This window comes from Equus asinus, chromosome 11 (genome assembly GCF_041296235.1).
Source record: "Equus asinus isolate D_3611 breed Donkey chromosome 11, EquAss-T2T_v2, whole genome shotgun sequence".
Classification (NCBI taxonomy): domain Eukaryota; kingdom Metazoa; phylum Chordata; class Mammalia; order Perissodactyla; family Equidae; genus Equus; species Equus asinus.
In genome coordinates, this window is record NC_091800.1 from 33,466,989 (window position 1) to 33,539,077 (window position 72,089).

The 72,089-nt window shown below is 43.5% G+C and overlaps 1 protein-coding gene across 1 annotated transcript; it reads left to right on the top strand.

Moving 5' to 3' along the window:
- The first annotated feature begins 15,686 nt into the window (after positions 1-15,686).
- Positions 15,687-36,344, top strand: OLFM4 (olfactomedin 4). The gene is made up of 5 exons (XM_014854861.3): positions 15,687-15,893; positions 20,821-20,973; positions 26,319-26,531; positions 27,527-27,686; positions 34,471-36,344. Exons 1-5 carry the CDS (start codon positions 15,723-15,725, stop codon positions 35,280-35,282), a joined length of 1,509 nt encoding a protein of 502 aa, XP_014710347.3. The 5' UTR covers positions 15,687-15,722; the 3' UTR covers positions 35,283-36,344.
- The last annotated feature ends 35,745 nt before the right edge of the window (positions 36,345-72,089 follow it).

Sequence of the window (72,089 nt, forward strand, 5' to 3'; positions counted from 1 at the left end):
TTATTCCATCTTGCAAAGGTGGAATTATTCAGAGGAACATTTAGAAGAAATTAACAGTATGACAGGGCTTATAATTGTGCTTTAATCTTAAATTAATATCCCTCCTGTTTTCACGTTACCAGAACAATTATCCCGAACGGTACCAGAAGCAGGAAATTATGTATTGCCCTATATATGGCATTCCCTCCCGGAGAGCACACCATTTATCACGGCTTTTTAATCTCCTCCATGTGCATTGGAAGATAAAACATCTCTGCAATATTTCAGTGTTTGGAGAAGATAAAAGCCCTGCGTACATTTCCGTTTGTGTCACCCAGTTCCGCTACTGCGTCTAACTGGGTCAGAGTTCAGCAGGGTTTGATACGCCTTCAGGAATGTGGCTGTTTATCTGGAGTTTCTGCGGACCCTCTGAAAAAAATCACATAAGTAACCCTACCCGGAAAAGCTGGAAACATGCATGTTTCTCTCAATATTTCCTTCTCCCAGCACTTCCTCTTTTTAATGCTAGCCCAGTGTGCCTGGAGACATTCGCTGAGCTAAGAGTGAAGAAGGCAAAGCCAGAATTTAGATCCTTGGACTGGCCGTGGATGTCCTTTCCCTTAGAGAGGAGCCCCTAACTTCATGCTGCAGCCCCCAAATGGAAGCGCTGTCCCCACCTGGTCTGCCCTCAGGAGAGGCCTGAGAAAGATGCTCTGGATCCTGGAGAATGGCCTATCAGAAACTGTGTTACTCAGAGAAACATAAGCAACAGGGCAAACCAATATAAACAGGAGCCATACAAACCACATGGCTCACATGACTGTGGGGGAATGCTGAGTCCAAAATCTGTAGATCAGGCTGGAAATTCAAGTAGGAGTTGTCATTGAGTCTTGAGTCTGAAGGTTGGAAACTCAGGCAGAATTTCTACACTGTGGTCTAGAGGCAGAATTCCTTCTTTTTTGGGAAATCTCAAGTCTTTGTTATTAAGACCTTCAACTGATTGAATGAAGCCCCCCACATGATGAGGAGTAATCTGCTTTAGCTAAAGTCAACTGATTGTAAATGTTAATCACGTCTGAAAAATACCTTCTCAGTAACGCCTAGCGTAGTGTTTGACCAAACAGCTGGCACCATAGCCTAGCAAAGGTGACACATAAATTTGACCATCACAGAGACCAAGCACCCTGCTGACTGTGAGTCCATAGTACCTTCTTCACATGACAAGCAGTGAATTCCAAGGCTACCTCTCGCCCTGCCTGTGCCTGGTGAGCTTGTGCAGCAGGCAATTTCCTCTGTCAACTGGATTCCATCCTTTGGAGAAAAGCCATGTATGTCCCTTGCAGGATGGCCAAGGTTTCTTTCTGTGCATATCTTCCTTTCTTGTGGCATCACTTCCCTTCTTCCTGTCTCAGCTCTCTTGACCTCCCATGCGGAGCACAGGGTCCTCTTCCACAACATCATGTTTAAAGAGCAAACTATTTCATATACGTATAATATACATACAGAAAGAGCACAGACCATAAGACCACAGCTTGATGAATTTTCACCATGCAGCCTTCCTCATCTAACCAGCCCTGGACCAAGAAACAGAGTATTCCCACTTCTCAGATGCTTCCCTAGTGCCACCACCCCTGTCACTACTCCCTGGCCCAAGGGTTATCTCTCTCCTGACTGCTGGCACCACACATTAGTTTCCCTTTATTCTGAGTTTTACACAATGGGACAGTACAGTAAGTCATCTTTCACCATACCGTAGTCTTGTGTGGAGCAATATTGTGATGGGAAGCACTCTGAGTGGCTGTGTCCCCTCCTTCCATCTATCCTTGCAAACAACAAACATGGCTGGTCTGTTACACATGGACATTGTGCCAGAGACTGTGGACACACACGGTTGCCCAAGTGCTGTTACAGAACAGCACCTGGAGGCTCTGTGGGGAAAGCGGGCAGGGGCCCAGCCTCAGCTGTCTCACAGCTGACTGCAGCCCCTGGTCTGTGCTCTCAGAAGCCCCTCTAAGTGAAGGCAGCACTCCCGATTTGCCCTGTGGACAAATGGTACTGGAGGTGCTCTCTTGAACTTTCCCTTCCAGGCTGGTACCGTTCTGTTTCTCCTGACCCACCTGTTCTAGCCTCTCAGGACACTCCTGGTTCTCTGTTATTTATCTATTTTAAGGAAGATTAGCCCTGAGCTAACATCTGCTGCCAATCCTCCTTTTATGGTTGAGGAAGACTGGCCCTGAGCTGACATCTGTACCCATCTTCCTCTACTTTATATGTGGGACGCCTGCCACAGCATGGCTTGACAAGCAGTGTGTAGGTCCACATCCGGGATCTGAACCAGTGAACCCCAGGCTGCTGAAGTGGAACATGCCAGTTTAACTGCTGCACCACAGGGCTGGCCCCTCTCTGTTATTTTTGGATAAACTGGTTGCTGATAGGCACTGTGGCTGATAACAATTTACCACATTATCCCCTCTGATAAGGTGTTCTATCTTAATAATGCCATAACCACTGAGCAGCTCTGCTCCAGTGCAGCGACCCAAGGGGTTTATTTGCTTCCATCTCCTTCAGTGGCATCTTGCCTCCAGACCTCTCAATAGGATGTTACCCAAGGTTGTATCCTCATGTCCCTCTCTTTATTACATTGCCCTTAATCACAGATATTAGTTCCTTCCGTACCCCTAAGCACCCCTGACACTTCCCCAGGCCCCAGACTGCGTTTCCTCATGGGGATCTTGCCCATGCCTCAGACTCCTGCTCCCAAAACACCCTCTTCCCCTCCCCCACCATCACCCTGCCACTCTCCTTGTCCAGCTCTCCACAGGTCACCAGTCCTCTTCACTCTGCCTGCGAGATGCCTAGTCCCCTTGCCACCACCCTCCTTCTCTCCCTTCGGCCTCTGTCTGGATTGTTGAAAATGCTGCCCTTCCCGCTTGATCACCTTCCATCCCCATGTTCCCTGCATCACCATCAGGTTCGTTTTCTAGTCAGCCTCCAATTGCTGCTCAGTGCCTAGGGGACAGAGCCCCACTCGTTGGCCGGGCATCTAAGCCCTCTGTGACCTGTCCCCAGAAACTCATCTCAGCAGAGATCCTGTGATTTCCCCCAGGCACCCTCAGTCACAGCTCAGCCTTCCCCACTCCTGTCGCTTGTGCTGCAGCTGCTTCTGTGGGACACAATGCTTTAGCACCAGGCAGATGGGAGGGATCACAGAGATCAAGCCCCTTACCTCGCGGGGTATCCTGGTCTCTCCTGCACACCACACAGCCCAGTGGCCTGGAAAGCCTTTCCTGATGAGCTGGGCAGGAGGTGATCTTTCCCTTCCTGAACTCCACCATATTGATGATCCACATGGCTCTTACTTTATGTTAGAACTATTTTATGTCTGAATGTTTCCCCTCCCTGTTGCTGACAGAATGAGGCTCCCCCCACCCCGACCCACCAAAATGTCCCTGTTCTAGTCCCTGGCCCTTGTGAATATGTTATGTTACGTGCAAAGGGGAATTAAAGTTGCAGATGGAATTAAGGTTGCTAATCAGCTGACCTTGAGATGAGGAGATGACCCTGGATTATCCACGTTAACCCAATGCAATCACAAGAGTCCTTAAAAGTGGAAGAAGGAGGCCAAAAAAAGAGCCAGTGTCAGAGTGATGTGGAGTGGGCAAGACCTGAGCAGACACTGCTGGCTTTAAAGATGAGGGAAGTGACCATGAGCCAAGGAATACAGGCAACCTCTAGAAGTCGGAAGAGGTAAAGACACAAATTCTTCCTCAGAGACTCTAGAAGGGAGCGAAGCTGTGACAACACCTTTGATTTCTGCCTGGTGCGATCTGCTCTATAACTGTGACTCAATAAACCTGCATCGTTTCAGCCCCCCAATTTTGTGGTAATTTTTTACAGCAGCAGTAGAAAACTAATATACTCCCCAACTAGATTTAAGCATTTAGAGGGAGGACACATTTCTTATATTCTTTGTATCCCACAGGGAATAGCATGCTGCCTTGTATACTATAGGTGCTCAATAGATGTTTGCTCGATGGCCCCTGGCTGGTTCCAGGAAACTGAAGAGGGCAGAGCTGGGCTTTGAGCCTTCCCACTGACCCCTCAGAGCCCATAGGCCCTCCTGGGCTCTCATTCTGGCCTCTAGTCATCAACCTTATCTGTATCCCATTCCTGATAGTATGTAATCTCTGTTAATGGATAATATTTTAAGGCTGGACCCCTTCTTGGAAATATTTACATTTAAAGGAGTAACCCGGGAGCTATAAACACATCACACCCAAAGGCGTTAAGCCATAGTGGCAGAACTAGGCAATGATGCCTTTGGCCTTGAAAAGGCTTCCTATCTGGTCCGTAGCTCTCATTGTCCATTTCCACTTTGGTGAACAAGGGGCCAGAAGACATGGGTCCTAAACTTGGCTTCTCCACCAACTTTCAGGGTGTTGTTTGAAGAACTCCTTAACCTTCCTGACCCTGAGAAACAGGTTAATTAAGCTCTCTCTGGCTCAAGGCTGTAACTCCAGGCTACCTCAGGAAATGGGGGTGAGGTTGACCCTGCCCAGAAATTCAGCAAGTGAGGCAGTGAATCTGGAACATACCCATGTTTGTTTGGACACCACTGGAAGACACACCATATTTATCCCGTGGCCTTCCACACTCCTGGCACACTGAGGGTAAGAATCCTGCAATCTAGGTGCTTAGCTTGGCTACCATGTGTCCATCTTAAATGTGACCTTTAAATTACAATAAACATGGGCACATTACACACTCATCATCTCACTTGCTGAATTTCTGGGCAAAGTCAGCCCTCACTCCCGCTTCCTGAGGTGGCCCGGAGTTACAGTCACTTGGGCCCGAGGCTGCTGGCTCTGCTCTCATTCGCACTTTTCCTTCTCGCCAGATGGGACTTCTCCTTTTACCCTGACCCTGGGCTCAGATAGGTGAGCAGAACTTGGAGCTGGCTGCCCACTTCCCTTCCTGGACAATCACACTTCTCCGTTTTCTTCCCCCGTGCCCCACCCGGGTTAATTCCCGACCCTCTTGCCTAACCTCCTGGTGTAATTAGCTTTGTTACATCCTCTGCTGTGTGGAGCAATGGGGTTCCCCCTTCCGCTCAGGCACGCCTGTGTCCTGCTGGATGGAGCAATGGGTTGTCCTTGTGTGATTGGGGTCACAATCAGTGTTCTGGTCTCAGCTCTGCCACCAGCCAGCTGGGAACTCTAAGCAGCTCTATGGGCTATCCATTCTTCAATTAAAAAGAGGGGCTTAAAATAGATGGACCTAGAAAATGGGCCAACCAAGAAACTGCTCGGAATTTTTTAAGGACTCCCATTACCTCAGGAGGAAGACCAACCTCCTCATTATGGCTCACAAAGCCTTTCAGATCTGCTCTGTCTTTACCTGGAGGGCTTCAGTCTTACTCTCCAACTCAGACTCTAAGTTTTGGCAACAATGAATGGCTTGAAGCTCCTAGACATGCCAGATTGTCTCTTATTCCTACAAGTTTGCAGATGATGCTCTCCTGTCTTCATCACATTTTCCATGTCCTTTCCTGCCTCTTTCTCCCTTTGATTCTTACTTACTTCTGGGGGTTCGACTATGACTTCACTTCCTGAAGTTGTCTTTCTGACCCTGCCTCTTCGGGGGTCAGAAAGGTGCTGAATTAGGTGCTACTTTCTTACAGGCTGCTAATAGCTGCCTTTATCTCTATTTTGGCACAATTCTAATAGTCTTCTTACTTGTCTGAGTCCTCTCTATGCCCAACAGCCTATAGGCTTCTTGAAGACAAGATGTGATTTGCTCACTGTAGACTCCTTAGTGTCTAGAGCTGTACTGGCCAATATGGTAGCCACTACCCATAGGTGGGTACTGAATACTTGAAATGTGGCTACTCCTAGTTGAGATGTGCTGAAAGTATAAAATACACAATGGACTTAAAGACTCAGAACAAAAAAAGAATGAAAAATAATTTTATATTCTCATTCATAATTTTTTATATTGACTACTTGTTGGAATGATAAGACTTAGGATATACTGGGTTAAATAAAATATATTATTATATTAATATCACCTCTTTCTTTTTACTCTTTTTTGTATGGCTACTAGAAAATTGAAAATCACATATGAAGCTTGCATTTGTGGCTTGTGTCATATCTCTGTTGGACTGTGCTGGTCTACAGTGTATTGCCTGGTACATCTGTTGAGTGAATGAGTTGGTAGATGGATCTATAGGAAAGCATAGGTGACTGTCTTCCCATCTCAGCCTCAGCTCATGTTGCTTTAAGTGCTGGCTTTGCTCCAGGTATCACCCCACAGCCCTCTCATGCTCAGTGGTTTGAGCTTGGCAGCCTGGCTCTTGGTTGTCTGTGGGCCTTCGCCCCCAAGGGATGGAGAAAACTGGGGTGGAACACCTTGCCTTCAGCCTATGGACCCACAAGAGTAAAATATTAACCTGACATCCTGAATTGGGAACAGGACAGATGCTCATTCCAAACAATGGCAACACTAATATCATCAGGGCCATTCATTCCTGGCAGCAGTGGGTGAGGACTCTTTTCTTACTGGAATTTCTTGTTTTATAGTATTTTTATAATATCTGATACTGTAATCAAGCAATATGTTTTGATTGATTTGGGAATTTTCCAAGGTTCTGCAATCTTGAAGAACAAAGAACCCCTTTCTTAAAGAGTAACTGCAGCTTTCCTTTGTGTATAGAACTCTGATTTTTTCCTCATCTTGCATTTTTCGGCTGATTGTGAAACCAGGTTAGGAACGGGAGTTTAGTAGACCCTGCTTATCGCTGTCAGGAGTCTTTGAACTCTGATCTTTTCAGGATTTAGTGGTTGCTTGGAACAACCACGGGTGTAGCCAGAACACAGTCTTCTGAGGCGCTAAAGCTCTAACTGGGCACAGAATTCTTGAGTCTGGCTGACATTTTGAAAGCCATATTCTTAGAACACAACAGGTTTAGGTTCTTATAATCATAGCCCACATTTACATAGTTTTTATAATTTTCAAAGTGCTTTCACACACAGTGTCTCATTTGGTCTTTACATTTATTTGGTGCCCTTTTAAACAAACCTGTTTGATAGAATTGTCTGTACTTGCTGCCTTTAATTTCTTTCTTCTCACTCTCTATTAAATCTCCTCAATCATGCTTTCAGACCAACCACTCTATTAAAATTGCTTTCATAAAGGGTCACCCTGACCCACACTTCACTAAATCCAGGCATCCATTCTCAGTCTTCTCATTTTACTTGACCCATTTGTGTCATTTGACACAGTTGATTACTCTTTCCCCCTTGAAATTCTTTCTTCATTTGGCTTCAAGTATGTCGCACTTGCCTGGCTTTCTTCTGACCTCTAAGGCAGCTCCTCTCCATCTCCTTGGCTGTTACCTCCACATCTCCCTGGATTTTAATCTTGGAGCCTTCCAGGTCTCAGATCTCAGACATCTTCTCTTTTTCATCTATAATCACTTCATTGGTGATTTCACCCAGTCTCATGGTTTTAAATATCATTGATACTCTAGCAATTCCTAAATATTTATCATGAGCCTGGACCTCTCCTCTTAATTCCAGTCTCTCATAACCAACTACCTACCCAACATCGCAACCTGGATATCTAAAAAACATCTCCAAGTTTACATTTTCAAACTGAGCCCCTGAACTTCCCCACTGAACATGCTCCTTCTGTAGTCTTCTCTATTTCAGTTCTCTACTTCAGCCAACTTTGTCCTTCCATTTGCTAAGGCCGGGGACCTCAGAGTCAGCTTTGACTCCTCTCTTTTCTAGCCCACGGCAAATATTTTCATCTTTAGCATCAAGCTTCATCCAGATTGTGATTATGTCTCGCCACCTTCACTCCTGTCACTCTGGTCTGAACCACCATCATCTCCTGCCTGGATTCTCTCAGAAGTCTCCACAACTTGCTCAGCAGAGTCTGTTCTCAATGGAGCAGAGTGACTCTGTTAAAATATAAATCAGGCATGTCACTCCTCTACTCAAATGGCCCCCACTTACCCAGAGTAGAAGCCAACGTCCTTCTAATGCTCTTGAAGGCCCAGTGCAATGTGGTACTCCCTCTGACACCATCAACTCTCTCCGCTTCATTCCATGCCAGCCGTACTGGCCTCCTTGCTGTGTTATTCAATGCCAGGTGATGGGCCTCCCCTGGGGTTTTGCATTTGCTTTTCCCTGGAATGTTTTCCCCTTACGTGGCCTTGTGTCTTTCTCCCTTACCTCTTTTACTCCTTTACTCAAGTATGTCCTTCCCACTGAGCGCTTCTCTGACACACTCTACCTAAACATGCAACCCCTGCCCCCAAACTTTCCCTATTTCCCTTTCCTACCTTAGTTTTTCTCCATGACACTTACCATCTAACATACTACATATCTTACTTATTTATATTGTTTATTGTCTGCCTCATATTAAACTGTTAGTTCCATGAGTGCAGGGATTTTTATTTTTGTTACTCTTTTTCCTGGAGCTTAGAACAGTGCCTGACCCATGGGATACACTCATTAAAGGCTTGTAAATGAATCAATAGTCCTATTAAATAAGCATTATTATTCTTTCTTCCATTCTAAGAATGAAGGAATTGGGAACTCAAAAAGACCAAAAATAACACCAAACATTCATACACACACATAGATACCTACACATACAAAACAAAACAAAACTTAACCAAGCACAGGTATAGCCCAACCAATGTGCGTGGCCCAAAGAAGGGTGGGAGCGCTGGGTCAAGATTATGTATAGACTAATTGTATTTGGTAATAGTTGGGCTGGTCACTGGAGGGTTGTAACTATGCAATGCACTTAAGAAAAATTCAGGTGTAATGTTTTATAAATGTTACATATTTTTCAAATAATCTTGGAAACTTTTCATTAAATATTAATTTTCATGATGACATCAAAATCACCATCACTCTAATGCTAAGGATAGTAGCAAGCTTTACATCCTATAAGGAAAGTTGGAATTGTAAAATATTATATAGCAACTGATGTGCAAAATTCTTAAAAGTAAGATTAAATTAGAGAAGCCTCAGTCCCTCTCATCACAATATTGTTGGGTCCTTCAGGTTCCAGTAGTTAGTTGCCAATTGCCGTTTGATAGGTACAGGAGACAGCTCAAAGAGTACCTTTTCCATTGTGATGCTGCAAAGTCCATTTTTAGATGATGCAGATTAGAAAATAATGTTTCCAGTCTCAACTTTGGGTTTTACCTCCTGTAGGCAGACTTTCTGAACCCCCTAGAACTGATTAGATATCCCTTACCATACTCAGGGCCAGCTTCACGGGCATGCAGCCTGTGCAGTCTCACAGTTAGAAGCCCCACGCTAGAAGGGTTTCACACATGGTCTAATGCTTTGCTATCACTGCCTTAAAATTCTTAATAATTTTTGAATGAGGGGCCCACATTTTCATCTTCCAGTGGGCTCCACATGGGCCAAGCCACCCTGATAAGTCATAGCTGAACTAGGGAGGAAGTGTTAAGTGAGGCCCGGGGTGGACAAGCCCATAACCAACTCCAATTATGTTTAAATGATCATAGATGAGGTTGAGTTATTTGATAGTTTTGTGATCATAGTTGCATAAATTTCCTGCACATGTTTGGCTATTGCTTCATTTTATGATTCATTAAATTTTGTTCCATTTAAACGGCAGTTTCAAAATTTGTTTCATTGTGTTCTGATTGTTTCCCAAAACTCATAAATCTAGGTTTAGTGATATGGCATGTAATTCTTGGTAATATATTTTAACGTTATGCTGTTCTTCTGATGAAATAGGAGAAATGCAATATCCAAACTGCCACATTCTTTTTTTTGAGAAAATTTTCCTTGCCTCTGAAAAGCTGGTTTTTCAAATTTGAAATCTTGAGAGCAGGAATTCCATATCCAAAAGGCCTATAAAAGCTAGACAGTTCATGCACATAAAGGAAAGAGACCAAGTGTGAATGGTAGGGACCATGGCCCACTGGGGAGTAGGTGTATGGTCTACAGGGGCAGCTGCTTTCCAGCCCCAGCTCACTGATGTGGGGAACGTAGGCCTGCTGCTATCAGATCTTTCTTTTACCCACAAAGGAAACCCGAATATAGAAATTCATGTGAAATCTCTTGGTTTTTAAAAATATGGGCTCAAATAAAACACCATGTGACCACTCTTGAAGTAACTCTTAGCAGGATGCCTTCACTTTGTCCCAAATAACTCCAAAATATTTTTCCTTTCTTTCATATGATAAGCTTTTTAAGATAAGAAAAAATTATCTAAAATTTTGTTTTGAGGCTCTTTAGAAAGAATTTCTGTAAGATTTGACATTGATGAAGAAATGTTAAATTCGAAATCCAATGACAGCAACCCACCTGGTTAGCTAACCTCCTGTCAGTGGAAAGAGCCATTTGGACAACTTCCGATGTTTTAGTAACATTCAGAGCTTCTCCATCACAGCTGGTAATGATGCATGCTCCACCATAGCACTGTGCAATAGACGTATAATGCAAGCCACATATGTAATTAAAATTTTTCTAGAAACTACATTAAAAAAATGGATAGGTGAAATTAATTTCAATAAAATATTTTAACTCAATCTATCTAAAATATTACCATTTCTACATGTCATCACTAATGAGATATTTTACATTCTTTTTTTTCATATTAAGTTTTTGAAATCCAGTATGTATTTTATATTTAGAACACATTTCAGTCCAGATTAATCACATTTTAAGTGCTCAGTAGACATATGTGGCTAGTGGCTACTCTATTGGAAAGCTCTGGTTTGACACATTCTGCTGTGCTTATGAGCCCAAAGTCACTCAGCTAGGAAGTTGGTAGATCCAATAGTTGCACTCAGTGTTTTGGACTCTTTGCCCTTCTCACGACATTGACTTTTCTGTAAGTGCAGAATTCTGACACCTAGCTTGGGTTTGGCATTTGCGGGGTTTGAGAAGATTCAGGCAGGGAAGTAATGGAAACAGAAAAATAAAAGACATGTCTAAATTTGAAAATGCTGCAGCAGTAGCAGTGATCACATTAAGAATTTCCAGGTGACAAGTTCTCATAGATGCAGAGTTTGCCTCTTTCTCACAGTGAGAGGTGTATGAGGCTAGACATTTGCAACTAGCCGTGGAGAAAGCAGACCTAGCTGAGAAGGCTGAGAGTATAACTCAGGTGGTTTGGATGTGAGGCCAACAGAGCTTCTGCGATGGGGTGGATAAGCAAGAGGAGGAAGTCCTTTTACCTATGGTTGTGGTAAACCAATGCACCTGGCCTTTGGGGGATGACTGGGTGATTTATAATATCCAGTAGGTGTGGAAAACTCAGGTGTTGCTGTGGGGATGAAGTGAGGGTGTGCCTCAGTGCAGTGGTTAGGAGATGGCAAGAGGAGTTTGGGGGGTGGTCTTTGGTCTTAACTCTCTGGGCAAAGACTCTCTCTGGTAGGGGTCAGATATAAGCCTGAGGTTTGGAGTCTCTTGTGTCCCGGTGGTGGTGGGTGTTTCCTGATTCCACACTTACAACCCTGGGGGAAATACTTCTGAGCACTCTTGTGGATCATTAGTCCAAACTTTGTCTTAGAGGAAGTAAAGTTTCTCTTTTTTCTAAAAAATTAGTATACACAAACTTTCCACACTGTGTTGTTATTGTTGCTTTTCAGCATTTGCACAAAACTTGGCACTGCTTTCCATTAGTTGAGCTTTTGACTGGCTTGGTTCTGTATTTTGTCAATGTTGATGATTTTGCTGCAGATTGAAAACACAAGTATTTGGTTTAAAAATCTATATTTTGGGGTTTGAATCTTCTAAACCACGATGAGATGGCTGAATCTAGGTAGTTCCTGATACAAGATAGGCTTAGGGAATTAGAATGTGGATTTAGGGGTTTGGGTCAGGCTGAGGAACAACCTTAGGAATTCTGATCTGAGGATGAGTTGCTAAGGTGGCTACATGAGATGGCAGGGGCTTGGGCATAACTGTGACCCTGGAGAGAATTCAGGTTTCCTGAGTTCTTTCACTCACGTAATTTCTCTTGCTGGGAACTCACTCTCTTTTCTCCAATACTAATATAAAAAATTAGTATTTTCTCCAATAGTAATTTAAGAATTTCCTTCATGATTTTTATTAAATCAACCCATTCATTCATATATTTATTAAATGTATTCCTTCAGGGTGCAAATGTTTATTGGACATGAAGTGCCAAGCACTGGGCCAGGTGCTGGAGATTCAAAACCAACAAGGCCTTCATCTCCATCCTCAAGAAACTCACCACCTGGTGAATTCTATCCCCATCGGCCCCCCTGGGTTGGGTCACCATGGGGTCTTATCTAGCCATTCCCCGGTATTCATGTAGTTGGTCTTGTGTTCAGTTTGTTGTTTTCATTCCTAGGATATTCTCTGAAGAGGCCTGGCTCCCCTAAGTGACTAGACATTTTCATTAGCAAACATTATGCTGTCTTCTTTCTTTATAACTCCTCATAGGGCTGGATACTTTGCAAAGAGTGGGGCCTAATATACATGGTCAAATTTCTTTCCAGGGCGCATGAATGGTGTCAGCTAATTATGATTTTTACACATGATGACTGGTATTGCTAATGGAGATTTGAAGGTTGTTGGGGTCGGAGTCAACAGATATGAAAAGTTTCACCCCAACACAGCTTCTACAGTCAGTCTGTAGACTGCACCTGGCCTCTGTTGTCCTTTCACACATCACAGACCTTAAAGACACTCTCTTCTGAAAGTACCACGGTATGTTTGGCATTGTTTTTTAATGACGGGGGATTAAATTAAGGCTATATCTATATGGGTATCTTTCCCGTGTGTTGCAACTGTTCAAGAAGTACAGGTTTATGGAGTTCCCCTAATGAAGTGCGTACACAGTAACTCTCCTTCAAGCTGTCAGGGAGGAATGCTGAGTTACTCAAGTGAATTTCAGTGACCCCCTGACTCTAGAGGGAACCCAGTGTTAGAACAAATTTTTATAAAGAATACACTGTTTGCTTTGCACTGCTGATAATTTCCTCCTGTCTTTGAGGCTGTCAAATAACCAGGAGGCTTGTTGTTTCTTAGGACAAAGGTATTTGCAGAGGAACTGATCAAACCATTATTATTAATAATCTCATTACTGAGGCATCACCGATGCTTTTGTGCATTTGAGGCTACCAAATAGATTAAAGTTTTCTTCTGAAAACTGTGGAGGCACACAGGAACAAAGCGGCTTATGAGCACAGCGCGGGGAGGGCACGTTTGTGTTTGAGAGAATTGCTGTCTCATTCCTACAGGAACGCAAGCCCTCTGGAAAGGGGTCTCCTAAAGGATTGGTCATAGAGGCCCCTACAGGTAGTCATGACTAGGGCTACCATTGTTAATGAGATTTTTTTTCTGACAAGGGCACCGACATGCTTCTTGGTAAAAGGGGCAAGGAAAGCTCATTATAGCCACAGATAGAGGCTACTAGCAAATGAGAAGATATTTTCCTCTTTGCTTTGGTGGGAATCAGGAGTAAGAGGGACTTGTGATGGGAGGGAGAGGAAAGCTCTCCTCCCTGTATGCACATTCATAGCGTTCAGTCTCAGGACAATGAGTTCATGTGCACCAGAGTACTCATGCCCTGTGCTCTTCCTGTCTTGAACTGGCTAGAACTAAGTGGCTAGAACATTCAGCCAAAGAAGGCAAGGCTGAATTGCTTCCCATAGGGAACAGTGAACGTCCCAGCTCACATCCTGCCCCAGGAGACTCAGCCCAGGTGGAGCAAGCAGCCTTCAATAGTTGGGTTACCAAATAAAATACAGGACATCCAGTTCAATTGAATACTAAATAAACAACATACAGTTACTTTAGTATGAGTATGTTCCAAATATTGCATGGGACATATACTACAAAATGATGTTATTTATCTGAAATTCAAATTGGACTGGATGGCCTGCATTTTTATTTGCTTAATTTGACAACCCTACATAGGACGGAATATGAGAGGTAGGGGCTTCAAAATACTCCTCCTACCCCCTGACAACTGGCCACAAATCACCTGTTCCTGACCTCAGTCTTCCTCATAGATTGGCTTTGGAGCAGATAATGTAGGAAGACCCTGTTGTTTCCAGAAAGCTTCTAGGAAAATGCTCCTGTCCTTCCTGAGTCCACTCTGACTGCCTCTAATCACCACAACCATATGAGTATGGGTTTCAGGTTGCCTGAGCAGCCACCCTGTGTGATTTGACAGGTGTGTTTCAATGGGGAGGCAGCAATGACAGCCTGGATGGCTGGGGCAGTATGGACCCTAAAGTTTGGGAGACTGATCTGGGTGTGGGTGTCCACTCAGCCCTCTGGGTCGGGGGGCAGTATGAGGCACTGGACCAGCGATACAGCCTCAGGGGGCCTTGGATGCACCAAAAAGAGAAAGACTTGTGTTTCTTTCCCCCTTTCCCTCCCTAGCTCTTCTCCTTTCTCACTCTCTACTCGTTCACTCATATTTTTCCTGCCTGTCCCCTCCCCTGAGCATCTGAATAGTGTATCAGGGGTTTAAGACTCTGTTTCTCACACGAGCATAGTGTTCATTCTGAGAGTTTGGGCAGCAGAGGGAGAGAAGCCTTCAAACCAGGTCTTTCAAGCACTCCTGGGGTGGAGTGGGCATGGAGTGGGGCAGGGGCCTTCTTTCTCTGTTTTGAACCCCAAAACCACACATATTGAGCAAGGCTTTAGGAAATTAAAAATATAACCAAAAAAGCACACAAGTCTGACATTTGTATAGTACTTCAAAGCTTATAAGCAACTCCTCATATAATATTTCATTTAATTCTAACAATTTAGGAATTGTTACAACACTAGAGGGGCTAAGTGACAGAGCTGGTTTTTAATATTCAGGCCAACACGTTTTTCATGCTACACGGAGGAAGGCAGAGGTCACAAAGGTGTATGAAATGTTGGAGAGGCGCATATGGAGCCCGAAGACCATCCCTGTTTCTCAGTTTCATGATGAATGAGCCTTGAGCTCTTGACTGCCCGACCAGCTCACAAGAGCATCGGGGACAACGGAGGTCAGACAGAGCCTTCTGGACAGAGAAGCTGCTCCACGCGGGCCTCCCTGACTGGGTCTGGAGTAGCCTCCTCTTGTGATTCTTTCTCCTACATCAAGCTCACGGGGATGGGTGCTTGATAGTACGAAACCCTAACTGAGTTTCCAGGGAACAAAACACTGCTGGTCTCTCCTTCAGAGTGGGCTTGTGGAGAGAACCTTGTCTGGAGGCAGACACTGCAAGGGAGAGGTCAGAGACAACCTGGGCAGTAGCAGCTGAAGAGGGAATCCACCTCCACTCCAGTCACAGTCTCTAAACCGAGCTCCAGAACTTGTTCTGGAGATCAGCAGTCAGTAAAATGGGGGGCGGGCAACTAGAAGTGGCTGCTATGAGGTTTGCTTTTTCTTCCTGGGGCCTCCAAGCCCTGTTTCATCCACAAAGAATCCTTTGATCTAATCTCTTTCAAAGAAGTATCAAGTTGGAAATCAGATGTTAAGCTTGAAAAAGCTCATTTGAGTTAATATTTCGCAGGAGATAACCAGATCTAAGGGCAGCTGGCAGAGTGGGGCTCAGAAACAAGGTGTGGAGGTGACTCAGTTTCCTGGGTGTCCTGACCCTCTTGGGGCAGTCCCTGGTGGCTTCCTCTTTCCCCACAAACTAGCCATGGGGAAATCCCCACGGGCCACTATAAGAAGCCCCTGGGCTCTATGCAGAAGCCAGCTGCTCCAGCCAAGAGGACAAGATGCGCCTGGGCCTCCCCTTCCTGCTGGCCCTACCGTTCCTCCTCGGCCCAGCTGCAGGGGACTGGGGGGATTTGGAGACCCTCTCCCCTGACCCCAGCCCCAGCTCCTTCCCAAGCTATGACTTCAGTCCCGGCTTCTCCTCTGGCTCTGGCTCCAGCTCTGTGTCCCAGGTGAGTAGGTCCCAGTCTGACAACTGCACTCATTCCCTTCCTCTTGCTTTTTGGGGACCTGAATATAATTTCACAGATGGCTAGACCTGAGCACTCTAAAAGATTTATGACTCTCTTTGTTAACTGTAGGCACCCTGGAAATGAATTAAAACCTAGGTGAAATAATTAAATTGTTAGCAAGAGATGGCATCTCGATTCTCCAGCTGGGGGCTTTTGGGAAAGAATCTAAGCTTTAAAGAGGTTCTCAAACCTGGCTGCACTTTGGAATCAGGGGCGGGGTGGGGGTGTCCAAAAAGTAGAGATGCCTGGGTTCCATCTGGAGGAGAACTGTTAGGGAAGGGGTCATGCCAGTAGTAGCTCCAGAAAAGTTTGTCCAGTTGATTTGCTGCCCAGCAGGGACCCCTGGGGGATGAGTGCTGTGACGCTCCAGGGGAACCCGGACAGTTTCTCTGAGCCTAGTTTGTAAAGGAGATGGGTGACAGAGGTAGGGAGAGGAGTCACTGGTCTTTAGCAAAGTGCTGTTACACATGGAGGAGTGTTAACTCTTTTCAGTCTTCCTTGTAGGGAATCTTTAGAGCCATTTCCAGCTCAAAACAACAGCAGCAGTAGCAGCAAGCCAACCCAAAGCATGCGCTAGAAAGGGACTGGTCCAGCTGGTCTACGTCCCTAGAACGTATAGAGAGCGGGCTCCTTGTGGATTTGGAAGCTAAGGTGTGACTCGGGGTTGGGGAGGCTTACCTCCTTCAAAACCCGTCCCTCTGTGCTTCTATGATCTTTACCCACAGGTCAGGTCGCTGCTTACGTGATCACATCTCGATGGAAGGACCCGTGGGAAAAGCGGAGGAAAAGGCTTTTGTTTGTCGTTCTCATTTTCACCATTAGAACTATATAGATAGCGAAAATTTGCTGATTAACAAATGTTTTGGGTAGGGTCCAGATGGAAACGGCAGCAACAATGTTTGTTGAGTGCCTAATAAATGCCAGGATGAGGTTAAGTACATAGCACATAGTATGTTGTTTAATCCGAAGAGGTAGGTAGAATTAATGGTCCCATTTTAGAGATGTGAAAACTGAGGCTTAGAGAGATGAAGTCATTGGCTTAAGGTCACTAAGCTAGTGAGTTATAAAGCTCAAATTTAGTCTGCTCATGCTCTTCACCATCTCTTTCTATTCAACGTTCTATGTTTTCAGGGAGTATAGATGAAAACTGCTATTTTTAAAAAGAGAATGGTTTGGGAATCATGAATATGCACAAAGATTCCTTGTAGCCAGAAATCAGATGCATCATTTTATTCCATGATACTAAATGATTTCTGGGGACAATTAGAACTAGTTAGCATCCCCCAAAATAAGGTTAACAATAATAATTTACTTTGAAGCTTCATCACCAATCACAACCCAATATTTGGGTAAGTTGATCACTTAAAATAATAGAAAATAAAATGTAGGTCAAGAAACAGAAACTGAAAATGCTTGTTGTCTGGTAAGGAGATAAATATTTAAAAGCAGATAAGGAATGGTAGTTAAATTGTACTAGGAGGTTTTAATTTCCTTCCTGGTTTACTTCTCTCCCTTTGGTGAGTCAATATCAGAACTCCAACATTTTTATGGTGGACTAGGTGTTGCTTCCACTATAAACCCAGTTTTCTAGGGCTGGCTGTCAGCTTGATGAGCTCTTTGGAAAGTGGAAGAAAATCCCTTTATAACTGTCATTGAGCAAGTTCCAAACGTATCATTTTCTGTGCTTTGAAAATGTTGAGTACCATTATTTTATGCCTTGAATCTTTACAGGCACTTAGACTTGGCTGCTAATTAGAGCCAATTGCAACCTTAAATCACAAATGTGTCGTACCTTCTGCTGTAGTTCTCAGGGCACTCTACATGCCTCAGATGTCACCCTCCAAAGAAGGGGCCTCTCTCGGGGTCCTCTTTCACAGACGAGAAAAGGTTCCGCGCTTTGCTCCCCACAGTAACTGACAGAGTCGGAGCAAGAATGAGTCATGTGCTTTTGTCATCAGGCTAAGCGGCTTGTTGAAGAAAATGACACTGAGACTTTCCTAATGACAATGGGCCTGATTTGCTGGGTTTTATTTATCTCTCTAACACCAGAGCCTGGCAAGTTGTAGACACCAGTAACTGTAAATTGAACACATGCTGAGTGAGAACCTATCGGTGTAAGGTGTCTTGTAGGGTACATGGGGTCCTATTCACCCTTCACAAGGCCAAAGGGATAAGCACTTGTCTTTGCCTCCCATTCCCCACCTTACACTAGCATAGAGTTTAGGCATATCACCGCAGAGAGAGACCCATCACCATTAGCTTCATTGTCTTTGAATGAGAGGAGCAGAAATATCTCTAATGGGAGACACTGATCAAACTTATGGACCATTTTGATGTCAGCTGAGCCCGCTGGGCTGATGATAAGCAGGATGGAAGCTGGGGAGTCCACAGTGCTGGGACAGAGATGTTCAACAGAAGACAGCGGAAGGCTGTCAGCAGGGCTCATAATTATTTGCCTGCCTTTCAGGTGAACTTCAGGACTGAAAGTTATTAGCTAGTGGTTTCTAGTTGATTGTCTAGAAACTGCTTGATGATCTCCACTGTTTTCTGAGTTGACAGAGCTTTGCAGAGAACTCTAAGAATGGTCCAACCCTGTCTTGTGCAGCTAATTAACCTCCCCCTGTCAAAATGCAATTCGAGAGTTTTTGGGAGGGTAGACAGTTATTATAATAAGCTATTTCTTCAAAAGTCCATGATATACTGGTCCTCCTGTAAAAGCCTTGGCTTTTTGAGTTTTCGCTGGAGTCTTTCTATCTACAGTGGGAGTGATAAAGCTGGTTCCAAGGGAAGCTGGCCTCTCTGACAGGCTCCCTATATAGCTTGTCCGGTCCTTATTCATCCCTGGAGAAGACCCTTCCCTTCCTCCATCTCAGCCCCTGTGTTCAGCATAAACCTGCCTGTCCCTCCTCCTTATTCCCCAATTCCTGCAGGTGTGGGGTGTTATTGGCAAAGAAAATTGAGGCCAATGTCAAGAATTTACCTGGCATTGAGAATTTTGGTTACAAATATATGTATCTGTATATATATTTACGTACAGAGGTCCTAGACTTAAAGATGGTCCTCGACTTAGGATTTGTCGACCTTATGCTGGTGGGAAAGTGATATGCTTTCAGGAGAAACTGAACTTTGAATTCTGCATTTCAGTCTTTCCCCAGGCGATCCAGGTGTGGTACAACACTGTCTTGTGATGCTGGGCATCGGCAGTGAGCCGAAGCTCCCAGTCAGCTGCGTGATCATAAGGGTAAACAACTCACACACTTAACAACCATTCTGTACCCATCCAACTATTCTGTTTTTCACTCGCAGTACAGTATTCAATAAATTACATGAGATATTCAACACAGTTATAAAATAGGCTTTGTGTTAGATGATTTGGCCTAACTATAGGCCAATATAAGTGTTCTGAGCATGTTCAAGGTAGGCTAGGCTAAGCTGTGATGTTCAGTAGGTTAGGTGTATTAAATGTATTTTCAACTTACGGTATTTTCAACTTACAATGGATTTATTGGGACATAACCCCATGATGTGTCGAGGAAGATCTAAATATATATATATGTATATATTTTTCTTTCTGCTCATCTTAAAGAAGATTAGGTTAAATTAACTAAATTAGTTGTTAAATTAACAACTTAGTTGCAAAGCCCTCAGTTAATTGGTCCAAAAGTCGCTGACAGAATAGATCTTGATTAAATCTAGCTCCTGCTCGTTTGGGAGTCATGGAGGTTGGTAGACATTAAATGCACAGAGCACACAATCTCAGCTGCAGCCAGCTTACCTCTTAAACTTTGAGAGGTATAGCCTGCGTCTCTTCAAACTCTGCAAGCCATTGCCCTCCCCTTGGTAATTTCAGAAAGATGTTCAGGCTGATGTTCCACAGGTGAGCTTTGGGCTGGCTGGCAGATGAGATCACGGAAGGGCACAGCCACTTGGCTGCCAGGAGTTACTCTATAAGGCAATAACAGTAATAAAAAAAATGTTAATTTTGCCAGATCCCCTTGGGGAAGTTCAATGGGGACAAAAGAAAAACAGGATCTTTCAAATCTGTCATTTTAAAATATGCAGCGGCACCAAAGTGTGAGCTTGAATATCTTAAAGAAACATCAAATATTTTAAAACGACTTTCCTGCAAGTGGTAAGCTGGAAAACTTAAAAAAATCTGCACAAAACCTTCAAACTCATACATCGTTCAGTTTTTAACAAACGGCTGGTTTGTTTCCATTTTGAAGGATATTAGTTATACAATTTCCCAGGTGAAGAGAGGATGTGAATTGCATCGTATAGTTTCACTATAACCCATATCCTGATGTTCTCCTCATTCTCTTGGAAGACATTGGGTTGGGGTGCGGATACAGGTGAGGAAAAGAAAATGAGTGAGTAGAAAGAAAGGGAAAGTGACTGGTCTCCTACCATGTGCCAGGGACTTGGTTTGCATTATTCAGTTAATCTTGAGGACGACCCTGTGAAGTTGGTTATCTTCATTTGACACGTGAGGAAACTGAGATTTAACGAGGGTTCATGTCCAGTAAGTGGTAGAATTAGAATTCAAAGTTAGGACTCTCTTCACTTCTTTCCTTTCCTTTCCTTGCATCTGGACAGTAATAATTTCCTTTAAGACTCATTAAGAAAGGAGAATCTTCCTCTAGGTGAAGGTGACTGATGTCGTGGTTCAGCCCAACAGGTGGAGATGCAGCTGAACAGAGTGTAATTACGGGTGTTGTAGCTTGTTTCTATGATTCTACTCATTTATGTATTGGACCCACTTGCTTGCCTCTAAGCACGGTTTGGACAAGCCAATTTCTGTCACTCCAGTTGCCAAAAAGCTCATTTCCCAGCTTATTACTCTCATTGAACTTATTTTTATTTGCAGTCGTTTTCCAACTTCACCGGCTCCAAGGATGACCGCGGGACCTGCCAGTGCTCCATTACATTGCCAGACACCACCTTTCCCGTGGAGAGAGTGGAACGCTTGGAATACACAGCTCACATTCTCTCTGAGAAGTTCAAGATAGAGCTTTCTAAAGTAAGCATTTTTTTTTTTCTCTTCCAACAATATCGTGATAAGAACAATCTAACAAACAAACAAAACAAAACACTTTTTTATTCAGGACTTGATGAGCAGCCGTTCTTCAGTGTGTCAGAGACAGCACATTTGCATCCTGTGGAGGTGTTAGCTTTTATCTCACAGTACACCTCTGGAGTTCTTTAGAGCAGGAAAAGTGAGAGCACAGGAGGAAAATGGGATTGAGATTCTTCCCGCCGTGGATAAACTCGCTTCAATATTGTGAGGCTTGTGCTGATGGAAGGAAGCCTGGGCTCTCCCCGCAAGCCCCAGCTCTGCAATTTTTATTGTTTTCTTTCTTTTTCCTGTTGGTCTTCCCTCCAGCTCTGCTTTCTTTTCTTTCGTCTCCTCTATCCTCTTTCTAATCTATTGTCTTCCTTCTCTTTCATTTTTCTTCCTATTCCCATTTTATTCCTTCTTACTTTTGTTTTTATTCTCCCCTTGTCTCAACCCTTCCTTTGTCAATCCCTCCTAATCTTTCCTTCCCTTTCCTTCTTAAATTTTTTTTTTTTTTACTCTTTTTGGTCTACTCATACTTTTGGAAGGCCCCTTCATCTTCTCTTCCTCCGCCCTCTCCTCCTCTACTCCCCCGAACCTTCTGCCTCTTATCCTCCTTCCTTCCTCCTTCTTTTCCTGTTTTTTCCTCTTATTTTCTCTTTCCAATTTACTCTTTTCCTCTTTCCTTCTCCCTCTCTCTCTTTCTTGATGTTATCCTCTGTTGTCTCAGCAGGAAGATGACATTAGACGTGTCTAACATTGGACCAAAACTGAAGGCTTCCTTGGGAATTTGAGTCAAGACTAACAGGTCCCTCAGTGCTGGTAAATCCCTGATTCGAACTCCCTGATTACCACTTTTCTCTGGCCAGACGAAGTTGTCTTACAGGGTTTGCCTTTCTCTGAGCTGGCTGGAGCAAAGTGACTTGGCATTCCAGTTTTGACTCCTTCTACTTTTTTAGCCAAGTTAAAAATCAATTAGAAAGGCTCTCATTTTCTGCACAGGTGAGGTCCAAGCTAGGCTATAATCACATTATGCATTATTTAATACAACTCCATTAATTTACAAGGAGCTCTGGCTTTCCTGCAAGATTCAAAATAAGTTTTCCTGAGAAATTTAAGCTTAGCTACCTCCGCATCCAGCACAGTTATCCTTTAAGACAAAAATTAGGGTCAGACTGAGACCCTGCTTTCAACCTGAATTGGTAGCTAAATATTCTAAGTTTAAGTGAGTGGCCAGGAAAATGTGTTTGACTACTCCAGGAACCTAGCTTCTTAAGAAATAAAATGTCCTTGAATTAATCAGCAGAAAAGGCACAGCACTAAATTATAAATTCAAGCCATTAATATTCATAGCCTTATTCCAGCATAATCAAGTACAGATAAGAAGTTATGCATAAAAACATAACAAGTGGAGGAAAATCCTAGGTAAAGATCTTTTCAGTTAGAGTCATTTGCTTTGAAACAGTGGAAGCTACTGATTTGCATGTCCTCTTTGCTGGCAGGAGTGTGAAGGGCAGTTTGAAACCCCATGCTGCTCCAGGCAAAGTATGTAGCTTGCCAGGTTTGTGAGTATGGGACATTTAATTCCAATCCCCAAAGGGGGGGCAGGTGACATCTGCCTTGCTAATAATTGGCAGGGAAGACGTGTGGAGTAGGCGGGAAAACTTTTAGTTCTGAAAGTGTCAGTAGCTGGTCCTAAAAAATTTGTGATTGAAGTCTGAGAAAGAAATTGACCTGCCAGCTGAGATTTGTGTAATAGATTCGGTGTGACAGGTGATAATAACAACAATAACAGTAACAGCTTCCCTTTGTGCTTTTCTTAATGCCTCCAGTTCTATTTTACTCTCAAGCAACAGTTTAAGGTAGATAGGCCAGGTGTTCTCCCTCCCATTTTAGGGATGGAAAAACTGAGGTTCTTAAAGCTAAAGGGACATAAATGGAGAGATCATCCTTCTCGTGCTGGTTAAGCCAGGTCAGGAGTTAGGCTCTTAGGAATTATCCCAGTTCTCTTTTCTCTCGGCCAGGCCATTATCATCCTCGCATGCAGACCCAAGAAGAGATGCAGTAGGTCAGTAATGCCCTTCAAATCCAAAGTTATCTCTTCAGCTGAGGGCTTTTGAATTTCCACGTGAATTATTATAGCTGTCCCTCAGTTGCCTTGGAAATCACCGTTTATCTAAAAGCCTGGGGGAATGCCCATTTGGGCAGGCCAGTAGAAAAGGGTTTTGACTGCCTTACATTGATTCATTTTCTGTCAGTACACAGAGAAGACAGGGAGCTGCCTCTGCATAAGATGCTGAAAGCATTTTGTACTTTTCTATTGTTTGTGATATGTCCTCTCGTGACTATACTTAGGAAGGGGATGACACAAAAGGCAGCTCAGGATTTTCTTTCTCTTGAGGGTTATGGTCTTTGGGGCAAGTTATTTAATATAACACATTTGCTAATAGATCCTCATGCATGAGAAGGTTGAGGCAGCCCGGGAGACATTTAAGCAACCCATAAGCAAACAACATTGATTGAGCAATGTTTTGTGCAGTGAAATATAATAAATTAAAAGGTCACATTGAAAAAACCTGAAATCACTGTTTCTCTAATAATTACTGTAATTTATAGGCCAACCATTATGCTAGGCACTTAATATGCATGATCTCAGGTCTTTACTATAGTCTTGTAAGCTTGGTATCATTGCTCCTAGTTTTTAAGAGGAAACCAAGGCTTAGAGAGTAAATGAATTGCTCACTCAGTACTGAAGTCAAATCTGAGCTTAGGTGGGTCTAGCTCCCAAGTGCTTCATATGACTTGATGGTCAATTCAAGCTCAACTAATCTTGTTGCACTTATTTTTAAAGATATATTAAAATAACAGTATGTTGCAAAGAACATTTACTCATTTCAAATAATCTGGCCGTAGTTCTCATCACAGGTTTTGAGGAGCTAGCAGAAGCATGAGCCAGACTAATTCTTTAGCTTGATAGCCAGCTGTACTGCATTGTTATCTATTACAAGACCACATTTACTGTACGGAACAACAACAAACACCCTGGAAAAAATCCCCAGACAAACTTTGAATCTTAGAACCCATCAGTGACATAATACGTGGCAAAACAAACAAAAGAACGGAAACTCTGAATGTTAGGCTGGTGATTTCAAGGCAAGCATGGACGAATCTTCTCAAGCTGAAACTTGAAGTGATGAGAAGCTTCTCAGTAAAGATGTTGACACAGGATGTGTCCCCTTAGGGCTAGACCCATATTCTTGCGACACATCCTCAGGGAAGTTGGGCTGCCTCTGCCGACACTGTACCTTCTAGGAAGACCTGGGGTATTCTCAGAATGGTCCATGCTGTCTCAACACTAGGGATCTAATGAAGAGTTTGTACTAACAATCTACTTAAATTGGTAAAATGCACACTGTGAAGTCTTTCTGGCCCATCCTCAAATTCTCTCCTATTTTCTAGAACTCCATGGGTGGTTCCCGTCTTTCTGAACATCACTGAGCTTTCCTTTCCTGTATTTTCCTAAACAGTTCTTTAGACACCCTTCATTTTGTGGGTGAACTACGGCGGGCTCACCACACACTCTCATAGGTAGCAGACTCCAGACTATGCCTTGCTTGTCAGCAAGAATCTGAGAGAGCCACATTTTATTTAGCAGAGATGACACTTGAATCACTCATTTTTTTAGAACAACAGCTGAGATCTGCCACCAAAATGTTCCAGGAAAGCCGAGGGTGTTTCATTTGCCCCAAGAGCTGGCAAGGCCAAATGCCAACAAGAATATTCATTTCACAAACTTCCATTTCTGCAATAGATTGGCACTTTATTGTTATTTTTTGTCGGGGGCAAGGTTTTACGTCTGGTTTTTGTAGAAACTGAAAGCTGGTTACCTTATATCTGTGTTTGCACTTTTGAAGGAGACTTGTTAGGTTTGAGATATATGTATTTTAACCTCCTTATCCACCAAAACGTCAACAGCCCTATGAGCCTCCAAGTGATGGCACATCTGATGGCGATGAGGATCAGTTGCCCGAGGAGATACCCTAGAAATGCCAAGGGCTGTATTTCCAACTTTCGTTAAAATCCTCATTGCCTGAAGCCCTAGCCCTTTAGGTCTGCAGCCTATGAGCCTACTTTAATTCGCACACTGGAGTTAAGCGGAAGGGCTAAAATGACAGAAGTTAGGGCTGCCTTTGGTTTTAGAAGGATTAGAGGCCAACATCTGGCTCTGAACTCACCCAGGCACTGTGGATCAGCTACTTGACGTTAGTGCAGTTTGGGGAAAAGTATCACTTACGTTCAAATTTTTAAAAAGAATATAAAACCAGCAACTTTTAATGAGCAGGTCCTTAAAAAAGCCATGGCATTTCTTTTAGAGACCAGATACAGAAAGAACCACCAACTGTGTTTATTGAAATATCCATTTGGAGATTCCAATTATACACTAAACCATCAAGGGAATCTTTGGAAGTATTTTAACTTAATGATCAGACATTCAAATATATGCAACAAATGTGCAATTTAAAGGTCTGATTGCAATAATCAGTTCTTGAAATAAATGTGGGTGCACTTAATGAAATGTGCACTTTACAGTTCCACATACACTCACATATTGTGTAGTAAGTTGGGTCTTTATGCCACTTTGTAAAAGGCAGAGGGGCTCAAAACTCATTGCGTGTGGTGACCAAAGAAGTAATTCTGCTTAGTGCATTTCTCCCTCTTTCAGAAAATACTAGAGCAGTGGTGGTGGTGATTTTGCCACCAGGGAACATTGAGCAGTGTCTGGGATGCCTTTGGTTGTTACAGCTAGGGGGTGGGTGGATGCTATTGGCCTCTAGAGGCAAGAGTGGCTGCTAAACATCCTACAGTACATAATACATCCCTCCACAAGAAAGAATGACATAGCCCAAAATGTCAATAGTGCTGAGGTTGGGAAACCCTGATCATGTACATTGAGGGGAGGAGGGAGGGCAAGAGACTCTGATTCAGACCGCTTTAGTTTGGAGAGCTAATATCTTCAAACATTAAAATGGAGATTAAAATGTACTTGCAAATGATGATTCTGAAGCAAAATTATTTTGTGTAGGCAAGTGCAAAATCCGCCCCCCAAAATGTAGTAAGTTCTTTTAGTTTGTATTTGGATAGATAAAAAAGTCTAGTTAAAAATACTTTTGATCCATCTCTTTACCAAAAAAAAAAAAAAAAAAAAAGGAGATTGACAGCAATCAAATCATCTCCAAGGGCTTGGTAATGGAGGAAGACTACATGATGTTACTCTGGGAACTGACGTGAGCATTTTGATTCGCCTTCAGGTGAAGGAGTATGTCCATTTAATCAGTGTGTATGAAAAGAAACTCGTAAACCTAACTGTCCGAGTAGAGATCATGGAAAAGGATACCATTCAATACTCTGAACTGGACTTTGAGTTAATCAAGATAGAAGTGAAGGAGATGCAGAAACTGATCATACGGCTGAAGGAGAGTTTTGTTGGAAGCTCAGAAATTGTTGACCAGCTGGAAGTGGAGGTAAGGAGTGAACTCACTTCTCAGTGTATTAATAATAAATTCTCTTCAGTGATCATGTTTTAAGACCAGGATATGAATCTCTCTCTTCCAACTGCTAGTTCTATACTCTTTTGTGATCAAGTGGCATGTCCCGTGTTCTGCTCTAGATGGATGCCTGTCTTTGAATACTAAGTTAAACACCTCGGGAACCCGTTGATTGAGGAGCAGGTGTTGTCTGATGGTCAGAGTCCTGCCCCAGAACCAAAGGGCCTTTCCATGTCTCTAGAAAGGAGATGATATAAATCTGAACATCTTCATGGCCACACTAGATCAAGGGTCCTCTCTGTTCTGCGTTTAGCCTAGGGGGACTACAAAGCCAGAGGTTACCTGATTTTGGACTTGCTAGGTCTGCTTCTCCTTTTGGGTGATCACGTAATCCTTGATCTCTTTTGGAACTCTTCTCCACATACTGGTAACCCCCTTTAAAGAAGTTTCTTGTGAGTATGTTTTAGTGAAGACTTTTAATCTCCGTGGATAAAGGCCATCACATTAATGTTATGGTTGGATAATTTATATCCACAGGAATTTACTAGCACAGTCGTGTCATGGGCTATAATTGAGAATTCTAGTTACATATTTTAGAATTCAACTTTTCTCTGGCCCTCACCGTTCGTTAGAAACTTAATTATAACACAGCATGAGTAAACACTAGTTTATAGGAAGAGGTTGTTAGAAATGAACTTTAATGGACATTTGTGGATGCTTAGTCTGAGCCCATGCATTATTATTAAAGCCGTTAAAATCTTTGCCATTTTCTCCTTGTCACACACATCTGCCTGTGATCTGACAGGCGTTCACACTAAACCATAAAATGTATTCTTCCAAATGAAACCATTCAGAAGAATCTCAGGTGTGTTCTCCAGCAATGTTTCACTAAGTGACAAATTCAGCCCTGGAATGTTTATGAAAGAAATCGCATGATAATATAAAGTCACTCTGAATTTTTATTTCCTTAGATAAGGAATCTGACTCTTGTGGTAGAGAAACTGGAGACTCTAGACAAAAACAATGTCCTCAGCATTCGCAGAGAAATTGTGGCTCTGAAGAACAGGCTAAAGGAATGTGAAGCCTCTAAAAGTGAAATGGTTCCTGCCACGCCCCCTCCTCCCGCTCCAGGTAAGCATGCCATATTTTTACCACTTGAGCCAGGCCCCACGAGGAGGTGGGGAAGGAATTCAGGATGGCAATCGTGAAGGAGGGATGGGGTTTCTTGCACCATGAGTTTACTCCTTCATGCTTTTAAATCTCCTCCCCAGTAGCTCTACATACTATCACATTCTGCGGCTCACGGAGGAAAAACACAAACAATAAGTTGATTTCAAACAAGATCCACACGCATACCCTTTGCATTTACTAACAGGAAAAACATCTCTATGGTGATGGAGTTGCTATTAGGGGGCCAGGTGAAAGCTTCTGGAATCTGTGTGGCATCCACGCTGTCCTGAGGATTTATCTAATGAGCTGGGGTTATGCTTTGAATCCTCCTTCCTTCCTGCCCTCTCGCCTTCCTTCCCTCCTTCCACCTTTTTATTTTTCCTTTGTGCTTTCTTTAAATGCATGTTAAGCACCCGCTGTAGAGTGTATCCTAGGATTCAATGAGGATTAAAGGGATGGCCCCACCTGTCCAGTACTTGTGGGTGTGTCTTGCCCTCCCTCCCGGACAGTGCGTTCCTGGAGGGCAGGGATGGAGTCTCGCTCTCTAATCAATCATCCAGGGGGGTCAAGTATAACACAGAGATGGGTGGTCCATAAATACCCCTGTGAATGGAGGCAGTGGAGTGTGGGGGCCAGGATCATGGCTTTGGGACCCCAGAGACCTGAGTTTTCTGGCTATGTGGCGGTGGCAAAAGATCGTTAATCTTGCTTGTAAAATGCAGAATAGTGGCACCTACCTTGTAGGGTTGCTGTGAGGATTAATGAAACAAAGCTTGCGAAGCTCAGAGCTCTGTGATCGGCACTTACACACTGGCAATTGTTATTATTATAGTTGAAGTGAAAGCCTTGCTGCAAACCAAGGCAGTGCTAGGTCCTCGTGCACTTCAGCACACCCCTCCAGGTCAACTAAAGCCAGCCTCTCAGCCGCAGCATGCAGCCCTGTCCTTTAGAGACACCCGTGTCACAGGGAAGCTCTCTCTGCAGGTTGCGAGCATCTCAGCGTGAATGGGGAAGGAATCCTTTCATCAACTCTACAGTTCTTGTGATTTTCAGTAATTCCTATTGCTCACAATCTGTTTCCTTTTAGGCCGTGCGTCTCTGGCTCCTTGTCAGTGTAGCTGGTTTCTTTAAGGCTTTAATTAGATACCGCCATAGTTATAAGCCTCTTGGTGTTGTTCAGGGGACTCTCCCTTCCCTCTGCAGTTGAGAATCTGTCATCGTATGACATTCAGAGGAGGTTTAGGACAAAGGCTGTGCTCTGTCCTCTGTAACAAACTCAGGCTAAATTTGGCCTGGGATCAGTGGTGTCAACATGCATTGGAAACGAGGGCTCATTCTGCTGGGCTCCTTGAGGACAGGATTTGAAGCAATGACAACCCCTGATAATACCTGAGCAAGTCTTTTTTTCTTCTTTTTCTTTTTTTTTTTTTTTTTTTACCTCAGCAAATCTTCCTCATGGAATAGATTTTTCTAGCACAGGTTTCTATGCATCCCTTAGAATAAGGACATTTTTATAGCAGGAAGGAACATTCAGGGCCATCTAGCTCAGGCCCATCATGTCTCAGAGGAGGGGACTTCAGTGCTGAGGATGCTGCTTTTCCTGAGGCTACACAGCTGGTTAGTGACAGAGCTGAGGCTGGAATGCAAGGCCCCTCTCTCACCTGGTCATCTCAGGGCCCAGAGTGTCTGGTGTTAGTAACTCAAGGACAACAGTAGGGGAGAAAGTACACTGCTTAGTATCTAAGGACGGAAACAAGTGAATCTGTGGATTATTTTTGTTAGAATTTTTTTCTAGAACTTTCCACGGGGTCCTCACACTTAGACTTTTGTGAGCCATCTCAGCCCAGCTGTGTTGTTTAAGCAAGTCGGACCCAGATTTTCTCTCACTTTCCCACAACCTTGGCTGTAACTTGGATCCCTGCCAAGCCACTTGGCCTTCCTCCAGCTTTGTTCATATGATATTTATGATGTTTATATTAAACTGACTTTTTGTCATGTTTTTAGATCAATTTCTTTCACTTGCTCTCTTTCTGTTTGGATTGGTTGATAATGCAGAATTGGAAAATCCCCAGGCACCACAAACTTGTCAGCCTGTGGAGACTTTAATTAAAGTTACTCACTATTATGGAACTTTAAAATCTGGCCTGTCTGCTTTTTTCACTGCAGAGTTGCACAGAACAAAAAAAAGCCTGTATGCAAGTCTCAGCTATAAAGTAATTCTGTGCTCTCTCGGCCCCTCCCTGCCATTTGCTGTTTGCTACCCCTGTGGTCAGCTCGATCTTAGAACCAGTACATGTAATTAGGGTTCAATAAAATGTGCTTTATATTTGGTTTATGCTGCAAATGGCATCCTTTTCTGCTTCATTTCATAGAACTTTCTAATCTAAAATAATTGGCCTCCTGCTCATTAACGTTTTTTTTTTTTTTCCTGAAAACAACTAGCTTCAGTCTCTTTCTGTTTTTCCCCTGAATCTAATTGACTGCAGCTAGGCAGAATGTGATGCGAATGCCCAGGAGTCAATCACCATTATGCTTGGAGACGCTAGGCTCCTTGCTGACACAGAGCAGGTGCTCCGAAAATGGTCAGGGACTGAGTAGGGTATGAAAGGTGTGGGGTGACCTGCCCAAACCCCAAACCTAGGGAAGAGCAGAGTGTTGGGGAGCATGTATCCAATAATTCAGAGTCAATTTATTCTTGATCATTGTATGATTATGACCAATTTAATTGCCTAATTCTCACATGTCATTTGTACCCTCCTCTTTGCCCAAACAAAATTCAGTCGCCCAGGTGAGAGAGTGAAATGATGGATCCAAGATTGTTTCCTCTGTAGGCATATCATCTTTGGCTTTTTGAAACAATGCTACTAAGCATGAGACTTCATAAATGCCAACTTAGATTATTTTAAAATCTCACCATGTGGCTTCCCAGGGTATTTTCAGAATACCATGGCAATATCTAATGAGCTGCATGTTGAAGAGATTGCTAACCAAGGCTACACTTGTGTAGAGGGCTCCTCGCATTGTGTTTTGTGGAGAGAATACCAGGATCTTTGAAAAATTCAGATACGTAGCAGGGTAGAGGGCTAGTGTTTTGTAGGTAAGGGTAAGCTTGGTTTGGGAGATTTGATCAGTCTTTCCTTCCTTTATTCCACAAACATAATTTGGCACCACTGTGTGACTGGTCCTGTTCTGCGTACCAGTGTTACCAGGATGGGTATAGAAACCTCCAAAACCACTATCCGGGAAGGGAGATAGTTGCATAAACCTTTAATTGTAACATGATGGGATTAATGCTGATAGTTACTATTTACTGAGTTATGTGTACATACTTTCCCTCTATTTTTTCCTGATAGTCTTGCAAAGTAGGAATTATTATTATTTTTGAGGAAGATTAGTCCTGAGCTAACATCTGCTGCTAATCCTCCTCTTTTTGCTGAGGAAGATTGGCCCTGAGCTAACATCTGTGTCCATCTTCCCCTATTTTATATGTGGGAAGCCTGCCACAGCATGGCTTGATAAGTGGTGTGTAGGTCTGTGCCCGGATCTGGGCCCACGAACCAGGGGCTGCCAAAGTGGAGCGGGTGAACTTAACTGCTATGCCATGGCCCGGCCCTTAATATTATTTTTTAACATGAGGAAACTGAGGCTCAGAATGTTAAGTAACTTGCTCAAGGATACACAGCTAGTAAGTATTGGAGTCAGGATTTGATTGAAATCTGTCTGGCAATAGTTTCACTGTACCAGACTGCCTTCCACAGATGCTCTAATAGAGAGGTGCACCTGTGATTCCTGGAGTGACAAGAAAGTTCCACCAACTCACCGGCCTGATTAACACCAAATTACCTTTGCTTCCTTGCATGTGGAGCAGCTAAAAGTGTATTTTTGCTCTCAGCTCTAGTCTGTGTTCTCTTCTACTGGAAAATGCAGAATGATTCATTTGTCCTTCACAATTCTTGGATCATGGCTAGGCAAGGCGTTGTCCCAGTGGCTGGGTGAAGTTGGATGGGAGGGTCAAGAAGGGAATGGAGTATCTCTAAGACCTTGAAATGAAGGAAGGGGCTGGGAAGGGATGTGAGATAAAGGAGGCTGGGAGAAGTTCTGGGTAGATGGGTGGGGGGATGGATATTCCAGCTGGACTAGATAGGCAGTGGGCACAGGACTGGCTGTCACTTTCAATATTGTTTCCAAGATGGTTTGCTGCCAGGAGTTGGGAAGCCTGCCATAGCCTTTTCACTGGTCTGTCACTGCCATAGCCACATCTGTAGTATTGGCAACAAGGCTTTGTTCTCTTCTCTATTTCCACTTCCTTCTGACCATAGCCAGCAACATAAAAATGGCCCAAAGGAGACAAAGGGGAGATGAAAAAAAGGACAGGAGAGTGTTTAGGAATTGTTGGGAGGTGAGAAAAAGAGATTTAAGTTTCATAGAATTTTAATATTTATACCAGGTACAAGTTTAATTTCCTGGCCACCTTGTGAAGTGATGAGCCATCATTATTATTACTATTAGCGGTAGTATGTAACAGTAGTAGTAATTTTTCAGAGAAGATTATTTTGGTTCTTTCATGTCTAAGGATTTCCACATCCAGGACAGAATAGTTTGTGATCTTTAACCTCATGATAATGCTTGAATTAGTTCTCTGCATAATACATTTTCCTTAACTATTCTCTTGCTATTGGTTTGGGCTATATCCTTTCCAGGAAGGCAAGATTCACTTAAGAAAACAACTTCTAAGTCTTCTAACCTGCAAGAAAAAAAGAGACTTTCTTTCATTTCTTCAGAGTGAAATGTAATTGAATAAATAAGTTCCCAGGAAGATATTTTAACTAGAAAATCCAGTTTGTAGCATATGGAAACTCAAACAGTTTTTGTTATCATTAAACCGAACACACCACTAACTTTATTTTAATAATTCATGCATTGTTTCATAAACAAAAGCAAACAAGCATTCATCTGAGAGATCACTTTTAGGAGAAGAAATAATAATTTATAATTTTATTTATTATTTCTTTAGTGGAGAGCAGTCTCTTGGCTGAACACACGTTGCTTTTTTATTTATGAAATGGTGCATGCATTATTAAAATAAACCCGCGACTGCGTTCTGCTTAATGATATGCAAAATTATTTGAGGTTGGGTATAGAGTGGTTTCATTTCTCTACCTGTTGTATGGTTGGCTGGCTTTCCCACCAACTGCGGATTTATGAGAGCATTTAAGGGGCACGTATTTAATTCTGGAACCAAAAAGCCCCAGCAGATTGGAAGAATGAAAGCAGGATTTCTAGTAATGGTTTCACCTCTGAGCAGTCCTTGAGTGAGGAGGAGAAAAGGGGGAGACATTTAGCAAGGAAAAGAATAGATTTTTCCCTATCTGTCAGAGGCAGAGGCTGAGAAGCAAAAGCTTTGCTCCCCCGCAGCCCCTACCATGGTAATCTCAGGCAATTCTTTGGAGCGCTACTTTGGGCGCCAGTTTACCTCACGTGTTATCCATGCCTCCTGGATTCCCTCCAAGCATTTAAAGCCAGAGTCAGAGATTCAAGCCCTGTTCTCTCCTTCTTTTACCTGCTCTGCTCCAGATAGCAGGATGAGGGAAAATGACCTCAAATGTACTTGAAGCTGGATTTTCGTTGTCATCCAATAAACTCTCTCTCTCTCTTTGTTTTAAAGGATATTTATTAAGATCCCAGAAAATATGTGTTCAACTCTTTGGATAGTTACTATAAAAATACTGGAGGAATTTTATTTTATTCTTTATAGCTTGTAAACGGTTTGGGTTGGCAGGCATTTTAGGGGGTGTACAATGTGAAGCGCCAGTCACCCAGCCTGACTCATTTACCCAAGTGTTACAGGGAGCGTAGATTCAGTCGGCCAGTGAGTCCGGTCTCACTTGGTTGTATACATTGTGACAATTACAATGTCAGAATGGAAAAGATAAAGTATTTTCCTGTCATTCTATGGCATAGTAGAATATGGGCTATGAGCAGTAAGATTCACTTTACAATTCTGCAGCAAGATGATCACCAAGTGATCTATGTGATGGGCTGTGCTTTGGGTGCAAAGCAGGCAATATTGTCCTAAAATAACTTCCATGGCTTCTAAGGGCTGAACTTCCACCAATATAGGATCATCTTTCTCAATCTTTAAAATACTATATTAAAAAATCCCCTTCTGAGATTGGTCTGGGGTAGTACTGGTACCTGGTGTGGTTATGGGCTTCGGGTCCCAGGGAAGGGCAGAAGGGGGAAGAGAAAGGAGCCTTGCCCAGGACAGTTTTCTCCTTCACCGCATTTCTCCCTGACCTTGGTGAATAGCACCTCCTGGTTTTATGGAAATAGGGTAGGATTCTGGGATGACCTTGCCTCCTCTATAAGAAACACGAAGTAAAATCATATTTGCAAAATGCTTCCAGATAGAAGAATATTTATAAAATTCACCAGGTCCCCCTTTCCTGTCTCTGGGCCCTCAAATCTTTTTAATATGGCTCTTGGCAGTTTTGTTATCCCCATTTTCCAGATTGAAAGCCCATCCACGGAAATAGAAGGTAGTTCTCTCTAGAGCTGACAGTGGGTTTGCATTGAGACTGAAACCAAGAGAAGGTTTTGGCTCTTCTCCATCACAACCACTGTTGTCATTGAACCTTGACAAGAAAAATATTTATGGATTCCTTTGGTTCTTAGGACATTAAACTGTTTGTATCTTGTCATTTATTTTCTCTAACAATGCCCTTTTATTTTCTTGTTTGTGTAGGGAGCTGTAGTCACGGTGGTGTGGTGAACGTCAGCAGACCGGCCGTAGTTCAGCTCAACTGGCAAGGGTTCTCCTACAAGTATGGTGCTTGGGGTCGGGATTACTCTCCCCAGCATCCAGGGACGGGGCTGTACTGGGTGGCACCTTTGAATACAGATGGGAGGTATTTGGAATATTACAGACTCTACAACACACTGGATGATTTGCTATTGTACAAACATGCCCAACATTATCGGATTGCCTATGGCCAAGGCAGTGGTACAGCAGTTTATAACAACAACATGTATGTCAACTGGTACAACACCGGGAACATTGCCAAAGTTAACCTGAGCACCAACAAAGTTGCTGTGACTGAAACTCTCCCTAATGCTGTCTATAATAACCGCTTTTCATATGCAAATGTTGCTTGGCAAGACATTGACTTCGCTGTGGATGAGAATGGATTGTGGGTGATTTATTCAACTGAAGCCAACACTGGTAACATGGTGATTAGTAAACTCAACGACACCTCACTTGTGGTGCTAAACACTTGGTATACCAAGCAGTATAAACCATCTGTTTCTAACGCCTTCATGGTGTGTGGGGTTCTGTATGCCACACGTACTCTGAGCACCAGAACAGAAGAGATTTTCTACTACTATGACACAAACACAGGCAAAGAGGGCAGACTAGAAATTACAATGCATAAGATGCAGGAAAATGTGCACAGCATTAACTATCACCCTTTTGATCACAAACTTTATGTCTATAATGACGGTTACCTTCTGAATTACGATGTTATCTTCAAGCGGGAACCCCAGCAAGATGTTTAGGGGTTTGGGTGAGAGAGAAATAAAATAGTCATTGAAAAAGTGGTCTTCTCCACTTATTTAGATACCTGCAGGAGTATTTGCTTAGTAGTAATATTTGGGAATATAGTTCTACCACACTAGAGACTTAGGATATTTGACCTGATCTGATGAGTTCTCTTGGAAGCCATCACTTCCTAGGATGCATTTCTCTTCTGAGATAAGGTCCTTCCAGGGCAGTGGGATTGTTAGAGATCTAGGGGCTTTATGGGTCCAAGGAGGCCATCAGTGAAGTGATATCTGGAAATTAAGGAACTTAAAGAGAACTCTGTGTGGCTTCTGGGGATTCTTTGCACAGGAGAGTGGACTCAGCAAACAGTTCTCCTCCGTGTAGCCCGGCTAACTCTTCCACACCTGAAAGAAACCTGTGGCTTCATTGGGCAGATTAATATCTGAAGCGCCATGAGGGACCAAATCTCCAATTTTGTTTTTCTTATTAGCACCTGGAACAACGTTATGTACATAGAAGATAAGTAAATTCAGCATGCTTATATTATGTCTGTAAAATGCTCTGACTTTTATTGAGAAAGGTCCCTTCGGGCTTTAACTTATACACTGCAAATCAGACCCAAATGAACCTGCAGAGGAGGCACTTGATTTTTCTTTTCTCCCATTGTCGACTCACGTAAGAGTCAGTAGACCCCTCCTGCCTCATAGCTTCATTCCAAAGGCAGCTCAGAAGATTAGAACCAGACTTACCAACCAATTGCCCTCATCTCTTCCCTACTTCCTACTTAAAAAAAAATTAATCAGTATTTTATGGAACAGATATAGGATAAATAAAATTAATTTTTTTGTCTCACCATGAACTTTTACTTACATGACTCTAAGACCATAAGAAAATCAGATGGCAGTGATAAAATGATAGCATATCTGGTTATATAATAAAGCCCTTGGAACGTGTGTGAGACTTGTATTAAGTCATATTAATTGTTTAATGCAATTGTTGTCTTTGTTTAAGCCCAAACTTTAAGAAAACGAAATTTTAATTTTTTTTGAGGAAGAAATGTAAAAAGACCATTGAAAGTATGTAGTAAATCAGTGCGGTTTGAAAACCTTACAGGTGTATGTGTCTCTGTGCTTTTGGATGGCTTTATCATCTGGTCTTGGTTTCTTCCTTTACTGTTTATGAGTCCTAGCCTATAGGATTGGCTTCTTACACGCTGTACTCTTCCCCTTTTAATAAGTGATTAAAATGTGTTTTGAAAAAAATGTTCTCTTTCGTTTTTCTAGCTCTTTTATTTTATTAAAAAAATCTCCTAATAGCATAGTCCACACCTTGCTGAGAGGTACAGAGAATGGTTCCCTCCCAGACACTGAAGCCCAGGAGACCATACACCTCACAGCAGGTAGCATCAGTAGCTTTTAGAGGAGTTCAGAGTGAGGGCTGGCTCTTTAGTTTTCATTTCCCTTTAAAATCCATTCTTTCTGGCAGCTTTTGTTGTATGAGGCTGCGCTCTTTTCTCTTGGGATATGACCTTATGTACTTATTAATTTGCATGACTGATCTGATTATTTCCAATGTTAGACTATATTTGTGCAACTTATGTTCCTTTTCCAATTGAGCTATTAACATGGGTCAGAAGTCTCCAGATCATCCCCAAAGAGGAGGTCTCAGACAGAAAGCAAAGGGGCTAACTGGCTGTATTGAGGAGAGAAGTACCTTTATGGAAGAGAACGTGTAGGGGGCTGGGTGTCTAGAGCTGGAAGGACAGAGAGTCTAGGCTTGTGTAGTTAGTCTTACTAAGATACTCATTTTTAATTCATGCCAAGTTTTTTCAGGCAGGTGATAGCTACAATATTTAGAGTTTTTAGCAAGATTTTTCTCTATCTTTCAGAGCTGAGCATAGAGACAGGTATGGCCTCCAAAATGCAACAAGATATGAAGACAAAGACAGGTATGTCATGTGAGATGTAAGTTAAAAACAGGGATGCTATATTTAATCTGGCTCTAGGCAATTTTCCAGATGAATGTTTCTACACCAAATACACAGTTACTGACCTCTGAAGATTCGGGAAAGGAGGCAGGAAGCCAAGGTAACCCTAGTAATCAGCTTCTTATTTAAACTGCTATGGAAGCATTTGCCAGAAAATTCTCTTCAGAACCTTCTTCCCACTGGGTGTGGTGTATCAGCCTGCAGGAAGTCTGCCCGCTGGGGAGGTTGAACAACTTAGGGATTCCGGTTGGACGGTTTACTGCAATGCAGTTACACGATGGAAATCTTAACTTGGAATGTATCAGCTAGCACCCTTTAGGGGAAAAAAAAGTGTATATATTTAAATCAGTTTTATTGAGATGTAATTTACATGCAGTAAAACCTGCCAATTTAAAGTCTAAGATTAGGGGCTGGCCTGGTGGCACAGCAGTTAAGCGCTTCGGCAGCCCAGGTGCGGACATGGTACCATTTGGCAAGCCATGCTGTGGTAGGTGTACCACATATAAAGTAGAGGAAGATGGGAGTGGATGTTAGCTCAGGGCTAATCTTCCTCCAAAAAAAAAAAAAGATTAAACGATTTTCGACAAATGTATACAGTTGTGTACAGTCTGCCACAATTAGGATATAAAACACTTTGGTTACTCCCCAAAAGTTCCCTTGTTTCATTTAGTAGTCAACTCCTCCCCTCGTCTCCTAGCCCCTGGCAAGCACTGATCTGTTTTCTATCTCTATGGAATCAGTCAGTATGTAGCCCTTGGAGTCTGACTTCTTCAGGTTTTCTCTTGAAAAAGAGAACTAGCGGTCTCAAATTACCCCGGATGTAACTGAACATTGCCAGAGGTTGTCAGGGTTCCCTCAATTTTTATTTTTTGAGAGGTTGGATAGAGGAGTATGGAGAAGTGTGGTGACCTCCCGCCTTTATAAGTGTTTCCTAGTGGCCTGGAATTGCCACGGGAGGTACCTAGCTCTGGGCATAATCAGGCCTACCTGGCAGCGCTCCAAAAACTGGAAAGTGCCCTTGCCACCAGCCTGATTCAATGTTTGTTCTCCAATATCCACCCCAGTGCCACGAGCATCTCTACCCAGGCGAGTCCTGATACTAATAAACATGTCTAGTGGGTAGAGTGTGGGATTTGGAGTCAAGCAAAACTGGATTTGACTCTTGGTTCTGCTGCTTACAAGTGGTAGGGTAGGTTCCTTAATTTTTCTAAGATTCTATGTCATTTTCTGTATAACGGGATAAAACCACCTACCTCAGAGTCTTTTTGGGTGAATTAAATGATATTAAGTATATAAAGTGTTTAGTACAGTTTTTGGCACCTGCTCTGCCCTCAACAAAGAGTTATTATCCCTGTTTCTCATTTTGAATTTTAAGCTCAGAGTGGTCATTGGTTTGACAAGATATAAAGCTGATTAACGATCAGAGTTTACATCTTCTCCTCTATAAGACCTGTTGCAAGTAGTAACTCTTTCAGCAGGTGCCCTTTGGGCATGAAAGAGATCCAAAGACTGGAACATCTTCTCTTTGTCCTCAACTCCAAGATTGATCCTCAGAGCTATGTTTTCCCTGTTCTGACTCCAAAAGACAGACTGACATAAGCAGCGGAAACTGAGGCTGCTTCTCTTTTCTTCTGAGCCACTGAAAACCTAAATGAGGGTTGGCTTTCATGGAGCTCCATGGGTGGGACCAAAATAGATGCACACGTTCTCTTGCTTGCTTTGCTGTCATCAACTAAGGACATCAGCCTTCTCAGAACAGGAATGAGTATTTGTTTTGCACTCTACTTTTAGTAAAATATATTTGTCTTTTAGGGTTTGTTTACATTGTAGCCTTAAGAGTGTGTTTTTTCCTCTTCTTGGTTTGTGAACCACTGAAGGGGAAATGATGATGGATGGACTGAGGGTGACTATGTGGCCGCCTTCAGGATGATGTAGGCTGGTTCTGGGCCTGAGCCCTTAGTCATCTCAAACAGATGTCACACTATGAAGGATGATTAGCCTCCTGTGCTCCAGAATGTTCCAGAACAACAAAAGGATGAATTGTGACACATCAGAAAATAAAAGGCAGGCATGTTTCTAAGGCATGCTCCCAGCCAGTGGAACAGACCAGCTGGCCTGGCTCATCGATGAGATATGCTATTTGAGTTGTCAGTTCGGTTGCCAGGCCTCACATCTGTAGCTCGGATGCACCCACTTGTCTCTGAGATCTGCATCTGCTCCTGAAACTCATTCAAAGAGAACAGCCCTGGAAGGAAGGTCCAGTGTAGAGAACGATGGCCTTCAATCTGTCCAGAGGAGAGGTTCCCCCTTGGGTGCCACCGCTGGACATCTTGGAACTGGGAGTTCCACTGCAAGGATGATTTCCCAGACCTTGGCTCCTGAGGAATATTAAAAAAAGAATTGTGGGGCCGGCTCCATTGCCGAGTGGTTAAGTTTGCGCGCTCTGCTGCGGCGGCCTAGGGTTTGGATCCTGGGCTAGAACATGGCACCGCTCGTCAGGCCACGTTGAGGCCGTGTCCCACATCCCACAACTAGAAGGACATGCAACTGAGATATACAACTGTTTACAGGGGGGTTTTGGGGAGATAAAGCAGGAAGAAAAAAAAGAAAGATTGTCAACAGTTGTTAGCCCAGGTGCCAATCTTTACAAAAAAAAAAGAGAATTGTGCAGGGGCCGGCCCGGTGGCTGAATGGTTAAGTTCGCACACTCTGCTTCGGCGGCCCAGGGTTTTGCCAGTTTGAATCCTGGGTGGGGACATGGCACCGCTCATCAAGCCACACTGAGGTGGCATGCCACATGCCACAACTAGAAGGACCCACAACTAGAAATACACAACTATGTACTAGGGGGCTTTGGGAGAAAAAGGAAAAATAAAATCTTTCAAAAAATAAAAAAAGAATTGTGGTGTATTTGGGGGCTTCCATGTAGCCTTTTTGGAGCTCAGTGTATGTGTGTGGGTATGTATGTGTATGTGGTGGGTTGTGGAGGATGAGGATGGAATATGGGCAGGAGCCAGGGTTTATATGACATCAAAGGAATTTCACTCCTGAACCTCCACCCAGGAAATTTATACTGACTCCAAGTTTCTCTTTTTAAGGCAGATTCTGTTAGCTCATGTGTTCTTTTTTCTTTGTGGTCTATAGTGTTTTAATGTAAGTATTACCGGTGACTTACCCTGACTCTCACCTTGGTGGCTGTTAGCAGTTAGAGTTCAGTGCAGAAACAGAAGCAACTTCTTTTAACTGGGGTGCTGCTAACTCCCGTGTTAGATAAATCTCACAATCCCAGTGACTTATCGCAATAGCAGGATTTTCCCCCTCACTTCAGCAACCACTGCTTTCACCATTTGGTCCTTAGTCATCGCATCTATAACATCTTCCTTATCTTCAACACCATTTTTTCCCCCTCACATACCAGCTGTGGTTTTGTGGGGTGCCCCCATGAGGGGATACAGCTTCTCTTCCAAAATGATTCTCTTCCAAACAGTCATTCAGGGACCCAGGCTCATTCCATTCCATCCTGTGGCTCCACTGTCTCCACACACAGCTTCCAAGGTCATTGTGCTTGTCTGTATCACACAAGTAGAAGGGAGGAGAGCATGGGTAGAGGTTGTTTAGCTCACGTCTGAAAGTGGTGTCCAATTGTGATGGCTCACAATCCATTAACATAGGGTCACACCTAACTGCAAGGGAGGCTGGGAAACATATAGTCTAGCTAGGTACACAAGAGAAAAGAAAATGGGTTGGTGAGCAGCCAACCAGTCTGCTTTACCACTGTAGGCATTGCATGGAGAAAGGAATGCAATATAGAGAATTAGGTGCTTACAAAATCACTGGAAAGGCTGGAGGCTTGGCAACCAGAGGCTGCCATTTACCATTAGGCTTTGAGGTTACACCCCTGTCAACAACCCAGAAACCAAGAAAATGCATCTGCCGCCACCACTGGTGTCATACCCGCACCCGCCAAACTAGTACCCGATGTTGGAACATGAAGTCCGTCTACTGCCAACTCTCGCTTCTGCTGGTGCCCTTTTATCTACTTGCACACCTGGAAAGCCTTCCACCTTCCAGAGCTAGCATAAGTGGATCTCCTTCACTGCATGCTAATTAACCCAGACCTGCATCTACACAGGAGAATGGAAAATGTTGTTTTTATTTTCCTCCCTTTGCGATACAGGGAAGATGATGGAAGAGGTTGGAAATTAATGTCAGTGCCAATAGACAATATCTGGCACAGCAACCTCATTCGGTGATTACAGCTTTCACCATTATTGCTGCTCCCCTTTTGTCTCCTGTGACTGTTTCTTTTAGCACCTCCTTCATGCCCTGGTCATTCATCGCTATATTTTTTTAAAGATTGGTACCTGAGCTAACATCTGTTGCCAGTCTTGTTTTTTGTTTTTCTTCTTCTCCCCAAAGCCCCCCAGTACATAGTTGTATATTCTAGTTGTGAGTGCCTCTGGTTGTGCTATGTGGGACTCCACCTCGCATGGCTTGATGAGCAGTGCCATGTCCGCGCCCAGGATCTGAACGGGCAAAACTCTGGGCTGCCAAAGTGGAGCGCGTGAACGTAACTATTCGGCTTCGGGCCAGCCTCCATCACTATTTTTTTATGCTTACATCCAGTGATGGCTTTGCCTGATGTCATCACAGTGGGAGAGAGTTTCTCCTCCAACAGTGGTCACTCTGAGTGAGCTTTCAAAGGGGAGCTGACTTGTACAACTTTATAGCTCCTCTGCCAGACTCCTTCAGAGTCTTTGGAATGGTACCCCATGGTGAATCCATCTCAGGGACCCACCAGTGTCCTAGGACAAACTTGGGCTCCTCAATTCCTTTTTGTAGATAAGAATAAGAATTTCTTCTATTTGTGGAGCCAACCAGAAATTTCTAGAATTTGCAGTATGCCATGTCCCTCATTTTCCACCTGTTCTTCATCCCTGAAATATCAGCAGACCCAGGGGGGTCCTTTGGCTGATAGGCTGCCTTTAGGAGATGATGCTTTAGCCAAAAGTCCTGAGGTGGCCGTGCAGATAGAGACCACTCTAGGGCCTTCAACGGGCTCTGATTTGCTCCTGAAGAGAATCCTGGTAGGTATGGCAGTGTTGTGTTCCTTTCCAATGATACCACACAGTTTGTCAGTTTTCTCAGATCCATGCTGGGTGGGGCTGCACCACGATGAGTTCCACTGAGACCATCTGCTGCTTGCTGGAGCCTGGATGGCAGATTTTCTAGCAGGATCTCAGAAGTCAATGAGTGAAGGCAGAACTGCCCTGGAGAGGAGGAATTCTGGCAGCCTTAGCTCAGGGAATTAGTTTGAGAAAGAAAGTTTATAATAACAGTGTTCTAGTTTCTGCTGAATAAAACATTTGGAGAGCTTTTCTTCTCCCAGCAGAAAAACAAAATACTCTGGTGGCAATAGAATGGCTGTTCTTTTTAAATGTTGTTTTTAATAAAAATCAGATGCTTGCAGTCATTTGACCTCTATGCTGCTCCTCCCCCTGATCCTGTACTGGGCATCCCATGGGTGCATGTGGGACACCATGTCCTGGGGCTGTATCGCGGCTCTCTTGTATAAGCAGATGGGGAAACATCCATTTGAACAAATGGGGCATGAGCCCAGAGAAGGTAAAACCAGCTGCAAACAGACCAGTAAATATGGTTGTTACACATCTGGTAGGTAGTTGTACAGCGATGCAACTAATGGTGCTGGTATTTAAATGGCCATTGGTAGACTCTGGATATTGCGCACCCAATTAAGAAGTACCCTGGAAGCTCTCTCTTGGTGCTGCTCTGCTGCTGTATTTGGCTGCTGACCCGGCCAGCAGTAGAGCTCCAGTTTGCATGGCTATCTTCACTGCCTGCAGGGAGAGAAACTTTATTTTTGTCAACAGGAGAGAAGATGTTCTGGAGTGGGCCCCACACCGATGGGGCATCTCAGAAGTGATACTTCTCAGAGGCGATACTTCCCTCAGCCTTCTCCTGTGTGGGTGAGGTTGCCAGCCTGGCATGTCATGCACTCCCAGTGTCTGGCTCTTAATAACCCTGAATCGACAAATCCTAGAGCCAGTTAATCCTAGGGCTTCGATATTCATGAGTGCCAGGTTATTCCCTTTAAACCCTCTGGCAAAGGGAAGAAGGGGGAGGCGCTTTTACATTCTGAACGGACCTCACCTGACCGGAGAACTACCTTGTAGGATTCTGAGGCGGTCCCAGGCTGCTGCGAGCCGATCCTTTGCCTTAGGGATTTGTTCACAGTTAAAATGCAAATATCTTTGGCCATGAGAATTTATTCAGAATGGCTTGATTTTTTTACAGCTTGCCTGAGAAGTTTGAATAATGGAGAGCTTAAAGACTTTGAGGAAGGGGGGCTGAGCATAGATGAGGGGCATCTCTGACAGTTTACAGGATAGGAAAAGGGGAGATAATGACAGGACTCACTTCACCCATCGCTGATGGTCCAGTCCTCCCCTGGCCTCTCACCCCCAGAAAAACTCTTGCTTTTTTCTTCTTGTTTTTCATAGGTATCATTAAAAACACCAACCACCACTACTGCCACCTCCGAATATGCTACACACTGCATAGAAAAGAGTGGTGACATGGGCGCTGCCCTCTGCGACTCAATGTTCTGCCTACACATCTTGCTTTGCTTGGGCCGGTCTGGTTTGTGCTTGTTGTCCTGCTGTAATTATGAATAGTGGGCCCCCTTTCACCGTCTGAAGGTTCCAGTTTGAGTTATCAGTCATAGTCATCCTTATCCATTGGCACGTCACAGGAAAACATCATCTGCTTTGTCTCTTTTGTTTAATCTCTTCATGTTTTTTTTCTTGTTTTGGGGAAGCAGCAAGGAGACACAAGCTCCTACTTTCATACAGTGATTTAGTGACGGGCAGAAATGTGAGTGGTTTAGGAAAAACCAAGGCATGGGGCGGCCCGGTAACGCAGAGGTTAAGTTCACACGTTCCGCTTCTTGGCGGCCTGGGATTCGCTGGTTTGGATCCCGGGTGCGGACATGGCACCGCTTGGCAAGCCATGCTACGGTAGGCGTCCCACCTATAAAGTAGAGGAAGATGGGCATGGATGTTAGCTCAGGGCCAGTCTTCCTCAGCAAAAAGAGGAGGACTGGCAGTAGTTAGCTCAGGGCTAATCTTCCTCAAAAAAAAAAAAAAAAAACAAGGCAAGCCTAAGAGAAATCAAGCTGCACAAAAATGCAGATTGAGGTGGAACACAGAGTCCCTGGTTCCTCCCCATCCCTGATGCTCCCTGTGATGGCTGCTCAGCACCAATGCGGCCGCTCCAGGGCCCCAGGGGAGAAGCTTTGCGAAGCTGGCCTGGTGGGCTGGTCTATTGATGGCCCAGCAGCCTGAATGGAACTTTTAGGCACAATATGTTGAAGAGGTGGCTATGTGGTAGGAGTAGCATGTGACAGAGGCACTTACAGTCAGGGTAGGTGGCAGTCACATCTGCTCCCATCTCCAACAGTGACGGGAAGGCTGGCAGCTGCCTCAAGTGGGGAGAAGGATTCTTGGAATTAGGAAAGATGGGCCCAGCATGGGCTTGGGCAGTTTGCTCTGCTGGACAGCCCTGTGTTCAAATCCCCGGGCGTTTGGAGATCTGTATGCAAACACACACACACATAAGTTCACACACACACACACGTTCACACACACACACTTCCATCCATGGTATTTACTGTACAGTAGGCACTCAACATGTGGATTGTAATGCAGGCTTGGCAATCTGAGGAGTCGAAAGAAAGATTTCTTGGACTCTCAAGGTCTGGTAGTAGTGCTCCTTTATTCAGACAACAGCATAGGGACAGGACCCATAGGCAGTGAAGGGCTGTAAGCATGGGGACAGGACCCATGGGCAGTAAAGAGCTACAGCATGGGGACAGCTCCCATGGGCAGTGAAGAGCTGCAGCATGGGGACAGGACCCATGGGCAGTGAAGAGCTACAAATATGGGTTGAGGGTAGGGCTAAGTTTATAAGGCATGGTTATATAAGTTATTTCTGTACACGACAAAGGAAAGATTATGTAAAACAAGTTGTTAAAATGGTATCAGCGCAGGTGGGGTCTGGTTATCGGGTGGTCCTATAACTTTAGATACGAGTCAGGTCGGATCAAGTCAGGACGTCCTATGCTTCCCGGAGGATGATATAGATCAGTATGTAGGCCAGGATGCCTTGGGCTTCTCCCTTGGGCAGCCTTAGTCCTCAGCAAATAGGAGGTGATAGTGTGGCATAATGGGAACAGATCTGGTCTGAGGGGCAATCAAACTTGGACTCGAATCCCCCCCAGCTGAGTGATTTATTAGCTGTGTGGCCTCAGTCAGGTTTCTTAAACTTTGAGTCTCAGTCTCCTTAACTACAAACTGTGGTAGTTGTGAGGATTAACTGATAAGCTATCTTCCAGTCCTTAGTTCCAGGTCTGACCCATAGGATCAGTAAATAAATGGCAGTCACTAGTTTCTCCTCATCCTTATTCCAGCTCTAGTTTTAAGAACCTTTGAGCAGGGGGAGGCTTGCGAAAGGAAAATGTACTCTCTTCTGGCTAGGGGTGCACGCCCGCAGTCAATCTTTTATTTAGTCTCAGTTTCATATTCGTTACCAGTAGCATCCAGGTCTGAGCCAACTCACCCAACTTCATATACTCCGTAGGGCCTACCATGTGCCTGGCCCCTGGCTCGCTAGCTGTGTCACTGTCGTTACTGCTGTTGAGGAAGGAAGGAAGTTGGAGATGGAGCAGGGAGAGTGGTTTACCAGGGGCTGTGCGGTGTGGAGTTATGTTTTGGTTCCTTGAGGTTTCTGCAGGTGGATCCTGTGGAGATTTAGCATGGGTGTTCGTCTCTCGAAGACACTCCTGAGGGCCCACTCCCCTTTCTGTTTCCTGCTGTCCACAAACAATAAGGTAATAGGGTCTGTCCCCCAGAAAACGGCCTGCTTTTGGCCTGTTTCTATTGTGCATCATCTGTGTTTGGCCTTGATTCTCCTGTGTTCTGCACTGTGAGCAGAATATCAATTGATGTGGAGGAGAGGCAAGCCAGGCGCTGCCAGCCCCGTGCGTGCATTGTCAGGGGGGAAATCATGCTACATGCACAGAAAATAACTTCCTCTTCTCATTTTATAAATTAGCTCAGCGCTCCCTGGGATTATGAACCCTTATTCCCATAGATAGTGCTTTAAAACGAAAAGGAAAACAACAAAGGAATCAGAATGCAGTTGCTTGGCAGTTCCAGAAAAGAAGCATGGTAGGAATGTGGTCTTGCAACACTTGGGGCACCCAATAGTTCCCCACCCTCCTGATCCCACTTTATCTCCTTAGCATCACCTCTGCTTTGGCTGCTTTATCACAAAAAGCTTTGATTAAGGACTGTGATCTCAGTTGGGGCTGCCAGGCTGGGGAGAAGAGGAGGGTCCTGCTTTCTGGAGGAGAAAGGCCGTGCACGATGTTGCATTCCCATGCATGGTAGTCTACCAGACTTTTCGGATATAGGTTAATTCTCTGTGCTGATTTTGTCATAGAAGCATTGACAATCAGAGCAAGAAATGAACCAAAACACCATCTAGACCAATTCCTTCGTCCTACCCATAGATAAGGAAATTGGGAGACAGAGAAGGTAAGTGACTCACCCAAGGTCCTCACACAGCAGATAGGTGGCTGAGCTGGGTTGGGGCTCAGGAGAGAACAATTATGCTTCTATTTCATTGTTTCCCTATCAAGGAAACAGACTTAGAGTTCCCAGGGGAAAATGGGCAGCTCTTTCCCATTTCATTTTATTCTAAAGTAAAAAACACATTCCCATTTGTTCTTAATCTACTTGTAAACTCTAATGACTAGTTCTAGTGTTAAGTACTTAACATAATTTACTTAATTAGCTAATTGCTAACAATGGAAAGTAGTTTTCTTTGACCTTTCATAATCCATGTGCCTCCCCCAGAAAAGAAATTCCAGTCATCAGTGTTTTGGTGACATTGGTATAAAAGGTGAATTACTTGGCAGAAAACCAGAGTCCAGTTCCCGAAGGCCACGCTTTCCTCTACTGGACACCTACACTCCCTGATAAAGTAAAGTGTAGGGAGAAAAGAAGGGCAGCTTTGAATTAAAAGCATTACACATATCTATATATTTACTGATCATAGAGAAGAGTTAATGTAGTGAATAAGTGTAGGGAGATGGGGCTGTGGGGGCTGCCTTCAAGCCTTGCCTCCACCCTTTCTTAGCCGGATGACACTGAGCAGAGAAACTGTCTCTAAGTCTCTGTTTCCTGAATAGAAATATGGGTTTGATAACTGTGTCTATTTTGTAGAGTTATGAGGATTAAGCGGATTGCTATATCTAAAGTTCCTGACACCGTATCTGGCACATAGTAAGTCTTCAACAAATGTTAATTATTATTATTGTTAATGAATACTTTTGCTAATGCTGTTGAGTGGATTCCAATTCCTGGTGACCCTGTGTACAGCAGAGTGGAACCCTGCTTGGTCTTTTTGCCCCTTCCTCTCACTTTCTAGCGCTATATCAGACAGTGCTCTGCTGTTATTCATGGAGTTTTCATGGCCAGTTCTTTTGGAAGTGGGGTGACCAGGTCCTTCGTCCTAGTCTGTCCCAGTCTGGAATCTCCTGTGAAACCTGTCCACCATGGGTGACCCTGCTGGTATTTGAAATACCAGTGGCATAGCTTTCAGCATCACAGCAACACGCAGCCCCTGTAGTATGATAACTGACAGACATGGTGTGGTTCCTTGGTGGGGAAACGAACCCGGGTGGCAGCAGTGAGAACACCGAATCTTAACCACTAGACCACCAGGGCTGGAAATAAACATTTATCAGAAAAAAATTTGAAAGTTCAGAAAAGGATGAAGAAGGAACGCTGCCTCGATTTCACTCTTCAGAGTTTGCCACTCTTCCCACCGTGGAATCACCACGGCATCATCATGTCTGCATAATTTAGTAGGCTGCTTTTTTCATTTAGCATTCTTTTGTGAACATCTTCCCTTATTCTTCAGACACATGATTTTTAATGTCTAAAAAACATTTCATAAATGATGTACCATAATTTATTAAACTATTTCCCTATTGTTGCAATTTAGTTTGTGTTTCCTATTTTTTATTTTCCTTTATAAACATCCTGGCATATAAATCTTTGTCTGCTCTTTTGATCATATTCTTAGGATAGATTCCTAGAAGTAAAATTATCAGGTCAAAACATAAACACATGTCAGGATCTTGATTCAAACTGCCAAGCTGCTTTGCAAAAAGAAGCAGTGATCTCCTTCGTAAAGCTCATTTTCCAAAGCTGCACATGTCAACATTTCCACTGGGCTGTTTCTGTGAAAGGGGTAGTCAAAGACCTAACTAACATCCTTGGTCAATCAAGAGTTGATTTGCTCCTCTTCCTCAACTGCATATAGGACCATTGCACAGGTCCTAGATTTGGGGGTCCTTTGGAATCTCCTCGTAGGGTAGCCCTAGGTGCCCTGGTTTGGAAAGTTACCCAAACCTGAGCTGACCTCATGACCTCAGCTGATCTAATCCAGTCTTTTGACCAGTGGAATGGCATCCTTCATCATGCCCATCTTTAAAAGCTTTCCCAACAGTCAAGCCCATGGATTCTTTGCTTGGTCTTTGCTGTATGGATAATACCCCTCATTTGCTAGAAAGTTACTGCTTAAGTTTACCCCCCAAATCCTTGACCAATTTGGTGCTGTTAAGCAGAGCTCTCCAGGTGCGCACATCTTCTCCCCACAGTGTGTGAGTGGTGACCACATCACAGGGGTGCTTTGCAGATACCTCTCTGGGTCCAGCACAGAGAATGCTTGCTACATGGCTTAGGTATTCTTAAGTTTCTCCTCAAGCTTCTCTTCCTTGGATCTAGAATCTTTACCTTTCCTGGAATCACCCTTTCTATTCTCACTACCCTTCCCCCTCAAGTCCAGGGCTCTCATTTTTCGTGCCTCAGGTGCTGCGTACTTACCTGATTGGTCTCTGCTGCCAGCCTCTTCTTCCTACAACTCGTCCTACATGCGGTTGCCAGATTAATCTTCCTTAAACATAGTTCTGAGGCTGCCGCCACTCTTCACTGGTGACCGGATTAAGCACGCTGTCAAGGCCATCCGTTGTGTAGACTCCCTGGTTACCCCATAATACTTTCCAGCCAAACTGTGTTACTTGCTGTTCCCTGAGTGGACCCAATCCTTGTCAGATGATTATTTCCCTTTGCCTTAATTGCTCTCCCTTTTCCCTCATCTCTCTTGAAATTTCGTCTATCAGTGCCCATCCCACATACCTGTATATGAAGCCTGTCTTAACATCCCTTCATCAGAATGAAAGCTCACTCACTGTGAACACCTATGCACATGACTTCCCTTTTCTCAGTGTGCCTCATAAGACAGTGATTTCTAATCTTCTCTTTGTCCCAATCTTGGTAGACAGTAAAGATTACCTACTTCTATTACCTGTCTCTTATTATCTAATCCTCCCTTTGTCCCAATCTCTGTAGATAATAAACTCCTGGAAGGCAGGGCAGTAACTGCCACCTCTCTGTCCCCTGACATCACCCCACAGGGTGCTTTGTACATGGCAGACACTCATGTTCTGAGACAAGTTCTCTGACACAGCCCTCCTCGCATGCTGCCGCGGACTGGGAGCAGGCAGCTGCCCGGATTTATTGCTTTTCCCAGGAGAGGCAATTATAACGCTTTATCTTTCCCCTTTGGCTTTCAGCCAGTGGCTCTGCACCTAGTCTCTAATTTTCTTTTTGTTTAAAGGGATGTTCTGTTTACTCAGTCAAACAAAATGATGATGGTGATGAGAGTTGTTGCTATTTATTGAAAGCCTACTATGTGCCAGACATTGTGCTTTACATATGGGATCTCACTTATTAATCTTCGTAAAAATCTTATAAATTCGATATTATTATCCTACTTTATGGATGAGAAAATGGAAGCTCAGAGAGGTTAAAAAGCCTGTACCAAAATCATTAAAGTGGTAGATTAGAGCTGGAGTCAAGAGTTGAACCTAGATCTGTTGGCCTAAGTCCTTTCTGATATGTCCCACTGGAAAAGGATGGCTGAAGGGTGAGGCGGATGCAGGCTCTGGCTTAGTTTTCCTGGGGTCTAATACCTGAGGCTTTTCAATGGCGGAAGGGCAAACTTCTTTTGCAGCTTGGTCATGCTAAGCCCCTGCTTCATCTTCATCCTGGTGCAGTGCCTAGGAGAGGACAGGGAAGTGGAGTGAAGGCCCTCCTTGGGTCTGAGCGCCGTGGATGAGCAGCACGTAATTAGGGCCCCAAAATGGTTGATTCTGCATGTACTCCGTGCTTCCTCCAGAGATCTCCAGAGCTCCTGGACCTATCACTGCATCAATGGGAGACATTAAATTATGGGAAACTTGACTCCTTGCTACACTCTCCAGGTCATCTGCTTGCTGGTGGGAAGGCAGTTGAAAATGGTATAGTGTATACTAGATTAAGACAATCTCAAATGTCTTACTTTAGGCATCAAAATTGGGTATGTTGGCATAATTCAGTGCCCATTTTTAAAGAACTCTGGGAAACAGCATCCTAGCATAGTGCTGAAAATAAAGTAGGTATTTAGTAGACATTAATTGGATAAATGAATGAGTGAATTCAGTAATATAGGGATGAATGAATGGTATTTAAAGTTTTCTTTTGGGGGCCAGCCCATGGCCGAATGGTTGAGTTCACATGCTCTGCTTTGGTGGCCTGGGGTTCACAGGTTTAGATCCTAGGTGTGGACCTATACTCTACTCATCAAGCCATGTTGTGGAGGCCTCCCACATGATTTACAGAAACAGAATGATTTACAACTAGGATATACAACTATGTAGTTGGGCTTTGGGGAGAGAAAAAAAAGAGGAAGATTGGCAACAGATGCTAGCTCAGGGCCAATCTTCCTCAAAAAAACAAATAAATGACGTTTTCTTTTTTCATGGCAAGCAATGAGGAATAATGGGGAAAATGGTATGTTCCAATGATTAGCAGTGTGACTCTGGGTAACTCATTGTCTCTGAGACTCAGTTTTGTCATGTGTAAAACAGTCATGCTAATACTTGCTGTCAAGAACTGTGAAAAGTCTGAAACTTTATTTTACTTGCAGCTAACGTGTTAGCCTGCCACGGTTTCAAAGATGCCAGCAGAAGATGTGGACTTTTGTGTCAGATACATGGACTTTATTACTCACGGCACAGCAAAGCATGAACATCACCATATTTGTTAAGGTCCCCTTGCAAACGGCTCAGGTGGATGCCTGCATACAGTGAGCTGTGTTACAGGAGAGGAGCCCCAGGCTTAGGGATCTTGACTATACAACGGGCAGTAAGCATGCCTGCTCTTTCCTCTGGAGGGTGATACTAAGCCTACCTTTCCAGGCTGTTTGCTATACGAATGTCCTTGAGAAGATATTTTGACACAAAGGGAGTTATTGCTTTACTTGTAAGACATGCAGAAATGCATGACACCCAAGAAGAATCATCTCCCAACATTGCCTTGTGGATCTTTTTTTATGAGGATTAAATGAACTAACATATTGTATCAGTCAAGATAGTCCAGTTTATGGTCTTTGGTTCAGAGGAACCTCATAGTGGTCATGGACTCAGATTGTTCTCTGGGTAGCTGTAGCTATGGTCAAGAAAACTTTCAGTATTCCCAGCATAAATTTGTGTGCCCAAGCTTGTAAATCAAATTAATCAATACTAATTATTAACACGCATTCAAGTTCACAAGTTTGTTGGTCAACATTAAAAAAAAAGAAACATAGAATTTCTCCCAATCCCCAATTATTACACAGAAATCATAACTAGATTGAGAACGAAAAGAAAAATGTTGATTTATTTTTGTTCATGATACAATGCAATCAGCTGAAATACTTTGTGACTTGAACTGGTCCCCCCATATGATTAGAAATCATTGAATGCCATAAAATGAAACAAACATTAAAGACTATCACAGCCTCCATGCTTTAGAGTTAAAAAATGCCAGACAACTCTTAATTCATTTCGTCAGTAAATATTCTTTGAGACCCCTCTATCTGTCAGGTTCTGTGTTAAGGATCTGAGTATAGAATGAGAAACAAAACAGACACAGTTCCTGATACCATGGAGCTTAGATTCTGGAGGGAAAAGAAAATCAAAATAAAAGCTTGCCCTTATTCATGGCTTGCTTACTTGGAGCTGGGTGCAGGACTGTGCAATATGCCTGCATTTCATGAAACAGTCAACAGCCTTGTGGCAGTTTATTACTCATGAGAACCCTGTGGAGGTAGTAGGAACCATGGCTTTGACCTGGTGTAGGCAGGGCTCAGAAAAGGTGTTTGGCATATTCTGTGGGTACCAGAGGAGCTGGCGCAGAATTCAGGTTTCAGTAGCCCACATTACAGATGCATCAACACCTAGACGTTTTTCACTAACCCGCATCACAAGAACCAACCTTCTTCACAACCAATCTCCAGCCTGTGCCTTCTCTTAGCTTATATTCTCCATCAATGAATGAATTATTCAAAGAACTTATTGCATACCTATTAGGTGGTAGGCACTGTGTACTGATAAATATCTTCCTACAATTATCTGCAAGAGTAGGAATGACTGTCATCAGTTTACAGGTGAAGAAACTGAGGATCAGAGAGGGGCCCTGTTATTCCAGGGCTCAAAACTGGTAGAGGGAACCAGGATTGAAGCCACCATGTCTTCCCAGGAGCATGAAACTGCACCCCCCCCTCCCCCAACTGCAGGAGGGTCTGGCTAGTGGGTGCTCCCAATCCTACAAAACCATGGCTCCTGCAGGACATCCCTAAGTCCCCCTACAATAATGCCAGGTTATGAAATCCGGGCAGCTCTAGCAGAAACAGACCCATTTTGGGAACACCCGCCTCTCCTCACTGCAGCACTACGGTCGGCAGCTTTTACTCACCTATTCTAACTAATTCAACAAGCATTGATTGAACACCTTCAATGTGGCAGGTCCTGGAGGCTAACTGGGTGAGCCCAACACAGCCCTGCTCTGCAAGGGCTGAAAATCAAGAGTGCGAGAGAAACTTGGAACCACAGTAAATGAAATGCAACTAGACTTAACTCAAGGTTATATCACGCACAGTGCAACAGGAGAACAAGGAGAGAGAGACACACAATCCTACTGGGGAATCTAGGAAGGCTTGGCGGGGAAGTGCAATTTGTCAGGGCCTTGAATGATGAGTAAGACTCAAATGTAGAGATGGGGCAGGGAGGGGAGCTGAGGGAAAGGTGAGCGAGGAGTCAAGCCAGGCAGGCAGAAGAAGAACCTTGTAAGCTGGAGGAGAAGTTGCTTTTCCAACTCACAAAGTATGATCCATTTTCACAGAGCCCCTGGGAAGGAGCTGCTTGTAGGAGCCAGATGCGGTTGGAGGGGCTGCCGCCGGGATGAGCTGGGAAGAAAGCACGCTGTGGACACTTCGAACGCTTTATCTGAGTGGGAGCCATCTAGTGCTTAGTACCAGGCAAAATTCTTTTTATTTTCTCCAGGCTTCTGGGCTCTGGTGTCTGGTATGCTATCCCCTCAGGCTTTGTGAGGGTGGAGGGACCTGTGGTGGCTTTCTGAGCTGGTGAAGAACTGCATCTCATGCCTGAAGCCTGACTGGTCCCAGCCTCCATACCTCTGCAGAGAGCGTCCCCATGGTGCGCTGATGAGCTGACAGCTGTCTCTTTAGGAGCCCCCTGGGTCTCTGCTGCCTTCGTGTGCCTGTCTCCTTGCGGGAGAAACACAGTAGGTTTTTAATCCTGGACAGTTACATCTGGGAAAAACAATCCAAATGTTAATCCATCTGGAGAGAGAATGAATCCATATCTTCTGCTGCCTGTATCTTTTGTTTTTCATCTTTGGATCTTTAAATCTCATTATGAAGCCAGAAGGAACCCCCTGCAAGCCTGTCTCCGACCCTTCAGGCAGCCTTTTAAACATTTCTTTGTGCTCAGTCTCCTTCTGCTCCTCACTAACACAGCTCCTTTCATCTGGACGTAGCACCGCTCTTGAAATAGCTAAGCAAAGCCTCCTACACCCCCATGAGGAAAGAGGCGATCATAACTGGCTTACTTCTGCCTGGGAGGAGACAAAGGCATGGATAGTACTGTGACTTGGTCAAGGAGTCCCAGCTCCTTCAGCCACCCTAGAATAACAAGAGCACTGGCCACAACACCCTACCCTCGTCTGCTTCTGCAGGAGTGGACTCGCATTTTCAAAAAGGAAGTTAGTATATTTCTTCCTACACTGGTGCCTCCTCCTGTGCTCCCTGTTCGGGGAAAATGGCATCAATCAATCACCAAGTCTGGGACATTCAACTCTCTGAGGCTGTAGGGGCTTAACAGATCTCCTAATGCTCCTGCCTCGTCTCCCTCTTCTCTAGCCCTCTCTAACACTTTTAGGGCATCCTGTTTGCTTGGATTACTACCACGGCTAGCTCTCTGTAGTCCCTGTTCCTATAGTGATTTCCTCCTAATCCACCCTCTAGGCTGCTGTCTGAATAATCTTTCTAAAATACACACTTAGTTAGGTCATGCCTCCGCTTAAAACCTTTTTCCTGCAGGATAAGATTTAAACTCCTTAGCCTGGCATACAAGCTTCATGCTCCATGCTCAAGCCTACCCATCCAACTTCATTTTCCACCTATACCCCTTTATATTCTCCATAACCGGCCATTTAGAACCACTTCCTGTCTTCCAGACATGAGGCATCACGCCCTGGCACGTGCTCCGTGCACTACTCTGACCAACTGTCAGGGGAAATCCTACCCGAAATTACAACCCGACTCAAGAGTGATCTCCACTCTGGGCACCAGATGGAACCAACCATAGGCTCCTTTGTGTCGCATTGTATCTCCATCGGTTTTCTGAGAGAGCACATCGTAAGATACCATACTTATTATTTGTTTGCACACGTCCTCCTCTGTCTCCCAATCATCTGTGCCTTCCTCCTCAGCTAGTGCTGGGTCTTACTCATCTTGGCCTTGCTAGTACCCAGTACGGTGCAAATTGTCACTCAATATAGTTTGCTGAAGGAGTAAGATCATCACATCTGTTCATAGGAAAAGCAAAACTAACAGACATGAAAACTGAGGCCAAGGGCAATGGAGAGATTTCCCCAGACTCATGGTGTTAATTTAGGTAGCAACGGAATGACTAACACGCAAGTCTTCTGGTTTCTAGGTCATTACACTTCTCTAGTTCCTCAAACCAAGAAATCCAGGAAAAATGCTTCAGGGGAGAATTCGTGTTCATCTACATGGTATAGTTAACATTCATTCATATATTTTTGAGTGTTTAGTATAAGTCAGGCACTGTGCTGGATATTGAGATTACAGAAGAGAACAAGACAGAAAGATATCCTTTCCCACAAAAAATTTTCTACTTGGAGCAGATACGAAAACAGATAAAGAAACAAATAAATAAGATATGAGGTGAGCAGGCAGGGGCCAGAGAAGATAGAAGTTTGTAGACCATCATAGGGAGCCTGGATTTTATTCTAAGAATAGCCATTGGCAGCTTCAAGCAAGGAGTTTGATGGCTGTGTGAATAAGAGTTTCGAATAGAGTGGATGCAGGGAGATGAGTTAAGAGTTAGTGCTCTCTTCCCGAAGAGATTTGATAGTGGCTTGGACCAGGGTGGTATGAGTGGAGGTTGGAAAAATGGACTAGTTTGAGATTTGTTTTAGAGGAAGGCTGCCAATACTTGCTGATGTACACTTTGGACCAACACTTTGGTCTGGAAGAATTGTCATAAGCCATTGCTGTCATTTGCCTGCATCAAGCTGACGACCGCAGAGGCAGTGTTAGGATTCCTGAGTCATTAAGAGATTCCAGCATTTGGTCATCATCTGATATTTCTGTGAACCATCCCACAACACTTTATTGTGTGAATAATATTATCAAAGCCCTCCTTCGGGGGTCAGACTTCTTCTTGCATCTCCTAAGGCCAAGGACATGGCAACAAGACCTTGGTCTTGGACCAGTCTGGGTTTGTGTGTGGCCTTTGACAGTGCCTTGCAGGGTTTGACGTGAGGACCAGCATGGTGCAGGAAGAGGATGGCATTTAAAGCTGTATAGTCCCCATTTCAAGCTGTATGACCATGGAAAAAGATTTTTAACCTCTCTAAGCCTCAGTTGTTTCATCTCTAAAATGGGCGTCAAGAATACATACATCATAGAGTTCCGGCGAAATTTTAATGACATAGGTGGAGCTCTTAGTAGGTACTCAGTGAACTTTTGGTTCTTCTCCCCAGAACCAGGAAGGGAGGAAGCAGAAGTCTCAGGTAAAGGAGGCAGAAGTCTTCACATTCCCTCCCACCAGCGTGGGCCCTGGTGTAATGGTCCCCCAGAACCAGAATCCTCATATTCCTAGCTAAGTACTCGCCTAGTTTTAGGGAAGGAAATTTGTCCTCCTGGCTTGTGGAAACTTGTGGAGGTATAGTATGTAATTCATCACAAGTAATTCTTTTAACCAGTTAGTGGTTTGCACTTTTCTCTGTTCCCAGTGAGGATAACCACAGGGTGAATAATGACAACATGATGAAGACGTCCACCTTCAGCCAATACTGTGGCGTCTGTGTTTTTGATTCTGGACCTGGGGTTGGGTGGAAAGTGTAAGAGGAGACTCCTGTGAGGAGCTCTCTCTTGTTGACTTGTATACGAATGTGTGGTGTTGGGTCAGTGAGTAGTGAAGGGCACCTCTGTGGGCAGCTGTGGGCTCCTTTAACCTAAGTTACTCCTGGCAGATCGTTGATTTGGAGACAAGGTGGTCTTCAGACAGGAAACCAAAACATGGAAGGTGGGCCTTAGCCAGGAAAAGGAGTTTTCTGGCTTTCTCCAGGATCTGGTCTTTTTTATAAGGACATTGAAGAGTCTACAGCAGGGACCACAAGTTGGTTGAACTTCGACTGATTGGTAGTTGATGCCTAGAGTACTGAGTCTAAGTCTGCACTCAGTGGGGAGGAGTGCTGTGGTTGATTGGGGATGTCTGCCACAAGGAGCCTAGAGAGGACCTACAGCATGTAGGCTATGAATTGGCTGTCTCTGGTGCAGAGATTCATGAGATCCCCCTAAGGTGGCAGGGGCTAAATGTGACCTCCGCCACATGAAGGCAGCAGGACAACTAGGCAGGGAGGCCTCACAGGGGCCAGGTAGTAAAGACGGATAAACTATACTGTATAAATCAGATGAGTGGTTGTTTGTTATTTTTTTTTTTTTTGATTTATCTTTTTTGATCCCTTAGCTGTTAGTGTAATCTTTTAAAATTTTGTGGCCAGGTCTCTGCTTTGTCACAGAGGCTGGTGGAGGGTACGTGTCTGGGATGGAGTACAAAAAAGAAGTATACGCCCACCCCTGAGAACAGTGGGGCCGACAGTGGACAGCACCCTCAGACCCCAAGGAGAAGGCCAACCTCAGGGCCCAGGCCTCCCTCCTCATGTGTAGGTTTCCCTCCCTTGCTAGCAATAGGCAAGCTGAATTACAAAGCTTTGTAGGCAGCATTTTCTTTGTCTTTTAGATGCACCTTTTCCAGAATTTTGCTTAAGACTATTGCCAAAATCATCAACCATTTCAACTCTTAATTCCATTGGGAAAAGAAGGGGACAATACATAGAAAAGGAAGGCAACCAAGAAGACTTAAATTGAGTGAGCATTTACCAAGTATTTTTATATATTTTCTTTTTCTTTTTTTAACCCACTTTATTGAGTTATGACTGACATATAAAAAGCTGTATATGTTTAATGTATAATTACATTAATTACTAATTACAGCTTGATGAATTTGGGGATAAACATATGTCTGTGAAACCATTGCAACCAACAATGCCATAATCATATCCATTACCTCCCAAGTGGATATGATTCCACTCCTTTTACTATTATCATTATTATTATTTTTTATGGTAAAAACACTTCTATTTCACAGTTGCCCCATGAGTTAAGTACTACTGTCACCATCTAATTGATGATGAAACCGAGGTTCAGGGAGGTTCAGGAACAGTCCCCAAGTCTCCAACCCGGACGAAGGCAGAGCCATGCCCCCAATCCCAGGCGTGCCGTCCTCCCGCGCTCATGCTCCTTGGCCCCACCTCGGAGAGCCGTGGGTCTGTGGGACTGATGGAGCTTCTGGAGGAGTGTGGGCCCTAAGAGGGCTGAACACCGGCGGCTGGGCATCTGGGCAGGCAGGAGAGCGCTAGGATGCATTCTATTTGAGCTGGGGAAGGGTATCTTGGGTACCTTCCCTGCCAAGAGGGGGCGCTACCCACAGGAGACCTAGAACCTGAACAAGGTTGTGTTCAGGGGACCCCTCTGGGCCTCCTGTTATGGCCTCTGTGCCAAACATGCTTTTAACTACAAGATTCACTCCACGCATTTTATTAAATATTTCAAAGCCCTGCATGGGGTGAATTTCACTGAGTTTGAATGGGAACTGGGTAGCTAGATCACTGAGAAAGGCGTCCTTGTGTTCTCTGTGTGTGTATGGGGGTGGGGGTGGGGGAGCATCATCTGACTTGATGTCGCTGTGAACGTTTTTAGAGAACTTTTGAATAGTCTGTAATTACTCTATCTGTACTTCTGGCCTAGTGTTATTGTTCCGTTGACAAAATACTCGCTGCAAATTACAATAAACAAAGGATTTCATTTCTCTGAAAAAAAGGATTCTAAAGCTTCTCTTTGCTTGAAGCAGCCCAAAATACCTACCCAGATTTTTAAAAAATAAATGGCTAAGACAGGCACACCCAAGACAGTTTTTATCACAACTACATCTGTGGAGCTTGCAAACAAGGAAGGTTTTCTTCACACCTTCTGTCTGAATGTGGTGGCAGAGAGATTAGAAGGGTTTTGTGTGCAAAGTTTAAACTGAAGCTTGGATTTTTTGTGGCTAAATAGTCATGCTTACTCCACCATTGTTCCCTTCTGGTTTCAGTGTGCTGTGTAGACAGAAACAGGGGGATTTTTTTTTATGAGTTAGCAAGAAAGGAATGGAGATTTGCAGCCTCCCATTTCATAGACGAGAGGGGAAGAAGAGAGAGAAAAAGAGTAGTCAAACATTTGGCTCTGGCTCTGGTGGAATTTTAGCTCTGCCATATACTGTGTGACCTGTGGCAAGTTACCTTACTTCTCTGAGCCTCATATGCAAAATAGAAAGAATAACAGTACCTCCCTTATAGCGTTGTTGTGGGGGAAGGAAAACACTTAGCACAGTGTTCATACAAGAAGTGTTTATATGTAGTTGACTATGATTTTTAAGATGTGCTCAATAAATATATGCGAATAAATGAAGAATATTTGTTCCAATCAGAAGATGCTTCAGGCAGTGTTTTCAATTTTAAGTTGCTCCAGGAAGAATGCCTAATGAAGCACCAGCCTCCCCCAGGAACCTTGTAACTTCTGATTGTCTCCAGCAAGGATGGTTGCTAATCTTCCTGTTTAACTGTGGCCATCTGCACTCTGCAGCAAGAGCAGCCAAGAGCTCTTACTGGAGCTGGAGTGGCAGTAGGACTAGGCTGACAGAGCAGGGCCTCGGGGGGCTGGTGGGTGCTCCCATAACTACATATAGCTAATGTTGACGGAACTGTTTCCATGTGCTGGGCGCTGTTCTAAGCATCTTATGCTTAGAACAACAATCCTACTCATAGACACTCTCGTTATTCCCATTTTACAGAAGATAAAGCCAGGACAGAAAGGTGCGGTTAGGAAGTCTCTCGATGTCCCACAGCTTGTAAGTGACAGAACTGGGACGTGAACCAGACAGTCTGGCTTCATCTTTGCCCCTGACCACTGCACTTTGTGGCCTCCCTGGAGCCTGAAAATCCGAGAGTGCCCTGAATATGATTCATGTTATGAGTTAGAATGCAAATTGGGAACAGGACACTGGTTGTCTGATCCACAGAAACCCTGATGAGAAATGTACTCAAAGTAGATAATCCAACTGGGTGCTTGAAACTGGCCTGGCTTAACTCTCTTATGTGTGTTTGTGCACTGAGCACACACATACACACACACACATACACACCTGTTTGTGGGTCTTCTTAAGCATTTTGTGGGGCTTAGACAGGCAGGTGAGAAATAGTATGAGGACCACAGAAGTACACTGTGTAACTGAATTAAGGAACCTGGAAGACAAGGGAAGAAATAGATTTCCAAATACTTTGTGCTCCTGGAGGGCTCTCACAGATTCATCTTATTTCCATTTACCCTGAGACATTTCTTTAGGCTGGCCTATCTGGGTGGAAGATAAAGTCACAGTCCTTCCTAATGTGTCTGCCTCCCCTGGGAACACTCTCCCTGCTTCAGGCGAGGACAGCTGACAGTCACCGAGATAGTACTTACTGGCAGACAGACCCCAGCGTGGGCCCTGGTCTACACTGTCCTGCCTTTCCTCTCGGGGGAGCACAGAGCTGTGTAAATCAGCCATGAGGAGGGCTTAGCGATTAAGGAACCTGACACCCAGGTGATTGCTCCATCCGCGGGGGTTTCCAAACCTTTTTGAGCCATGAATCTCTCTGTTCAAACAAAATCCTACCCAGACACCCAGTGCGTGAGGCAGCTGAAAGTGGAGCTGCTCTGGTGGAAGACGAGGGGTCCCAGCGCCCTGCGCCCGCTCCCACGATGAAACCCTGGGGTAGAGAAAAGTCTTTTGGAAGCCCCAGGGAGCAGCTCTCAATTTCCCTTTGTGACTCTGAAGACCAGCTGGTCCCTCTTCTGTCCTCCATTCTTCTCGTCTTCCGGGTGCCTGTGATCCATTGGTTACCAACACACACAGCTAGAGTGCAGGAGGATCAAAAGGTGGTTCTAAGGGGCCAGGCTTGACACTCATTCTGCTCCTATCTTCCCTAAAAAATGGTGGGTGCTGGTGGTGAAGTGTTTTTGAAAGGTAGAATAGTTTAAAGGCTGGGAATACCAACTGTGGAGTCAGACTGCTTGGGTTCAAAGCCTAGCTTCTCTACTTACTAGTTGTGTGACCCTGGGCAAGTTTCTTAGCCTTTCTTTGCCTTCATTTTCTCATCTGTAAAATGGGAATTAAATAACAGCAAACCATCTCATTGGGTGGTGTGAGACTTAACTGAATTAGTATATGTGATGCACCTAGAAGAGTTCCCGGCACAGGGAAAATGCTCAATAACTGTCAGCCATTATTATTTACATAATCTTTCCTCTCTTCCCACAAGGGACTTTCAATGTACCCAAGGTGTAAATGACAGACTTTCTGACAAGTAGGCTTTTTTTGAGGGAGTAAAGAGCCAAGTGGCCCCGGAAGGAAGAGAAAGGGGTTCCACGGAGAGCAGAAAAGCCACAGAAGGGAACTCCATTGTCTATGGAAGGCAGGACCCCCTACTCTCCCAGACCACTTGCTACAGGGCCTTGAGCAACTTAAAATATGGGGCTATTCCTCACAGGAACCTAACGGAACAAAAAGACTCATTGGAATTTTATAGAACAGTTTTGTTTTATGAACCCGCACCACCTCACCCAACCATTGTATAGTGAGTCGTTTTCTGTGCTTTTGGAGTTGGACTCCCTTTTATTATGTGAGATGCTGAGATATGTCGAGATATTTCAGGCCCTGTAGCCCTGGCTCCAGGTGCTGGGCCAGGAGAGCATCACGTGTTCTGGCCGGAAGACTTCCTGAGGGCCTGACGGAGGCTGCAGGGCAGAGATGCCAGGTTACTCTGGAAATCGCTTGCCTGCTAAATATAGAGGGTGATTATGCAGTTACTCCAGTGATTTTTTTCTAATCACAGTTTACTGGAGGCCTTCACCTTTAGAATTCTTAACAGCAGGAGGGCTGGAAAAGCTGTTCTGGTGTCCTCTCACAGTAAACATCCTTGAAGAGTCATTAAGGCAAGAATGTATTGTTACCTTCGTTTCACAGGACCAAGCCTAGAGGGTAACTACTTGGAGACCACAGCCAGGGGGTCAGGAAATCAACAGACTTCAGGTGGGCTGAAGCAAGGACAGGGGTAGGTCGGGGAACCTGGAGTCCAAGGCTGGGAGCCTCACGGACATAAGGGAGCTGGGTTAGAGGAGGCCATCCATTAATTCTCCAAGCTTTTAAAAGCTGAGAGGAACAAGAGTTAAGTCTAACACAAATGTAACAAGATCTAGTGTTAGAATCAAAGGAAACGCTGGCATGTATTATCATAGGATGTATATAATCATACGTAGGGCGATTATAAGACGTACACATACAGGCCATCACGGGAATCATTATAATTGAGGGAGTGATAAACAAGCTGCAAGGAAGGTATGATGGTCCAAAGACACATTTCCCTCCTGTCCCTCACAATTTTGGCTTTGGCAGTACTTTGACTCCAGAGTCTGGTGGTCAAATATTTTAGTTTGGTGAGGCCATGGCAGGGGGCAGGGTTGGAGAGCTGTAGCTGGGCCTGTGGTTTTGTTGACACTGACTCTGGTGGCCATCTTGGCCCTGGCCTTGCAGGAGAGGCGTAGGGTCAAGTTCATCCAGAGTCTGTGATGAACTCCCCAAGGAACCAAATAATAGGACAGATGCTGGGTCTGTAGAGAAAGCAGACAAGATGTAAGACGGGACTACTCCTCCCCCCACAAAATTCCGGATCACTGGGGAAGAGCACGATAATTTGGAAGGCGCTCCACGCAGCTCTGAGGACCCCTCTGAAAACTCCTAGTTTGTAACGTTGATTTTTTAATTTAACAAATATTTTTTGAGATTCCGGGAGCTGTTTTGAGTATTAAAGGATGGAGAATAGGGAAGCAAGAATTAATAGACATATTCCCTGAGCTTCCTTTAAACCTAAAGAGCAACCTAGTAGATGTGTAGACAAATAACATAAAATGGCAATGGGGGAAGTGTGCTTATTTTGAAATTATCCAGCCTTATATTTCCAAATTGGAGCACTGGGGTGGGGGCCCCCTTCTAAATCTCACTGTGGCCACATGGCACCTGGTGGGGTGTTTGCCCGTGTCTCAGGGCAGAGGACAGGTTGAGAGAGGGATGGCTGCGAAGCCTCATCTCCTTTCCTTAGTGTGGGGAATTCTACTTCAATCTAGGGGACTTAATCTCTGTAATAATTTGCTGTATTTTTGGCCATAGTGCCCGAAAAAAATGAACTTGTCAGCATCTTTATTCTTATCCTTTTGGGGGACGAGAGCTAGAGAAGCGCAGAAGGGCAGTCAGCCTGACTGCCCATTCCGCCCCCTCAGCATTTGCTCCTGAGCACGGGCAGCCGGCTCAGGTAATTAGAGTCAGCATCCTGACGGAGGTACTTTGTCCAAAGTTCAGTCAGAGTCTGGGATGGAGAACTCTGCATGCCTACTTCCCTTGTTAATAGCTTTGCTGACCTTCTCCGAAGAAAAAGTCATTAGAATGTTGAGTTATGATCTGTTTCTTATAAAATCGCGCCAGTCCCCCATTTATAGCCCTGTATTTCAACCAATTCTAATTACCTCTTAGAATATACTTCTCCCAGCCCTTGGAGGATATTTCAAACCCTGATCCAAGCAATCAAGCACACTTCTTGGTTCGAAAGCTGATTGTGAACCGATGCACACAAGTCTCAAGGAAGGCCCCCTTCCCTTCCTAACAGCTGCATAATCCTTATCGCCAGGGCTCTCCAGGGCTCCAAAGAGCTGGTACCATGTGGTTTCTTAACCTTGGAGCATGACCTTTCATGGAGGATGTTGGGTGTCAGGAAGCTAATGAGGAAAAGTGAAAAATTCTTGCATATTTTGCAATCATTTTCTGCATCCCCCGAAGGAGATTCTCTCCTTCCCTCTGAAGACTGAACATCACTGTTTGAAGTCACTGGCCATCTTTTTTCTCCACCTTTGAAGAGTGGGTTGTTTCAGTTCAGAGTCCATTGTGTGTTTCAGTTCAGAGTCCATTGTGTGTGTGTGGGGGGGTCCTAGGTAATGGAGTTCTTTCATTCCTTCTGCTTTATCCCTACAAAATATCCACAAGGTAAAAAAATAAATCCCCGTTGGCATATGAAGTCCAGAGCTCCTTGGTATATCTTGAACTTGGCTGTGTCCAGAGAATTTTCTGCCTCCCCACCTCCTTTTATATATTAGCCTCTACCGTGTCAGACAATTCAAGCGATTTAAAGATTTTTTGGAGGTCTCCGTTCCTTTTATACTTTGAATGGGACTAAAATCACCAGCACTGCTGAGAGGAAACATTTTACAGACTTTCTAAATCTCCCCACTGCCGAGAAGAATTAAAAAAAAAAGAAGCATTTCTCTTGTCTCTATTTCTAATCACTTTTTCCTTCTAACGGGACTGAAGCACCATGAGAAATGGCGCTCTTTATGGCAAGGACTCATTTGCCCATAACGAACACTGAGTACAAAAGCAAATTAAAAAAAACCAACCCTATGCTTAGAGAGACCATTAGGAACGATTTGACATTTATTGAACAACAGATGGCGATTAAAAGCATAAAAGCTAGATTGCCTTGCTAGAAACAAAGGGTACTTCTAGTGAGGAAGTCTAACGTTTCAATTAAAATACCTCTCAATGTCAATTAAATCATATGAAGATAAGACTGAAAATGGTTTCTAGCTGCACTATAATCAATAGTGCAGTTAAAATCCTCATCAAGAAGCACCCAAGTTTTTAGCTTGACAGTTTGCTAAAAGATTAGCCAAAGCTTCAGGAAACCATTTCCTTCAGCGTAGGGTTCAAAAGGTAAACATTTAACCAGGAGTGCTTCATATGTATTAAACAGATTTATTTCAATGATGAAAAAGCTGCCTTTGCTTTGTTTCAAATATCATCCACTTTTTACTATAGATTAGGTATTAGTGAGGGGTGGAAAAATAACCCCATTATTTCCACAGCAAGGGTCTTGCTTTAATGATGTTCATATTCTTTTGGGAAACAGCGAGTCAGAGTGGAGAGAGAAGGATTTGGTAGGGACGCAGACCTCAGTTTCAATCACAGCTCAGTCACTTTGGGCAAGTGTCCTAATGATCAGAATCTGTTTTCTCATTTGTAAAATTGAGGAATATCGCCTGTGCATTCTAGGGTCTCAGAGAATGAGGGCCCCTTTCTTTAGCCCTCTTTTGGAAGAACCTCATGATACAGAATCTGTTCTAGCAGACCCTACCAAAACTGAGTTCAGTGGGATGCTGGTTCTGCTGCATGATCCATGCCAAAAGGTTGCTATGTGTTATGGGTTGGAGTGTGTCTCCCTAAAAGTCATCTGTTGAAGTCCTAACCCCTAGTACCTCAGAATGTGACTTTATGTGGAAATAGGATTGTGGCAGATGTAATTGGTCAAGTCAAGAAGAGGTCATACTGTGGTAGGGTGAGCCCTGATCTTGTATGACTGGTGTCCTTGTGAAAAGGGGAAACGTGGAGACAGACGCCCACACAGGCAGAATGCCATGTGAACGTGAAGGCCCAGATTAGGGGGTTCTACAAGCCAAAGAATGTCTAAGATTGCTAGCAAACCGGCAGAAGCTAGGAGAAAGGCTTGGAACGGATTCTCCCTCACAGATGTCAGAAGGAACCAACCTGGCTGACTCTTTGATTTTGGACTTCTAGCTGCCAAAATTGTGAGACAATAAATTTCTATTGTTTAAGCTGCCCTGTTTGTGGTATTTGTTACAACAGCCCTAGCAAACTAATGCACCATGTCAAATACATTTGGTAAACACTGGTGTGGCATACTGCTTTTGAAGGTTCATAAAGCAGTTTACCAGTCAGGTCTCTGAGAAATCCTGTTACTGAGAATTACCTCTACCCTTATTTAATCCAGTGTTTCCCAAACATTTGGCCATGGAAGACCCTCCCCCACCCCCCAACCTCTACATAAATAGCTATTTATATTCTTTGAAACTACTTTGGGAAAGAATAATCTGGAATGTTTTGCCTTTAACCTCACCTCCTAACTTATATCACCTCCATTCCTTCACTTCAGCCCCAGGACTTTCACTCCAGTTCTTGCTCCCTCACCAGCCACAACCAGTCACTTAACCATGTGCCCCGTATCACTCCAGAATGAAGCTAGCCCCTTAGTCATCATGGCATCCCCAGGCAGCCTTCCCTGATGCTCTCAACCCCTTTCTTCACTTCTGCTCTCCAGGTGGTCGGTGTTGCTTGAGAAAATAAGGAAACCCAGTCAAATGATGAATTTTGATCCATGGCTGTGAAATGTAGTGCATTTCAAGCTGAGTCCCCACTGCTGCTCAGCAATCCTTATTTTCCTGTATTGTTTCTCCATTTCTCACATGCCTTCCTTCATGCACGCACTCGTTCATCATCTAGAGAGTGACCTGCTATGAGCCAATTTCTATCCTAGTCACTGGGTAGGTAAAGGCGAGTGGGGGCAGGCACTGATGGATCCCTTTCCTCAAATGCTGGTGGTCTAGCAGAGGAGATAAACTAATACTGTGAGAGAAGAAGCACTCATGGAAGTACAGTCGTATTAAACAGAAGAGAGAATGAAGAGTGAACAGGAGTTTGCAAGCCAAAGGAGGGAAAGTGTTTTTCAGGCAGAAGGAATAGCAGATGTCTTCAGGAAATTTCACGTTCTGTCAGATGTTAGGTTACCAGTTGGGGGAGAATAGGATGTGAAGCTAGGAAGGAGACAGGGATAAAAATATTACATGCTAAGGCATTTGCAGTTTAACCTGAAGGGAAGGGGGAGCCACTGATACCTGTATACAGTGGTCAGATTTTCATTTAAGAAAGGTCACTATGGGATCCTAAGTGATTTTAATTTTCTTCTTTGTCCTTTTGGTATTTAAAAAATTCTCTGCCTGCTTTACTTTTTGAAAATATTATATACATTTCATGAATATATTTTTATTAAAAGGACTAAAAAATTCAGACTTATACAGAGAAAATCCTGGCTTTTCTCAACTTTCTCCCTATCCACTTACATTCCCTCCCGATAGATTTGGCTTATTCTTTCAGTTCAGTCCCTCATTTATCTTTCTATGCATTTGTGGGTGTGTATACATGCACACACACGTATATACATCCATATATGTGAGACTCAAATTTGTTAGTTAAAAAACATAAATACAGGAGCCGGCCTGGTGGCGCAGTGGTTAAGTTCGCACGCTCCGCTTTGGTGGCCTGCGGTTCGCTGGTTTTGATCCCGGGTAGGGACATAGCACCACTCATCAGCCATGCTGTGGCAGCCCTTCCACACGTAAAATAGAGGAAGATTGGCACAGATGTTAGCTCAGGGAAATAGGATTGTGGCAGATGTAATTGGTCAAGTCAAGAAGAGGTCATACTAGCCCAAAGCTTCACACCGAGCCTTTGATTTCTGGGGTTGCCACCCCAATCCGGGGCTTATGGATTTTTTCAGCAAAAAGAGGAGGATTGGTGGCAGATGATAGCTCAGGGCTAATCTTCCTCCTAAACAAACAAATAAATAAATAAATAAATGCAATTGTGTAAGCCTCTTCTTAGTGACTTAAGTTTTTCACATTTGCAATGTCCTGGGACTCTTTCCACATGTGGGTTTATCTCATTCTTTATAATGCTTTCATAGTATTCTATAGACCAAATGTAATTTAATGTATCTTAACCACTCCCACATTGAAGGAAACTGCTATTATAAGCAGTATTTAAAGGATATTTTGCATATATATTTTTATGCACATGTGCAAGTATTTCTTTAACTACTAGAATTGTTGGATCAAAAGTATGGCATTTAAAATTTTGAAAAATATTGTCAAAGATGACTTCCAAAATGGCTTCAGCAATTCATTCTTCTACTGATTTTTCAATGAATGAAATTATCAATATTTTAAATTTCTTCCAATTTTGGGGGCCAAAAATTTCATTTAAAAATATTTATCTTTCAGGGGCTGGCCCCGTGGCCGAGTGGTTAAGTTCGCGCACTCCGCTGCAGGCGGCCCAGTGTTTCGTTAGTTCGAATCCTGGGCGCGGACATGGCACTGCTTGTCAGACCACGCTGAGGCAGCGTCCCACATGCCACAACTAGAAGAACCCACAACGAAGAACACACAACTGTGTACTGGGGGGGCTTTGGGGAGAAAAAGGAAAAAATAAAATCTTTAAAAAAAAATTTATCTTTCTTATTACTAAAGAAGCTGGGGTCTTTTTATATGTATGGTGCCTATTTGTATTCATCATTCTATAATTTGTCCGTTTTTATCCTTTGTCCATTTTTAAATTTGTGACTTATTTTTACCTTATTAGTTTGTGAAAGATTTTTATATAATTTGTATATTAATTCTTTGTCATTTTAATATTTAATATTTAAAAGCTTCTTCCAATCTGGCACTTACCTTTTAACTTTGTCTATTTTGACTTACTATTAGAAAATTTAAAATTTATGTAAAGTAATATCCGACAATTTCTTTGTCTATGATTTCTAGGTGCTGCATCTTGCTTAGGAAAGATTTCCCCACTCTAGATTAATTTTTAAATTATGCTTTTATTTTGGTGATTTTATAGTTTCTAGACTATAACAGAGCTTATTTTTGCACACGGTGATAATTGAGGTCTAAGTTGATTACTTTTTTCAAAAAGACTAACCAATGTCCCAACACCATTACTAAATAATAAAACACTATTTTAATCAGAAACGAAATATTAAAAAATATATATTAATTTGGTGTCATTGTACAAGTTGGATTGGAAGGGATTGAGGAGAACAATTAGAAGATGAAAAGGAATGCAACCTTACTTGTTAAAGTATGATCCAGAGTCCCTAAGGTTTGTTACCAGGAAGAAAATTTTCAGGCAAGGAAGTCTGGCAGCTTAAATTAAAGAACTGGCTTTGGCAATGATTGAGGTGACTGAGAGAAGATGGCATAAAATTGAGAGATCTTTATAAATAGAATAAATAAGGATTTGTAACTGATTGACTGAGGAGTGGTAGGGATGCTGTGTAATTCCCGGGTATCCAACCTTGGTGACATTAGGTACCAAGGAATTTCCTGGACAAGAGAATAGATTGAACACAGTAAAAATATGCTTCCCAATATAAATTAATAAAACTGCTGGGCAAAACATCTAAAAAATGAAAATTAAAAAAGACACACCTAAAAGCAAGAAGGAGGCTTTCTAATGCTAAAAACAAAAAGGAAACTGAAGAGGTGCTTCGGAAGCAAAGCCACCATGCTCAGGGAGATCTGGAGCCAACAAAGGCATTAGTGGCTATGTTTTAAACATCATCTTAGGGGCAGAGTTAAGTCCATAAGCCCCGGATTGGGGTGGAAACCCCAGAAATCAAAGGCTCGGTGTGAAGCTTTGGGCTAGAAATGTGCTTCAGTTCTTTGTAGAGGGAAAAAAAGTCACTCCCCATGACACAGGGGCTGCAGCCCGAAACAAGCCCATCTCAGGCTGGGAGTAGAAACCATCTTACCAGGTCACAGTTCCAGGACTGTGACTGTGCAGGTTAGGGCCCAAATTTACATAGCCTGTGTAGAGCAAGAACTCTGAGACCATAAATTAACTTAAAAACCGGCTGGAGCTGGTTAAGCCCATGGTGCCTGAGCAGAGAAACTGTAAAACTGGCCAATGGGGAGGCTAAGAAGTAAAAAAAATACAGATAGATAGACAGAGAGACAGACAGAGAGAGAGAGAGAGATGAATTCCACACCCAGACTCTTAATAGTTCAAGTGCAGAATATCAAGTATAATGAGAAATCCTAAAAGCCAATGAAGGGAAAAATAAAAGGTTAACTATAATCTTACAATAACAAGATTGACAGCATACTTCTCGTCAGCTGCAATAGTTGTCATAAGGTCATGGAGTATATTTCCAAAGTCCTAAAGGCAAGTAATTGGGCATTTAGAATTCTGTGAGCCAATTTATCACTTAACAGTGAGGATATTTTGTACTTCTTGAATTTGTATCAGGTGCTTGTTTTACACATTTTAAAAAATAAATAGAAGAGAGAAAGTAAGACAAAGACATTTTAGGCTTACTAGGATTTAGAAAGTTTACTGTCCACAGTAACACTAACAGATTATACTCACTAAAAAGATTACTAAATGATATACTTTAGTTTGAAGAAAAATGTATTCAAAAGAAAAAGTGAGACACAAGTAGGAAAGGGAACAAATAAATTATGGTGGTAAATCTAAATGAGGGTTGACATTAAAATCAATGAGAATAATAACAAGACTGTTCATAATATGTACTTCAAACAAAATGAACAAAATATCAAACAAGCAAAGCATAATAGGACAATAGCTGGGGAGCTGGGTGGGGGGATTCTGAAGGGAGTCAAAGTCTGCGAAGGTCCTCGTTTAGTCTGGAAGGAGACAGATATGTGTATTAAATTTAGCCTTTGATAGAAAAATTTTAATCTAGCTCTATATATGTGCAAAACTTAGGTATAAGGACTAAAGGAACAAACATAGACTGTATAACACTAAATGGGTCAAGGAAAATAAAGGAAATGAAGAAAATGTAATTAATCAACAGAAACTAGGATGAGAAAATAGATCAAGTGTAGTGAAAGCACAGCAAATAGAAAACACCAGAGGAATTTATAAGCTGACCAGTGGACTAGCATAGAAACCCCAGAAAATAACTCAGGCATGGGACTTGGTTTGTTCCTGAAGGGACATGAGAATCCATGGGGGAAAAGATGTCCTGTAAGACACATGGTGTTGAGACAATTGACCCTCTGCAAGGAAGGCAAATGGAGATTAGATTACCATGTCACAGTAGACACACGTTCCGGACAACGCGAAAAATGAAACTCCAAAACCACTGGGAAAACATGTTGAAAGAAATGTAGAAAATATTGAAAAAGATGTGAACTTGGGAGAAGGAAGGAATTCTTCAAAAAGATCAAAAAGCACAATCCATTGTCAAAAGGGTAGATTAATTTGACTCCAGAAGGCAGAATATACCATTAAAAAAGTTCAAAAACAACCTGCGGACTAGGAGAAGATATTCCCTGTGTACAAGACAAAGGATCAGTATCCAGAATAAACAACAAAATCCCTACAAATGAATAAGCAAAAGACGAATAGAAAATAGAAAAACTGTCCAAGGATGTAGAAGGCAAGTCACAATTGAGATGTAAATGAACAATAAATATACGAAACTAGAGAAGTTCTCCTTTTCACTAGTTATTTGGAAAATATAAATTAAAACAGGAACAACATGTTTTACCTTCTGTTTGTCAAAAAATAAAGTCTGACACTTTCAAGTATTCGTGAGCATGTGGAGAAAGAAACGTAATAAAGCACTGAAAGGAAAAAATAACTAACTTTCAATCTGGTACTTTATTATTTTTCCCTTTTGTTTGTTTTGTTTACCACACACACCACTCCTGGCAAAGGATGTGGGCCGTGGGCAGAGCTCATGATATGCTTTTTGAATGAATGAATGAATCCTTGCAAGGAAACCAGGTATTGTCTCTCCTGTTTATAGACTGGATATTTGTGTCTCCTCAGAATTCAGATGTTGAAACTCTACTTCTCAATGTGATGATATTAGGAGGTGGTGCCTGTGGGAGGTAATTAGGGTTGGATGAGGTCCTGAGGGCTCCACCCTCATGAGTGGGATTAGTGCCCTTTTAAGAGGAGACACCCTCTCTGCTCTCCACTGTGTGAGGATGCAACAGGAAGTTGGCAGTCTGTGACTCAGACGACGGCTCTCACCAGAACCTGACCAGGATCTCGGACTTCCTGTCTCCAAGACGGTGAGAAAATATATGTCTGTTGTTTACAAGCCACCAGTGTTCAGTACTTTGTTTTAGCAGCCTACAAAGACTAAGACACCCTCCTTGACATCTTACCTCATTTTTTGGGTATCTTTTTATGAACTTTACATTCTTTTGCCTCTGTTAGAGTCATTGGTTAATGTGTCTACTTGTCTTACTTTGTTCTCTG

Coding starts and splice junctions, on each gene's coding strand:
- OLFM4 (XM_014854861.3), top strand. CDS start 15,723: ATGCGCCTGGGCCTCCCCTTCCTGCTGGCCCTACCGTTCCTCCTCGGC. Junction 20,974..26,318: donor TCAAGATAGAGCTTTCTAAA/GTAAGCATTTTT, acceptor ATTCGCCTTCAG/GTGAAGGAGTATGTCCATTT. Junction 27,687..34,470: donor GCCCCCTCCTCCCGCTCCAG/GTAAGCATGCCA, acceptor TTGTTTGTGTAG/GGAGCTGTAGTCACGGTGGT.